Source organism: Pelophylax lessonae, assembly GCF_965119305.1.
Source record: "Pelophylax lessonae genome assembly, chromosome: 7".
Lineage (NCBI taxonomy): Eukaryota > Metazoa > Chordata > Amphibia > Anura > Ranidae > Pelophylax > Pelophylax lessonae.
Genome location: NC_138774.1, coordinates 71048391 through 71120479, shown reverse-complemented (window position 1 = coordinate 71120479; position 72089 = coordinate 71048391). Strand labels below are relative to the sequence as shown.

General features: G+C 42.9%; 1 protein-coding gene and 1 pseudogene across 2 annotated transcripts in view; one reads left to right on the top strand and one right to left on the bottom strand.

The window, feature by feature from the left end:
* Nucleotides 1–7846, top strand: part of LOC309560935 (uncharacterized protein) — a gene marked incomplete at its 5' end in the record, with an annotated part of 18283 nt that extends 10437 nt beyond the window's left edge. Inside the window, 4 exons of the mRNA XM_082264633.1 lie at nt 1142–1400; nt 4199–4232; nt 7258–7378; nt 7448–7846. Coding sequence (XP_082120759.1) covers nt 1142–1400; nt 4199–4232; nt 7258–7378; nt 7448–7743 — 710 coding nt within the window. The 3' untranslated portion in view covers nt 7744–7846. The remainder of the gene's footprint in view (nt 1–1141; nt 1401–4198; nt 4233–7257; nt 7379–7447) is intronic.
* Nucleotides 7847–22852: 15006 nt separating this feature from the next.
* Nucleotides 22853–45431, bottom strand: LOC309560722 (cytochrome P450 2G1-like; annotated as a pseudogene). The gene is made up of 9 exons (XR_014226202.1): nt 45159–45431; nt 40907–41069; nt 40005–40154; nt 36760–36920; nt 27563–27739; nt 26710–26851; nt 25656–25840; nt 24349–24490; nt 22853–23050 (listed from the first exon to the last, which is right to left on the bottom strand). The product of XR_014226202.1 is annotated as a cytochrome P450 2G1-like (transcript).
* Between the last annotated feature and the right edge of the window lie 26658 nt (nt 45432–72089).

Below are 72089 nucleotides of genomic sequence, written 5' to 3'. Positions count from 1 at the left end.
AAGCAAAGGCGAAAGCACGCATATGTTAATGGTGTTTGCACCACACATGTGAGGTATTGCTGCAAACAGTGTAGCGAGACAAATAATTCTAGCACCAGATCTCCTGTGTAACTCTAAACTGGTAACCTGCAAAGGCTTTGAAAGCGTAACCTATGGAGATGTTTAGGTCCTGTAGTTTGGTGCTGTTCCACGATTGTACACAATTTTAAGTATTAATTTACTCGACGTAGCTTCATCTTTTATATTTTTGCAAACGGTTGGGTATTTATATTGTGTTTTGCGCATTAAAACTTTTTCCCAAAAAAGTGCGTTTGAAAAACTGCTGTGCAAATATTGTGAGACATAAAAATATGCAACGTCCACCATTTTATTCTATAGGCTCTCTGCTTAAAAAAATCTATATATATATATACACACACACACACACACACCGTATATAATATTTGGTGGTCCAAAGTAGGTTTTTAGCAAAACAAATGATGATTTTTTTTACATGTAGCAGAGAAGTGTCAGCATAGGCTTGGGAGGCAAGTGGTTAAAAGTCTGCATCCACTAACATGTTTCAACCCTAAGAAAAAGATCTTAATCATAGCTTTGACTTATGACCCTTTTTTACAAAACAGAGGGGGTTCCCCTAATTGGGACTTTTTAGGCACAAAGGTATATTGAACCGATCAAAAAATATATATAATGTATTGATCAAAAAATTATTTATTTATTGCATATAGGAAAATAAAGATAAAAACATGTAGAAGCATCGAACAGATATGTGATATACAACCATGCACTAGAACTTTGAACCCGACATGTTTCGAAGATAACAAATTTTTCTTCTTCTTCAGGGGTAGTTCATGACAGTGCTCTATCAATAGAAAAATATGAATATGAATACCATATAACATTGATGATTTAGCTTTAGATATGCTAAACACATTTGGGAAGCACTCCACTGTGCTATCTGTGTGTGCTTTTTTAAGTAGTCGTATGGTTATGGTTATGGTAAGATCAAAACAATGCTTTATAAATGGGCCTCCTAAGCATGAATTCTGACATGTTGCTATGGGTTAGTGCACTTTCAGATTAGCAACACCTCGTGAGTTTCTTGTCAAATAAGGCATACTGTATGTTTCTCCATCCATAGGTGGATTCCTTTTCAAGCAGTGGAAAGAAAGATATCTCCAACTCACACAGGAAGGTAGCCTTCTCGTGTCCCGGGATGCCGATTCCTCAGCTGACCTGGAGATCCCATTACTCTCTCGATGCCAAGCAATATTAGAGGGCACTGAGCTGGGAGAAATGCCCAAGCTGCCAGCTGGCACACAGAAGAGCAGCTGTTTAGGATTGTCTCTGAGCGATGGGAGAACACTACTGCTCCTGGCTCCGGATTCACAGGAATGCAGGTATTTGGACAATTAGCAGACCTGGACTATTGATCTAATTGCTTATAGTTTGGTCTGAAGGACTGGGACTAGCCTTCCTCAACCAGAGTTCCTCCAGAGGTTGCTTAGGGTTCTTTGAGCAAAGAACAATGTTTTTCCTCTAGGTGACAACAATGATCTTTTAGCTATCTGTAAGAGAGGGATTATTTCCACCACGGACCACCATGCTTCCCATTGATCATCACATTACATCACATGTACAGTGATCTGTATATATAGTAATTATTAGCAGACATTCCCTGAAACTGAAAAAGACTAATGTTAAATTTCATTGGCTATGCAACCCAATGATAGTCAGTAAAGTAGAATTCCAGGCATGGTTATTTTACACATAATTACACTGGTTCAGTTTGAATCAATGTAACTATGCATATACCAAACCTGGCCAATGCGCCTGGAAATCACTGAAGTAAACATTGCTACTGCAGTGATCTCCACTCACATCTGGGTACAAGGCCGAGTGGTTGGCCTGCTGCAATGTGATCATAGGAGGATGGCTGCTTGGCACTGGTGCCATTCAGAGGATGCTTTGCACTCTCTCAATGAATGCAACAAGTTCTCTGATTGGACAAGAGGGATAGAGGGGCTTGCTCTTCACTTCATTCAATCAGAGAATGCTTTGAATTCATTTAGAAAATGCAAAGCATTCAATGAATGGTGTCTGTGTTGAGTGTCCCACCTCCTGTGTTCACAGTGCAGCAAGCCAGCTGCTTGGCATGGTACCCAGATTCGAGTGGAGATAACTGGAGCAGCGCTGTCTTCTTCTTTGATTTCCAGTTTCCAGAGGCATCAACCAGCTATATTTACAGTATAGCTAGTTATATTGGTAACTGTGTAGCTACATGTTTACATGCTTTAAAGAGTTAGTAAACTACCACTAGAAAAAAAATAAAGTGCCCCCCCCCCCTGCAGGGTAATATACTAGTATGAACCGCATACTTACAGACTTACTACAGCAGATTCCGCCCGCGCAGGGCTGACATAGATCCCCGGCGCTGCCATCTTCACCTGGACTTCCTTACGGGTTCGCAGGCTCTGGCTGTATGAATGGCCAGGGCCATAGTGACATTACTCCCGCATGTCAGCGTGGGAGCCCTCCGGCACGAAGCTCTGAATGTACAGCACGAGTATGCCGTCCATTAAGAGCACATGGTCAGGTGATGTCATCAGCAGCATTGCTTATGAATATCTACTAAACAGTTGCAAGTTTAGGAGATATTTACTTTACCTACAGGTAAGCCTTATTATAAGCTTACCTGTAGGTACAAGTTCAAAAAAGGAGTTTACCTCCACTTTAAGCAAGTAATTAGGGCTTTTAGATAGATTTATATTTCAAATAAAAAATATTGATTAGGTATGCAGGGTGGAGCAAACAAGGGTTTTATTCTCTCTTTGGAGATCAGCTTAAAAATGGAAGCAAAGGCAATTTTTCTTCATCTGAAGCAATCTGTGCCTATAATAAGTTTGCCTTATATTTTACATATTTGCTGTGCAGCTGACATTTTTGATTTATCAGGCACAATATCTCAGTCCTGATCTGGGGAACAGATCATTTAGGCCAGTGATGGCGAACCTTTTTGTGCCCAAACTGCAACACAAAACCAACTTATTTATTTCAAAGTGCCAACACTGGTGATCATCGCTCACCCCAAGAGGGATTGCAGTCAGTTCAGCACTCACCTGGCTTTGGCAACAAGTGTTGGTGTGCCTGGCATCAGCTTCTCCTTTTTTGCCCTCCTCACTCTCAATCGTGTCCTCTCAGCATTGTCCTCTCGCTCCTCTCTAGCTGGTTCAACTCCAGGGGCTGTTGTGGCTTGGGTTCTCTCTCTCCCTTCTGATTCAGAACCACTCCAGCCTCCTCTTACTCTTGTCTCCACACTCCTCTCACTCTTCCTCTCCCTTCTCCCTCAGCCCTTTTTTTCCCGGGCTCCAGGCTCTCCCTCCTCTTATTTTCACAGTGCATGCTGGGGATGTAGTTTTCCTTTAAGTAATTAAAATGGAGCCATAGTCTTTAGGGACTACATGTCGCATGGTGCACTTGTCCTGGCTTCTCATTGGTCCCTAGCTGCAGCCAATGAGAAGGCAGGAGGAATCAGAGCGGGCGGTGATACCGGCAAGTGCTGCTTAGTCCTTTGATGCTTGACAGAAGAAGGGGGCAAGCAGAGGAAATACACTGACAGCCCGTGCTTGCCTCTTCCCTTTTTACAGCGCTGATGCACTTCTCACTCCCACAGCTGCTGTAAGTGTTCACCGTGCTGGGGGGAATTAGAGAGCGCGGCCAAGTGCGGCAGCTGGCACCCGCTACATAGTTCTATGGCTGGTCAGCGTGCACTCTTCTTCTGAGTATAGCGCGTGTGCCCACAGAGAGGACTCTGCGTCCCAGCTATGGCACGCGTGCCTTGGATTCGCCAATGCTGATTTAGGCTGTAGGATGTGTTACAATAACGTTGGCACTTTAATAAAAGGAGTTAAACTGAAGTCAGACACTAGGCAAGCTATATATGTAAAATACCAGTAAGGATAAAATTGTGTTTAGCAAATCAGGGATGCATATAAGTAAATGTACTCCCTATTGTATACAACTTTATACATGCAGTATCCTATATATATGTGACTTTATACAGTTTATATCCTTATCCTGCACCAACACTGCATTAAGTTAGCAGAATTTATAGAATATTGTACTTAGTATATGACATAACAGTTCTGTTAATAGATTTATAATAATGACTTTAATCCTTTTACTGTTTCTTTTGTAGCAAATGGATAAATATCTTACGGAAAGTGAAAGAGGTCAGTAAAACCAAATTTTTGCCATACTGAATAACTTTGTTTCCACCTTTAAAATATATATTTTTATATTATACAGTAGGCACAATTAACAATGCTGTATTACATGGATTTTTCAGCCATGTCATTTTTAAAACTTATTGGGCTTTGCTTTGGAGCTGAAAATAACTGTCCTTTTTTTAAAAAGAAGTATGCTTATCCTGGTGTTTTCGCTTTGTAAATTGTGCTTCTGTGTATTATTGTATCTTTGTCCTCTGAGTAAATAATATGTTCTGCCCGAATATATGGCATTTAATCATCTTGGTTTTATAGAAAGGTGATATAGGCAGTGACGTTGGGTGGCAGTTCCCAGGAGTAGCAGACACTATCTGTAAAAGAACTCAGCTAAGTATTTATTTTGCCACAACATAACCCCAATGGAAAATGTAAAAAATCTGTACAATTTTGGGGCGGTTTAAAGCTATCTGGCAGAAAAACTTCTTGCTGCCCATAGCAAATATTCAAAATCATTGGTTCATTTGCAGACCAGAACTAGAGAAATGGCAGTTGGAAGATCATTTCTTGCTTTGGACATAGAATTTTGTCCACTTTTTATACATAATCCCCTAATCTTGGCAACAATTACAATAACTGTAAGGCCTCATTCACTCCCAGTCCCACAGCTTGTTTTATTATGCAGACTGGTGTCCATTGTAGTGATCGACCGATATCATTTTTTTTATTGCCGATACCGATATTTTGATCATTGCATATCAGTATCGGCCGATATTTTCGTACATTAAATTTTTTTTTTTTTTGACAGGTACTCTTGTGGAGGGATCTGGAGGTCTAAAAGTCCCCAAACCCCTCCTCTGTACTTAAAAGCATTTAAAACGTCAAGTTTGGCTGTTTTGAATGCTGTCATTTTTTTGAATTTGGCGCAGAGTACCCGGAAGTGATGTCATGAAATCACTTCCGGATTTTTACATGGAAACCCGATCAGAGCCGAATGCGGCTTTGATCGGGTCATCGGCAGCCATGCAGGCTGGTTTCCCGGGTCTCCCAGTGGGATGGGAGACCCGGGTGAGCCACGGAAGGTGGCGGGAAATTGGGGGGGCGTCCCATCCTGCTCCTTGTAATGACAGCCGAGCAGCTTCTCAGCCGCATCTGTTGTCATTACAAGTCAGCCGACAGTCGGCTATGGACGCCGGTATCGGGGTGATGCCTCTAGCTGCAGGCATCATTCCGGTACAAGCACTTTCCTGAAATATCGGCAATATCAGTAACCTCAGGGGACGATTCCGATATATCGGGGAAAGTGCATATCGGCCCCCCAATAATCAGTTGATCCCTAGTCCATTGTATATGGGTGGTGCCTTGTGTTGTTTTTTTAATTTTAATTGAAATATCATTCAACGCAGTGTAGTGACTGATGGTGACTTCAGGTGAGCTGTGGTGCATTACGGAAAAATGCAGCATACAGTCTACCTTAAGGCAGTGCTGTGATGTGAACATGGTGCATGGGAAACAATTGTGCCCTAGCAATGAGCCTGTGTTGATCTGTGTAGAATAAGGCAGGTTCCCGCATATAACGTGAATGACCCCTAATCACTTTGAAGTGATGGTAAAGGCTTTCTTTCTTTTTTTTTTTTTTAAATAACAAACATGTCATACTCACCTGCCCTGTGCAGTGGTTTTGCACAGAGCAGCCCACATCTTCCTCTTTTCGGGTCCTCAGCGCTCTTGGCCCCTCCCTCCTGCAGTGTGCCCCCAGAGCAAGCAGCTTGCAATTTGGGCATCCAAGCAGGCTCATTCCTGAGCCGCTTCTCTGCTTGTCCATTCACACACAGAGCCACAGCTTGGCCCCGCCCCTCATTCTCATTGGCTCACTAGCTGTGATTGACTGCAGTGGGAGACAATGGCTCCTGCCGCTGTCCCGAGGCTCTCGGGCACATCGCTGGATTGAGATGCGGCTCAGGTAGGTATTAGGGGGGCTGCTGCACAGAGATGGTTTTTACCTTCATGTATAGAATGCATGAACATAAAAAACCTTTAGTTTTTAGAACTATTTTGAATCAGCTTTTAAAAGATTTAAAAAAATGTATCAAGGCAACTCACTGCTATCAGTTTTAATTGTTTTAATGGGAGAAGTGGGTTACCTTGAATCATTCAATCTGTTTAGCAATTCATAGTTGGTTAAAATTCCATTTGGTGAGATTTGGGCTTCTCTGCATTCTCCAGAATCTTGTCAGAAGAATGGTGCAGTACAGAAGCCAGAGGTAAGGTGAGTATATTACCCACATTTTATACCCATAGTTTTTAATTTTAATGTAGTATTTAGGCATTAAGGAGGGGCCCATCAAATAATGGACATACCTTGTTTGTAGTGCAAGGCCCAATTTAAGGTGAAATCAGACCATTGACACTGTAACGTAGTGTCAGCCTCAGACAAATGAGCAGATGTCACGGCACTGTGTACTTCCTTGGCTTGTAGTGTAATGTAACAAAAATTTAAATTGAAGTGCCACACCACTGCTAAGAGGCCAAATACAACAATATTCCACTAAAAGTCAGGGGTACAATCAAAAACGTAGCCAACGTATTTTGGGGTCCTAGAGCGCCACCTTCATCAGGACTAGAAAGAACATAAGACGATCTCTATAACAATCTGATATCAATACAATATTCCCACCACTGGGTCATAATCAAAACTTAAATTAAAAAACGTATTGACTATTACTATAGACTATTAGGTTTCAAATATGACCCCATAGAGGACTGTATTCATAACAGAGTTTTATGTACATATTCGTATGTTCTTTCTAGCCCTGATGAAAGGGGTTGCTCTTGGCCCCCTAAAATACTTTGTGGATTGTACCCCTAACTTATAATAAAGTTGTATCTTGACCTCTTAGCAGTGGTGCGGAATTTCAGTTTACATTTTTGTTACATAAAAATAGCATTCCCAGAAAGTTTACCATATTAATAGTTACTACTTTTACTAGTTATTGTCTTTCTGTAGAAGACAAATCTCTAAAATTTCTTCTAGAGCCTGTACCAGCCTCCACTCTCCCCAACCAGCTGCATGCTCCACACTGCATCCCCCATCCGAAGATGCTGTTTTAGTGAAATTTCCAGCCAAAGTAAGGATAAAACTCAGGAGAAGGAAGGTAGGTGATACCTTTACTGTGAGTATTTTTTTTATAGTAGCTCTCATTAACTCCTGTTGCTTCTTACAGGTAGAGCAGCTCACTGTAAAGAGAAGTGCCCCCCTCACTGCCTCCGCCATGGCTCCCAGCTGCACTGGGGTGTGAAGACGGCATGTGTGCTTATGGGTGGAGCTGCAGCTGGACCAACCCTGGGATACATGGTCACTTCAAGTCATGGAGCCCGTGTTGTTGAACCCGCTTCTCCAGATTTTCGGGAGTTAGGTTATCACCCCTCAGCAGATGCAGAGGGCGGCCAGTACGATGTGGATTTTGAGGGTATAGACCAGGATTTCAATGCTTTTGATTTCGGTGGATTTGCCTTTTAAAGATATTTCTGTTTGTAACCCCCAAAGTAAGACTACATTGCTCTTCTTGGATCCTGATATTGGTCAAGGACAGTGGGAAAACTGCTTCACATCCCTGAAAAATGTGTATTTTTTTTTTTTGTTTTTTTTACAGAGGTAAAATTTTGTTCTAGACCATAAGAACTTTCCTTGGTGGATTAATTATTATTTTTTTTTAGTGCAAAGCAAGCAAGTTATTAACCTTTCTAAAAGAACTATCTCTTTCAAGATTAAACCAACCTGAAAGATGTCCCTTAAACTCTAAAACACCTTCCCTCTACCTGTACCCCTAACACCTATTTGAATCACTAATTTAATTTCAATCCTAATGGTTTAACTAAACCCACTACAAGCAGTACCAAACTTTATAAAACTATCAGCACTGAGCACATGATGCTAAAAACAACAATTGGTCAAAGGATGCAACAACATTGAGCATTGTTAGGTGATCAATGTAGCTTAATGCACCTGGCGTTAATGAGCAAATAGCAGACATGTTCAAGTATTCTAGAAAATCTCCAAGTGATCTATTCAGCCAAATAGCTTACAGGAAAATCAAGGTCAGAAACATTCCTATAATAAAAAGTCCACTAGAACTAATGTTACATAGTTAGTGAGGTCGAAAAAAGACATCTGTCCATCCAGTTCAACCTATGATGTGTGTGTGTGTTTGCTGTTAACCGTACATTGTATACCCCTGTATATTGTGGTCTTTAAGGTGCCCATCTAATAGTTTTTTGAAACTATCGATGCTCCCTGCTGATACCACTGCTTGTGGAAGAGAATTCCACATCCTTACTGCTATGACAGTGAAGAACCCCTTACGTATTTTAAGGTTAAACTGCCTTTCCTCTAGTTTTAGTGAGTGGCCACGTGTCTTATTGTATTCCCTTTCTCTGAATAGTTTGTTCCTTATGCTAGGGTCACCAGTACAGTATTTGTACATTGATATCATATCCCCCTTCAATCGTCTCTTCTCCAGAGAGAATAAGTTCAGTGCTTGTAGTCTTTCCTCATAGCTGATGTCCTCCATTCCCCTAATTATTTTTGTTGCCCTTCTCTGGACTTTCTCCAGTTTCAGCACATCCTTCCTGAGGACCGGTGCCCAGAACTGGACAGCATACTCCAGATGTGGCCGGACCAGAGTCTTGTAGAGAGGGAGAATAATCTCTTTATTTCTGGAGTGAATCCCCTTTTTTATACATCCCAGTATTCTGTTGGCTTTGCTTGCAGCGGCTTGGCCAAGCCTGTTGTCTACCAGTACCCCCAGGTCCTTCTCCATCCTAGACTCACCCAGAGGTCCCCCCCCCCCCCCCCAGTGAGTAGCTTGCTTTCTGGTTTCTGGCACCCAAGTGCATTACTTTACATTTTTCAACATTAAACCTCATCTGCCATGTAGTTGCCCACCCCATTATTTTGTTCAGGTCCGCTTGTAAGGTTTCCACCTCCTGCATAGAAGATATTGGCATGCTTAGTTTAGTATCATCCGCAAATACTGAGATTGTACTAAATGTCCCCTCCTCTAGATCATCTATGAATAAATTAAACAGGATTGGCCCCAGGACAGAATGTTGCGGGTTTTGGTAGAAGCTGGAGAGTTAGGCTGGCCATACACTATACAATTTTCTTATTCAATTTCCTTTAGATTTACCTTAAACTATGTAGTGCAAGGGCCTGCCTGACTGCATACAAATTGAAAGTGTTTAGGTTTGACCCTATATTACATGGTTTTGGTAAATCTAAAGGAAAGTTGAACAAGAAAATTGTATAGTGTATGGCCAGCCTTAAACCACCTATCCTTTTATATATGTCTGGGGAACTCTAGTGGTGACACCTCTGCGCTTGAGTTTTCACACTTGCAATGGCCCTTATGAGGGTTTCCTACTCCCTATTAGATTTAAAAGGTGAAAAGATGGAGGAAAACACTCAAAACTCCTAAGTGGTCAGGAATTAGTGACAAGGAGATCTCGCAATCAGAGTATCCAAAACATAAAAGAATCCAGGGGTAGTCTCAGCCCACCAGCATTCACATATAGCTAAAATTTCATTTTGTGTTGTGGCCTAAAAGTTATTTCCCAGTGATCATGGAATGAACTAATTTTGGGTGATTCTGCTCAAAAATATTAGTTTGAAAGGTAGTGTAGGTTAGGTGATGGATCCATATCTTTAAACTCTCCAAATGAATCTTTTGTGGCTTGGATTCATCAGCTCTCCACAAAGCGTGGAACCCCCAAGATAAGTAGGGGTTCACCCAAATTGAAAAATGCATGCAGAGATATACCAAAAGGAGCAAAAATTGTCTCAAGAGTTCAAAGTCCTTTATTGGTATCTCAAGTGACAACAGGACAGAAAAAGACAGCCGATTGTGTCTTGGGGACTAAAAATCCTCCTTCATCAGGGCTACAAAAATACATGAATTTAGAATAAAAAAAATATAGAGATTATTAATAAAAGAGAAAGGAAGTAAAAAAGAAAATCATTCATTTACTAGTATTAGTGGAAGCTTAGCAGAAGGCCCACTAGAAGGCATAAAGATCAAATCTAAAACTCTTTCTTTGGCTTCAATATGTTCAAGCATTCTGATTAGAAAGTCAGAGTGAAACTCTGATCTGCACATCTGTTCCTGATCATTGCAGCAGAAAATATTGATGGCTCATATAGATCTGTGCATGTGTGTAGAGGTCTGTTTTTTGTGGTGTCAAACATTTGCTTTTTCATTCAACGTATTTCCTTTATGCGTTGACATGCATTATTAATGTGCTTTTCCAATGTTATTTTCAATTTAGAATTCGTAGTGGATAGGGTACCCAACCGTTGGCCAAGTCTTCTTATTACTGCAAATGTCTTAACCACTTGCCGACCGGTCACGTTAACCGTACTGCGGCAAAGTGGCTTGATATCGTCCAGCGATGTAGACCTACGTCGCTGGACTCCTCCCCTTGTGGGCGGCGCACGCGCGCCACCGGAGGCTTGCTCCCGCTGTACACACGCTGGAGTTGGGCCAGGGGAGGAGCGGCGGTGATTAACGCTGCTCTTCCCCGATCATCGGGGATCGAGTGTGGAGATCCGCCCGCTTGTGTAAACAAAGCGGGCGGATCTCCTAAGTGACAAACAGTGACAGATTGCAGGGTTCAGCATAGCTGAACCTGCGATCTGTGCCTGTGTCACACAGTCCCCTCCCCCCACACATGTTAGTAAGCACCAGGCATACATTAACCCCTCCCTCTCCAATAAAGTTAACCCCTTCCCTGCCAGTGTAATTTTTACAGTAACAGTGCATATTTATAGCACTGATTACTGTAGTAATGTCACTGGTACCCCCAAAAGTGTCAGAAATGTCAGTCAAGGGTCCGATCTGTCCGCCGCAATGCCCAGTCCCGCAAAAAAAAAAAAATCGCAGATCGCTGCCATTACTACAATAAATATGACATAATTATCCCGTAGTCAGTAGCTGTGATAACTTTTGCGCAAACCAATCAAAACACGCTTATTGCGATTTTTTTTTACCATAAATATGTAGCAGAAAACAAATTGGCCTAAAATGTTAAAAAAATTTGATTTTTACTTTTTTTTTTTGGGGGGGAATTCATATATTAAAATGTGAAAAATATTGTTGTTTTTTTAAAAATTGTTGCTCCTTTTTTTGTTTATAGCGCATAAAAGTAAAAATCACACAGGGGATCAAATACCACCAAAATAAATCTCTATTTGTGGGGAAAAAAGGACATACATTTAATTTGGGTACAGCATCGCACGACTGCGTAATTGTCCGTTAAAGTAACGCAGTGCCGAATCGCAAAATATGGCCTGGTCAGGTATGGGGTAAAATCTTCCGGTCTTAAAGGGGTTAAAAATATGCTCATTGAGATTTTTTTTGTCAAAGACATGTAGCTAAATACATTTGGCCTAAATATATGACAAAAATTGAATATATTGGATATTTTTTAACTGTCAAAGTAGAAAAATATTGTTATTTTTTCAAAATTGTCGCATTTTTTTATTAATATCACAAAAAATGAGAATCGCACAGGTAATCAAATACCCTCAAAAGAAAGCTCTGTTTGTGGTAAAAAAAGGATGTAAATTTCGTTTGGGTACGGCGTTGCATGACCGCGCAATTGTCAGTTAAAGTCACACAGTGCCGAATCGCAAAAAGTGGCCTGGACGTAGGACAGCAAAATCCTCCGGTGGTAAAGTGGTTAATATTCTTATTACTGCAAATTCAGGCATGTTTGTATCGAGCCACCCAGGAAGCCTTCGCAAAACACTGCCAGTCATAGGCAGTGAGGCATTTCCCAACCAGCAGCTGCACATTCACACGCTGCCTATGATTGGCTGTGTGCAGTGAGGGCTTCCTGGTTGGCTCTATTCAAACATGCCCGAGCCCATCACTAGTCATATGCTTTTTGATGCACTGCAATCAGGGCTGCTCTTATAAATCATAGGGCCCCGTACCGCCTACCTGACAGCCCTGCGGTGTTGTTAGGCTCAACTTTGGTGAAATATCAGGGGTCTAAACAGACCACTGATGTCCCACTTTTGAGACAGAGATTGAGGATATAGAATACTCTATATAGAAGTAGAAGATAGAAAATAGAATAGAAAATAGAAAATAGAAGTAGAAGAAAAAAAAATAGAATACTCAATCAATTTCTATGCAGCATCAGCTGTACTTAAATGATAAATTCACCTTTTAACAAAAAATAATAAATGCACATTTTTTGTGCAGGTAAAAAATGTGCATTTATTATTTTTGTTTCTAGAGGTGCTAAAGAATTGCACTAGTGATCAGCAGATTGCTGGTGCCATGTAGATCTCCTGCAGATCTGTCAGTGTGTCTGGGTGCCTGTGCATCGTACAGGCAAGCAGATACAATCAGACAAGAAGACTCAATGAACTACCACAGTGCTCCACAGCGCTTTGGTAGTTAGTTGAAAACTACAAGCCAACAGTTGACGCGGCTGCGTGGGCGGAGCCCCGCTTGGCCAAGTTTTTTTCAAATTGTAACAGCTAGCAGGGGGGAGAAGATCCCGCTAGCTGTCAGATCTGGGGGGAGCAGAGGGCTGTCCGTTTGTAACATGGTACATGTTACACCTTAAAAAACGGTGTAACATGTAACATGTTACATAGGGTGCACTTATCTTTTAAGAATGAATGAACATGAAGCACTCTGTACAGAGACATCCTGTTCATTAACAAGCTGAAGCATAGAAAACATATTTTACTATACTTCAGTTATGAATGAACACAGGAGCAATCGGCACTGATCACTTAGTGTGTTCATTCAGGAAATTAAGGGGCTGGTAAACATGATGTTTACCCCCCCCCCCCCTCCATGCTCTGCTCTCTATCTTGATATCCCCCAGCAGGAGGGAGAGTAGGAGAAGCTGGCAGTGCTGCAGAGGGGGTGGGGGGGGCACAAAGGGGGGCTGGAGCTGCAGGAAGTGCATGAAGAGGGGGGGGGGGGTCATGAGGGGGGTAATGGAAGTGGGGGGAAGGAATTACAGAACTACTGATCCTCCTATGACTCTCTTTTAGCAGCTGAAAAACAGCCGGTAGGAGAAGAGGAGAGGTCATCAGCACTGTGGGGGTGGGGGGTGGGGGTAGGGGTGTCACAGGGGAATCGGTTTCAGTAATTTCACCCTCCCTGCTGCTCCAGTGAACTACCTGCATCAAAAATCGCCCAGGCACCCTGTTGAACTTATGGGGGCCAGGACCCGTACAGGAGAGCTGGTGATACCCCCTTATCAGCAGGCCGCTGCTATGACTGCCATTGACTTCTAAGGGCCCCCCAATTCATATTTTCATTTTAGTTTGCTGGGAGGCCCATAGGTGTTAATAGCAGTGCATCAAAATGCTTAAAGCAAGTATTGATGTGTTAGCAACAGGTATTGACAAGCCCTGGCTGATGGTCTTTCACCCTACCCACTCCAAATTTTAAAATAAAAAAACCATTGGAAACATATGTCAACGCGGTAAAGGCATGTTAGTGCATAGAAACACACCTGCCTAACACTTAAAAAAATGCACCTTTACACACATGCATATATCTAATGTTACTATAGCCCTCTCTATAGAACAGAGCTTGCTATGTAAACAGCAGACTGTACCTCTATTGTGTATTAGTGAGAAGCTTGTGATTTTTGAAAGTTTTGTGATGCCCAATGACTTGTTTTTGAGGTGATTATGTAACCATTGTGGGGAAAAGGATCTGTTTTATATTTATGTATCTTTTAATTGACAGTACTGTATAAATATGTGTGTTACAATGGGAGTTATAAAAGCCTATGTTGTTGTTAAGAACAATATTTGCTCAATAAACTTAATTTTGTAATGAACATTTGAGAGGACGGAGTTGTAACTTTAAGCCACAGGACCTTGGTTGAAAAAGCCTGATATATGTCAAATAACAGGCAGCAGAAAAGAACACTGTTAAAAATCTATATACACTATATTATCAAAAGTATTGGGATGCCTGTCTTTACACGCACAGTAACTTTATTGGCATTTCAGTCTTGGTCCATAAGGTTCAATATTGAGTTGACCCACCGTTTGCAGCTACAACAGCTTCAACTCTCCTGGGAAGGCTATCCACAAGGTTTAGGAGTTTATATAAGAATGCATTTGTGAGGTCAGGCACTGATGTGGAGGAGAAGGCCTGTGCCCTAATTCATCCCAAAGGTGTTCTATCGGGTTGATATCAGTCAAGTTCCTCCACCCCAAACTCACTCATCCATGTCTTTATGGACCTTGCTTTGTGCACTGGTGTGCAGTCATGTTGGAACAGGAAGGGGCCATCCCCAAACTGTTCCCATAAAGCTGAGAGCATGGAATTGTCCAAAATGTCTTGGTATGCTGACGCCTTAGGAGTTCCCTTCACTGGAACTAAGGGGCCAAGCCCAACCCCTGACACCCCACACCGTAATCCCCCCTCCACCAAATAATTTTGACCAGTGCACAAAGCAAGGTCGATAAAGACATGGATGAGTGAATTTGGAGTGGAGGAACTTGACTGGCCTTACCTCAACCTGATGGAACACTTTTGTGATGAATTTGAGCGGAGACTGCAAACCAGGCCTTCTCGTCCACATCAGTGCCTGACCTCACTAATGTGCTTCTAGAAGAATGGTCAAACATTCCCATAGACACACTCCTAAACCTTGTGGATAGCCTTCCCAGAAGAGTTGAAGCTGTTATAGCTGGAAAGGGTGGGTCAACTCTATAATGAACCCTACGGACTAAGACTGGGATGCCATTAAAGTCCATGTGCATGTAAAGGCAGGCACCCCCAATACTTTTGGTAATATAGTGTATGATGTGTGTTTATACCTGTCCAAGGATTTGGTATTCTGTTCCAGGCCAATACTGTAATCCAAAATCCTCTGTTCGCATAGTAAGGGCACACATTTCACATTTCTATGCTGCAGTTAAGCAGTAGCATTTGGACTTTGGTCTAGTCCCGACCTGCTGATAAAATCCAACACTAATTCCAATGGTGATCAGTGGATGGTCATATTCTAACAATGTGTATATATATGAGACAGAGAGAGCAATCACCCCTTTGAGAGCTGCTGGATTTTTGGAGCTCTTCTACTGTCCCTGCTGGTGACCTGCCTCCTATCTGCACCCAGACACTCACTAACCCACCAATGGCGAGTGATAAAAAAGACTTTTCAGCCTCCCATCTTCTTTTCACTAATGTAGTGGCCTAGACGTCTAGGGAGAGAGGGTAAGGGGTACAGGATAATCAAAAATAGCATAAAAAATTCCCTATGCTTAGTAGTTTCTTCCAAGGTAGTTGATGCTTGAAATAAACTTCCAGCAGATGTAGTGAGTCAGTCAACAATATGTAGATTTAAACATGCTTACAACAAACATTGCTCTATACTCTGACAAAAAAAAGTTAACAACAAAAAACAAAACAAAGCAAAAAAACAAGAACATGTGTAAGTTTACCACTTGCCACCCAGCCACAGTACATTTACTGTGAGTTGGCAGCAGCTGCAGGCTAAGTGACATACTGGTACGTTGCTCAGCACATGCGTACTGGCACGCCCCCTGGGGCATGCAGCAGTATAGCGGATTACAGTGCTCAGGAGGACCCGGCTGCTGTGAGTGGCCAGGGTATCATGTGATCGCTATGACCGATCATAGTGATCACATCATTATATGTAAGGAAAACATACATGAGTTGCTTCCATTCATGACAGCTTGCTAACTATTGCGTTTTTGTGATTGGCCCACAGCTATCACATGGTTCCTGGCACCCTATGCCATGTGATTAGCTGTAGCCAATCACAGCATCACAGTAGTAAGCAAGCTGTCATGAATGAAAGCCATGCATGACAGTTACAACTATTGCTTATAACTGATCATCACTGTTATAAGCAATAATAGTGCAAAAAAAAAATCATTGATCGGTTACCCCCCCCCCCACCCCATGTTTGAATAACAAACATGTTATACCAGGGGCGTAACTACAGGGGTTGCAGGGGTTGCAATCGCTACTGGGCCCCATGCTCCAGGGGGCCCGGTAGCAAACCAGTGGGTGAACTTCCAGGATCGCAAAGGTCACACTTGCAACCGGACCCTGGCATTGCACCACTGTGGGGAGGCCCCAAGATTGCAGGAAGGGGGCCCACTGCAGAACTTGTGAAAGAATCCTGCTGCGGGACCGTAATAAAAGGCCATGCAACGAGTGTAAAGAGCCCCAGGATTAGTGGGAAGAGCCCTGGGCTTGAAGGTAAGGGCCCCGGCCAGGGGTCTGGGGGGCCCTTCATGGTTTCTTGCATCAGGGCCCTGAAGGTTCTAGTTACGCCTCTGTGTTATACTTACCTTCTCTGTGCAGTTGGTTTTGCACAGAGCAGCCCCAATCCTCCTCTTCCTGGGTCCCTCTTCGCTGCTCCTAGCCTTTCCCCATCCCTCCTGTTGAGTGCCCCCAAACAGCTATGGGGGCACCCAAGCCGAGCTGCGGCTACATGTGTCCATTCAGACATGGAGCTGCTGTTTGGCCCCACCCCCTCTCTCTCCTGATTTACTAACTGACTTTGACAGCTGCGGGAGCCTATGGCGCTGCTGCTGTGTCTCAGCCAACCAGGAAAGAGAGTCCTGGACAGCCAAGGGACTCGTGGATATCGCTGGACAGAGATGGGGCACAGATAAGTATTAGGGAGTGCTGGGGCAGCTGCTACTCATAGAAGGCTTTTTATTTTAATGCATAGAATGCATTAAGATAATATATCTTCTGCCTTTACAACTCCTTTAACTACTCTGATGACAGTATGTACAAATATGTTAAAAAAAAGAAAAAAAAATGTTTAAAACATTTAATTAAAACATTATTTATAGTTTTGTTTTTGTTTTTTACATACTGTCACCAGTCAGTATGTAAAGGTAAGGTGGTAGTTGTTTATCATGTCCTCCATGTTTCCCTCTTCGTTAAACGTCAAGCGCAGGTCACATGTGTGGCCTACCCCAGGGTGGGTTCTTCTGGGCTAAGCTAGGTACCTGTAACAGGATCACTTTACTACACATGGGGTACCTTTACTGTTGTGCCATTTCCATTAATGCCCTGGGACAAGGTTGAGGCTGCTGTAGGGAAAAACTCAACCTTAAGGCCTATGCTGCTAGAGATGAGCGTACACTATGTACTCTTACACTGAAACCAGTGGAGGTTGGTGCTCCATGAGCCGGGGGGGGGGGTGGTTGACGGACCCCACCATACACCCCCCCAGAACATACCAGGCCGCACACCATACCGTCCCAGGACCACAGGATCCCCAACCCTGCCCCCCCCCCCCCCCGGCTTACTCACCACAGCAGGACCCTGTAGGGAAATACTCAACCTTAAGGCCTATGCTGCTAGAGATGAGCGTACACTATGTACTCTTACACTGAAACCAGTGGAGGTTGGTGCTCCATGAGCCGGGGGGGGGGGGGTGGTTGACGGACCCCACCATACACCCCCCCAGAACATACCAGGCCGCACACCATACCGCCCCAGGACCACAGGATCCCCAACCCTGCCCCCCCGGCTTACTCACCACAGCAGGACCCTGACCCCGGCCCTCCCCCCCTGGCTTACTCACCACAGCAGTACCCCCCCCCCAGGTCACTCACCCTGCCTGGACATCTGGACATGTGCAGCAGCAAACAGCGGCTTTGGCTTCTTCCCCCTCAGTCTTCTGCGTCTCCTCCCTCCTCCTCCATGCCCAATGCCATGGCTACTCCTTTCGGTCAATCAGGAAACTGGTCTCAGGAAACTTCCTGATTGGCCAGGTGGAGGATCCGCGTGACAATAGCGAATATTCATTCGCTATTGTCACACAACTCTCTGCGCCCCGAGCCCACCCTTTTTTAAGCCTACTGAAGCCTCTGGCTCTAATCACATGGTTAAAAAAAAAAAAGCCCCACTGAACTCCATGCGACCGGCGCCCCACATGTAGATTAGGTGGCCGGACACATGGATAGTCCCAATGCACCAGTATCCACAGACTGCAACGGTTCTCCAGTTAACCCTCAGATCCCCGTGACAATGTACACCTTCTCCATAATTTGCATTTAGGAGGGACACACTAAGCCTTGTTCATATCCTCCTGTCCAGTGTGTCACAGCTACCTCACTCCCAGTAACAGTATGGGGTCCCAATGTGCACATAGCGTGTACTCCATGCATACAGGTCCCTTAACTTTCCATACCCGAGCATAGGCTTGGGAACCTCTGCAGCGTGAGCCTGCTCCCGATGCTGTGGGAGACAGACTGCTCGGGAAAAAAGTCCAGACAACATCTCTCTCCTGCAAGAGCCTATCCTACCTATCTCAGGCACACACCTAAGGACAGACGGCTTGTTAAACTTTCATTACCCAAGGTAACCACTTGCTTGTATTCCACACTGTGGTAACTCTCGCAAAGCTGTATTCATAACCCAAGTAACTTTGTGTAACATTGCTTACATTGCACCCCTTTAAACTTCAGAACAGGTGGGAATAAGAATTCAAAACTTAACTTGAAAAAGTGCAAAAGGCATTACAAAGTCCAACATTCGGAAACATTATTCTTCCCCAAATCCCTAATCCTAACTAAGGCTGTGTGCTGCCCTGGCATACCTGTAAAGGTATAACCCATGTAAAATAGAATCCATCATTGGCATTCTCCAGCAGCTGGTGTCTTTGGGGCAAACCCCAAGTTCTAATGAATTTACATCCTGGTAGTTGTGAGCAACATTCTTTTGCTCCTCACTCCTCCATCACCAGCACTCATCACTCATCCCTCATTTCCTATCTTTTTGCTCTGGACCTCTGTACCTCTTTTATATCACAGGATGAGTGACCCAGAGAAAAACTGCCAAAAAAAAAACAAAGAACCAGGAAAGCATTAACTTCCACACTCCCGGCTGGGACAGCACCAAACTGGCTATTTTCAGCCTGCTTGCAAGTATCCCTGATCCACCAGTCATTTAGTGATGCTGTGCTGTACTGCACTAAAGACAATATGTTAAAAAAAATGTGAATTTTTTTTTTTTTTTAATTCTTCATTTTCCAAAAAATTTGTGACCAAACAATTACAACTTTAAAAAAACTTGCCATGTCTCTTACGAAATACCTTAGACTGTCTACTTTCCAAAAAGGGGTCATTTGGTGGATATTTGTACTGTCCTGGAATTTTGTGGCCTCAAGAAATGAGATAGGCCGTCAGTACATCGGGATTGATCAATTTTCAAATATACTATATATATACTGTATATACACTGATCAACAACAATTTGATGGAACACATCAATAACATATCAACCTTTAGAGAGCTGAATTCAAAGACACCCCAAAATTCAAAGTGAAAAAATGATGCAGCAGGCTAGTCCATTTTATTAAAATTTCATTGCAGTAACTTAAAATGGTACTCAGTAGTTGGTATGGCCCCTATGTGCTTGCTTGCATGCCTGACAATGTTAGGACGTGCTCCTTATGAGGCAACGGATGGTTTCCTCTGGTATTTCCTCCCAGATCATGACCAGGGCATCAATGAGCTCCTGAACAGACTGAGGTGCAACCTGGCGGCGTCAGATGGACTGAAACATAATGTCCCAGAGGTGTTCTATTGGATTTAGGTCAGGCGAGCATGGGAGCCATTCAATGGTATGAATTCCTTCATCCTCCAGGAACTGGCTGCATACCCTCACCATATGAGGCCAGGCATTTTCGTGCACCAGGAGGAACCCAGGACCCACTGTACTAGCATATGGTCTGACAATGGATTCAAGGATTTCATCCCAATACCTAATGGCATCAGGGTGCCCTTGTCTAGCCTGTAGAGGTCTGTGCGTCCCTCCATGGATATACCTCCCCAGCACCAAACAGGTCATGCTGAACAATGTTATATACAGAATAACGTTCTCCACGGCTTCTCTAGACCCTTTCACATCTGTCACATGTGCTCAGGGTGAACCTGCTCTCATCTGTGAAAAGCGCAGGGTGCCAGTGGCGGACCTGCCAATTCTGGTGTCCAATGGTAAATGCCAATTGAATTCCACAGTGCCGGGCAGTGAGCACAAGGCCCACCAGAGGATGTCGGGCCCTCAGACCACTCTCATGAAGTCTGTTTCTGATTGTTTGGTCAGAGACATTTACACCAGTGGCCTGCTGGAGGTCATTTTGTAGGGCTCTTGCAGTGCTCTTCCTGTTCCTCCTTGCGCAAAGTAGCAGATACTGGTTGATGGGTTAAGGACCTTTTACAGCCCTGTCCAGCTCTCCTAAAGTAACTGCCTGTCATGCTCTTAAGACTGCTGGGAGACACAGTAAACCCTATGGCAATGGCACGTATTGATGTACCATCCTGGAGGATTTGGACTGGCTGTGCAACCTCTATAGGGTCCAGGTATCGCCTCATGCTACCAGTAGTGACACTGACCGTAGCCAAATGCAAAACTAGAGAGAAACCTGCCATTATTCTTTTATGTTTCTTTGCAGTATTCTAAAGTCTTTCACAATCTAATATAGAATCTTTATGCCTCTGCCAAAGGCTAGTGTGAGCTCTGTAGGTCCAAATAGGTAGCTACCTTAACCACTTGCTGACCAGCCGCCATACTTATACGGCAGGTCAGGTCTGTCCAACGAAACAATGTCTCTGTACGTCACTTCGTAAGACAGCTAGTGGGGGCACACGCACATGCCGATTGGCCACAGGGGTAGTGAATCAGTGGGTCCGGCGGATGCGATCGATTCCCGATGTAAACATGGCAGACTGCTGTTCTGTCAGTGATGAACAAAGAGATCCTGTGTTCCTCCTATTTAGGAATACAGGTCTCTGTGTTCATCCAGAGAGAGCATCCCCCACACAGTCAGAAAGCACGCCCTAGGGATACATTTAATCCTTTGATCGCCCCTGGTGTTAGCCCACTCCCTGTCAGTGTCATTAGTACAGTACCAGTACATATTTCTAGCACTGATTACTGTAGAAATGTCACTGGTGCCCTTAAAAGTGTCAAAAATGTCAGTTATGTGTCCGTTCTGTCCGCATAATCCAGCTAAAAATCGCTGATCGCCACCATTATTAGTAAAAAAAAATAAAATAAAAATGACATAAATCTTTCCCCTAGTTTGTAAACTCGATAACTTTTGTGCAAACCAATCAAAATACGCTTATTGGGATTTTGTTTTACCAAAAATATGTAGCAGACTACATATTGGGCTAAAATGATGAAAATCATTTGATTTTTACATTTTTTTTATTGGGAATGTTTTACAGCAGAAAGTAAAAAATATTGTTTTTTTTTTTTTTCAGAATTGTTGCTCTTTTTTCATTTATAGTGCAAAAAATTAAATACCATCAAAAGAAAGCTCTATTTGCAGGAAAAAAGGACATCAATTTTCTTTGGGTACAGCATCGCACAATCGCGCAATTGTCAGTTAAAGTAATGCAGTGCCGTATCGCAAAAAAATGGCCTGGTCATTAAGGGGGTAAAACCTTCCGGCCCAGAAGTGGTTAAGTATCTTCAGCATCTGCCACAGACCAGGTTAGGACATTTTGGACCTCTCTCACAGGCAGTTGTGGACCTTTAAGCCCAGACGGGCAACTATCTAATCAGAACTCTTCCTTAGCTTTAGCTTCCCTCACCCGCAGGCAAAAGACCTGGAAGACAGGGAGAAAGGCAGGTGGCTAATGTAAACAAAGCCGACTGTCATTCTCCCTGGTGTAACTGCAGAGACTATACGATCCTGCTATGTAGGATCGTATGTCTCTGTGGTTACATCAAAAGCCACGCCCCTTGACAGTTAGAAGCACGCTCCTAGGGACACACTTAACCCCTGGATCTCTAATAAAGTTAACCCCTTCCCTACCAGTGTCATTTTGACAGTAACAGTGCATATGTATAGCACTGATTACTGTAGTAATGTCACTGGTACCCCCAAAAGTGTCAAAAATGTCAGTCAAGGGTCCGATCTGTCCGCCACGATGTTGCAGTCCCGCAAAAAAAAAAAAAAAAATCGCAGATCGCCGCCATTACTAGTTAAAAAAAAAAAAAACAATATAAATGACATAAATCTTTCCCTTAGTTAGTAAACGCATTAAACTTTTGCGCAAACCAATCAAAATCCGCTTATTGTGAATTTTTTTACCAAAAATATGTAGCAGAAAATAAATTGGCCTAAAATGTTAAAAAATTTTGATTTTTACATTTTTTTTGGGGGGGGGGGGGGGGAATTTCATATAATAAAATTTGAAAAATATTGTTAATTTTTCAAAATTCACGCTCTTTTTTTGTTTATAACGCAAAAAATAAAAATCACACAGGTGATCAAATACCACCAAAAGAAAGCCCTGTTTGTGGGAAAAAAAAAACTTCAATTTCATTTGGATACAGCGTCGCACGACCGGGCAATTGTCTGTTAAAGTCACGCAGTGCCGAATCGCAAAATAGGCCCTGGTCTTTGAGCAGCCAAATCCTCCGGGGCTTAAGTTGTTAAAGTAATTTTTTAAATCATTACAATGGGGTCATAAGTGCTTACAAAATATGTTTTTATTTTGCTACAACAGTATAAAAGGAAAATAGAAAGTAGAATGTAATTTACAATGGGGATGTACAACAAATTAAATCAAGACTATTTTGTGCTAGTGCGGAGAAGGGCAGACATTTTGTAGAAGCGTGGAAAGTGTCCAGCACTGCTGACTTCAGGGGCCAAGTTCAGGTCTTCTCGAGGTACCGGGGAGTTCAAGGTGAACCTTTGTAGGAGGGAGGTGAGGAAAAGAAAAAGCTCCATGCGGGCCAGGCTTTCCCCTGGGCACATCCGCCTCCCTGTAGGTGTAGAAGATATTATATTAGGGTGTTGAACAGTACAATAAAATATATTTACAGTGAATGTAAAACCATCTTTTGGATAGGGTGGCGAAAAGTTAGAGCCACTATTAGGTTTTTTTCGTTGCTGTCTTTACTACCGCTGCGGATAGGCACCCTCTTAATTTTTCACGATGACCATTATTATTAGGAGTAAAAGTAAAATAAAAGCCCTAATTTCGAGTTGTCAACAAAACGGAAATAGTGGAGAAATCATCCAATGGTAACACTAGCATCAGAGTGGGACAAATATCTAAGAGGGGTTTCCCTTTACGTCATATAAATTTCCTCTCACTTCCAGTTGTGTCCACGGGACAAGACAAAGACAAATAAAATCCTCTTACTGGGACACAGATGACAAAAAAACAACCACAAAGGTTTGACTTTATGTATTAAAACATTAAAAAATAGTTTTCAGGTGATGTCCAAAATAGTCAATTTTAACAGGCAGTTTAAAGAGAACCAGTCGGAAAAGAGAATATGTAATAATTTAGGTTGACTTTGAAATTGTTATGAGAATAAAGCCTTACCTCTTAGGGAATACTTTTTCTTTTCTTGTTTTCTCTACCAGTCAGAGCAACAGTGTCTAACTGAGTATCAGGCTATATGACTTTCCCATCTCCTTCCTAAGCTCAATGCTGATAACAGATACTTACAAAACTACCATTAAAAGGGGGGATTTCGGGACTGGATTGGATGGAAGAAAACGAAAAGGTTTTTTATTGGCAATTTTATTATTCTCCTGCAGCCCGGGCACAGTCATATCAGTTTTCAGCCCAGAGCTCAGGCAGGCTGACATTTCTACTTTGACAGGAAGAGAATACAAGTAGATAACAGCACATGGCTCCTTTATTATAATATTTGAAAATATAAATTTTTTTTTTTTAATATAGGTGAAGTATCAATTTAAGATTATGTTTAAAATAATCCAATAGTCTGGCCTATCGGTAACAAAAAACCTTCCCGCTTTCAACCTTCGCTGCCTATACTTATCTATCCCACCATTTCTAAAAAACCCTGTACTGAAAGAGAAAACATGTGTCACCTGCCTCCCAATGATAGAGAGCCCATGTTTCAGTATTGTCACTGTGCAAGTTCTGGCAATACTAGTCACAAATGCTGAAGATCACTGGTGATTTTGGAGAGGCAGTGGCAGGTATCTTAATGATGTTAAGTATAGGCACCTGAGGGTGTTCTTCGGACAGGATGTGATAGGTCTGTTTCAAGTAGTTGCTTACACAACACAAAATGCTTCTTACCAGCAGAAAAAGGCAGCAAAGCTGGTTTCTTCTCTAGGACTCCGTTATCGTCTAGAAACCTGGCTGGGGAGAACACTTGTGGATCTGGAAACTTTGTGGGATCCTTCAATATGGAGGTAAGTAACGGGAACACATCTGTGCCCTGGGATATATTAAGAGAAAAAAGTGATGTTGGAATATTGTGATCCTAAAGGGCACATATGTATTACACATATAGAAAGTGTCTTACTGTCAAATGTTTATAAGGTAATGCACACAGTCTTGTGATTCACTTACTCCCATCTTTTTAAATGACTGCATAGTATCAGAGTTGGGAATCTGCACCCCACCACCTGACTACTCTTTGGGCAACCAGCACACATCACCACTCTGTTACCACCCTTCGTAAGCACTCTCCATTCTGTAATAAATCCTCAGAACATCAGTAATAAATACATTAGAGAGGTGAGAGCACCGTAAACCTAGCTGAAAGTCAAGGTAATTTTTATTAACTACAAGTTACAACACGTAGCTAGTGCATTTTAGGGGCTTCACTGATTCCTCTTATCAGTTCTTGTTGAAGTATGAATTGACTTTGTGTGCATGTATTTAAAATCTTGTTCAGGTCATGGTCCTGCAACTCTATTAAAGGGTGATTAGTTAAGCCTCCAGAAATGTCCTGGATACCTGTGATACTGTTGTGATCAATAGGAATTAACTGGACTTTAACCGGAATTTATGGTGCTCTTCTGCATGCATGTGCAGCATGCAGTCTATTGTGTGGACAGCCAAGCAAGGGAAATTTAATGCTGAAGAGACATACGTCTCTTCGGCATTAAAAATTCTGCCTGTCCACTATTGTCTGTTTTTTCCACTCTAATGTATTTAAAGGTTTCAGTCATGTCTTCCCTTTCCTTTCTTTCCTTCAGAATGTTCATAATAGGTTCCTGAAGTCCCTCCTGGCATGTTTTATCTCTAAGAGCTTTCACCAATTTGTTGCTCATCTCTGGATTCACTCTCTCTTATCAATTATAATTTTGTAAGTGAAGTCTCCAGAACTGGACACAGTATTCCAAGGTCTAACTAAAGATCTATATAGGGGAACCAGAACCTCCTTCCTCCTGCTGGTAATTAGCCTTGTCTTTGTCGGGCTTGATTTGCTTCTTTAGGCCTCAACATTTTTAGAACAATTTTTTCTTCCTAATTGTGTGTCCATCAAAAGTAGATGCAGGTAAATAACTATTTATGTTTTTATTGGTGCATTCTTTGTTTTGCCTATTGCATTTATTTAACTGCCCTTTCCAGGTGCAGTATCCTAAACTCATTACCTTTGGTATTACATAGCCCCGGAGTGATACATCCTCTGTTGTGCAGCGTGGCAGTCCAGTTGGGACAATATCACTAAATCGTTGGATCTCTTGGATTACGGCCTCAGTGAAAGGCATCTTGGTTCGGTCCTCAGCCGACGGATAACGTTGACCTATTACTTGATCAATCTCCTTCTGGACCTTAACTGAAAATACATGTTAGAGTCATTTCATCAAGTAAGAGTAATTCCAAGTAATAGTAAATGTAGCTATAGACATGGTAGATTGTTGATGTTTCTCATTGAGCCCTCCCCACTCATATTTAACAAAAGCTGCATGTAAGGGTGATCCTATCATGTGTGCTTCAAAAATAAAGATTGACTGTTGCTTGAATGTATCTGTAGTTCTTTAAAACAAGTCTATAGTTTGTTTGCATTTTCAGAGAGAGATGTAATGAACTTAAATGACTACAGTTCACTCCAAGGTAACTACACTGCTACTGTCTTGGTGACCTTCAGGGAATGTTAAAATTGAATAGAAATGTTGGCTCAAAAAGACAGCCAATCATACCCACATCCCTGTGCGTACTGAGAAATAAAATGAGTCAGGGGTAGTTTTGGTGATTGCCCAATTCAGGGAACCTGGGAGGCCACCAGACTATTACCCTGCAAAGTTTGGGATTTTCAAGGGCTATGATATGGTCTGTAAACATATAAAGAACTACATGAAAAATGTAAACATCTTTATTAAAGTGCATAGACATACATATTAAAAAAACCCATATATGGCACGATCTTGAAAATCCCAAACTTTGCAGGGTAATAGTCTGGTGGCCTCCCAGGTTCCCTGGATTGGGCAATCACCAAAACTACCCCTGACTAATTGTATTCTTCAGGGAATGTTGTCACCCTAGGATAGGATGTTAGGAAACTGGAAAATTGCCAAATGTGAATTGAAGAAATGTGAATTGAAGTAAAGAATGACATTGCCAGAACAAGTAGAAGGTCAACTATTTTATGTTTGGTAAATTTAGGGTCAAGTATGCATTGAGATTTTTTAAATTCTGAATTTCTACCTTGAATTTCTGGATATTTCAACAGGATGAGAAAGCCGTAGCGAAGAGTTGTGCTGACAGTTTCTGTCCCAGCGGTGAAAAGGTTTATTGTTGAAGCCACAAGATTCTCCGTATGAAATTCTGTGTCTGGTATCCCCTTATCCTGCAAGAAAATACAGTGATATTAGTTAATAAAACTCTTAATTTCAGGTAATCTTTAAAGTGTATCTAAATCCAAGGGGGTATAGCTTAGTGGTAGAGCTTTGACTGCAAATACGAGAAGTGTATTGTTTGGGGTTTACATACACTTTAAAACATCCAATATTTATAATACATTCTTTGCAAGCACTGTTGATAATATACCTGTTCTAATGGAGTATCTATTAGCCAGTCTACTGAGTGATTTAAAGGGGAGCAGAAGGAATAGGAAAGGAAAGGAGAAGGAAAAGAAAAAGAAAAAGAAGAAAAAGAAATATAGAAAGATAAAGAAAAATATATAAAAAATATATAGTGAAGTATTTATTTTAGAGATTTCTCAATTGAAATACAAATAATCCATGTGGTGTACACCAAACAAAGCAAAACATGTCTGGACTTAAAGTAATGGCAGCCGATCCAGAGCTTGAAAGCAGTGGCGTAAGGAGGCATATCCCCTGAAGACGTTCGTGTGCATGAAACGCGTTGGGTGGGGCCTTATGTGCTGACGTCACGCCACCATTTCTAAGCTCCAGATCGGTGGCCATTTTTTTTTTTGATGAATAAATAGTGGTGAAGGGCGAACATGAGAACACACATCATATTTTCATTTTGCTACACTGGGAAGTGTTATCATTAGAGGAATTTTTGTGAACATTTTGATGCATGCCTCTATTACCTGTTGTATCTTCTTCAGAAAACAGTCAATAAAGTGGCGGGGGGATTGAGGGTCAAGGGTCTTTAGACTGTCTTCCACCATCTCATGAACAAATGCTTTGATCTCATGTAAATATCGCATCCCTCGCTGAGAAGGTCCTGGAACATAGCGGAAGAGCCGCTCAAAGTTGTAAACAACCTAAAATATTAGGAGAACATTTATTTACCAAGAAAATTCAAGATTTCTATATAGATTTATAGGTGAGTACACACATATGTATGACTGCATCAAGTAGGAGAAAGACAACTGATAATTAATTCTTAATACAGGTGAAGTACAACTGCAGTCAGGGCATATTATTTCCTTTATAAACAGTTTGTGCAGATACTAAATACAGTTAAAGTGGTTGTAAACCCTTACATATACTTAGTGAAGTGACTGACCTCAGGTGATACACAGAGATTAAACAAATCCATAAGTTGTACTGGTCTATCTGCAGTCTTCTCTTCTCTACATCCGTTCAAAGTACATGTATAAAGCTTGTCTGAGAGTTCAGAAAAAAGGGATGCAGAGCTGAAATTACACTCTGCAGAGCTCAGTGAGGAGATTTCTGAGAGCTGAATGGAGGGAAGAGACACCCCCCTTCACACAGCTCACAGGAACAGAGATGAGGCTGTCACTCTGCTGAAACTCACTCCTCTGTCACCATTTTTCTCTTGGTGTCAGGAAAATTTGTCAGAAGTGATTCATGCTGATAGCAGAGGAACGAAGCAGCGGACATAAATTACATTTAGTGCTCTAGACTGAGACAAGTACACACTATAAAGGGATATGCTTTGTTCATATTTTATGTCTGAGGTTTACAACTACTTTAACCACTTTAGGATCGCTCACTGTGCTGCTACTGCAGCACAGCAGCTCCCCTGGGTCCAGCGACGTAGACCTACGTCTCTGGACTCCTAGTGGTCTCGGCGGCGCGCGTGCACTGCTGGAGGCTCGCTGCCGCTGTGCTTAGACACAGCGGGAGTCAGGCAAGAGGAGGAGAGGCGGCGATTGCCACCTCTCTTCCCCGATTGTCGGGGAAAGTGTGAGAAGACCCGCCTGCTGGTGTAAACAAAGCAGGCGGATCTTCTCTGTGACAGGCAGGGAGAGATCACAGGATTCAGCATAGCTGAACCTGCGATCTCTGTCTGTGTCACATAACCCCCTCCCCCCCACACACGTCAGTAAGCATGAGGCATACATTTAACCCCTTGATCACCAACAGTGTTAACCCCTTCTCTGCTAGTGTCATTATTACAGTAACAGTGCATATTTATAGCACTGATTACTGTAGTAATGTCACTGGTCCCCCCAAAAGTGTAAAAAATGACAGTTAGGGGTCCGATCTGTCTGACACAATGCCACGCAAAAAAATCACAGATCGCCGCCATTACTATTAAAAAAAAAAAAACAATAAAAATGACATAAATCTTTCCCGTAGTTAGTAAATGAGAAAACGTTTGCGCCAACCAATCAAAATACGCGTATTGCTATTTTTTTTTTTAAACAAAAATATGTAGCAGAAAACAAATTGGCCTAAAATGTTAAAAAATTTTGATTTTTAATTTTTTTTTTATTTTGGGAATGTTATATATCAGAATGTGAAAAATATTGTTTTTTGTTTTTTCAAAATTGTCACTTTTTTTCAAAAATTAAAAATTGCACAGGTGATAAAATACCACCAAAAGAAAACTCTATTTGTGGGGAAAAAAAGGGACATAAATTTCATTTGGGTACAGCGTCGCACGACCACGCAGTTGTCCGTTTAAATAATGCAGTGCCGAATCGCAAAATATGGCCTGGTCAGGAAGGGGGTAAAATCTTCCGGTCTTAAAGTGGATAAAAATACGCTCATTGAGAATTTTTTTTTTTGTCAAATACATGTTGCTAAATACATTTTGGCCTAAATATATGACATAAATTGAGTATATTGGATATTTTTTAACAGTCAAAGTAGAAAATGTTAATTTTTTGCAAAATTTTCACTCTTTCTTTATTAATATCGCAAAAAATAAAAAGTGCAGAGGTGATCAAATACCACAAAAAGAAAGCTCTGTTTGTGGGACAAAAAGGACGTAAATTTCGTTTGGGTACAGCATTGCATGACCGCGCAATTGTCAGTTAAATTCGAGCAGTGCCAAGTTGAAAAAAGTGGCCTGGTCGTTGAGCAGTAAAATCTTCCGGGGCTAAAGTGGTTAAATTGTATCTGGTCAATGGCTTCATCTTGTGCAATGCACTTATTTTGATACTCTTTAATAATGAATTCTTCAATATATACCTATGTCAGATATAGTTTCTTTGATTATAGTTTTTATTTAAAGGAACATGTCACAAAGTATAATACTAGTCAGAAAAGCCTCTGAACAAAGCTCCCATTATCTGACTCATGAGCTGTTCCCAATGAAACTAAATAGGTTCAACTTCACTACCCCAGAAATGGGTCAAGAAGTGACAAAAGGCTTTTGGCATAATGGATTTCTGTAAAATATATGTAATGCTGTCCAAGTTTTCTAGGATGGCAACACCAATGATTCCTGTAACACAGATTGTCACACTTCAGCATCTTAGTTACATACACCAAACTGTGGCTGCTGTGCGCCAGTGCCTATACCAGTGATGGTGAACCTTGGCACCCCAGATGTTTTGGAACTACATTTCCCATGATGTCCATGCACTCTGCAGTGTAGTTGTGTATCATGGTAAATGTAGTTCCAAAACATCTGGGGTGCCAAGGTTCGCCATCACTGGCCTTTACGTTAAGCGTTTCGATTATTTGCTTACTGTATATTGCTACTTTAAAAGGAATTGGTAAGTGTTTAGTAATCAATATTATGCTTAGATTAGGAGTTAGGTGAACCTGTGAAAGTGAACCTGTGCCCAGACTAATGTATTTACTTATTCTGACCCTGATCCTTTATATCAAGTCACATTCACCTCTGTAGCTACAGCATTGTGAAAAAATTCATTTTTAAAGTTCATAATAAAGGCATTGAGATTGTAACTATTTTTCATGGAGAGGCAAACACACAGAGAAAGCTTTTAAGCGGCTATAATTTTTATTTTATTTTATTATTTTTATATTATTTGCACCAAACATGACATTTTTAGGACAAGTCTTCTGGGTTTTTCCTTTTCACGCTCTAAGCAATACCAGCTTCTCCTGACAATTTAACTGTTAGTGCCAATAAAAGAAGGTATCACAGACAGTACTTAGTTTTGTTGCAAGTAAACTAAAATAGCCACAGTCACCTTAAAGCTGTATAGACCCAAAACTAAAAATTTTATATACTGTAGCTTACTAATGCTCAAATGCTGTGGCTGCACAAGTTTTCTTTTTCCCCTCTGTTTTCACCTGCCTACACTCTGGATGAAGGATCAGAGGAGACACCTTTGGACAGCAGAATTGGTAGTTGGGGGGGGGGGGAGGGGAAGTGTCAGATGGACTAGCAGATTTAGAAACATTAAGTCCCGGTTCACACTTCTGTGATGTGGGAACGCTGTGAATATGCAGCGTGTTCCCCAGTGGTGTATTTTGGTTTTGTGATGCCCTAGGCAAGACTAAAATTGGGCGCCCCCTCCTCCTCCTTTGTAAATTTGCCCCACCCCTTCCCGTTTAAGGGATGTGACTCCCTCCAAAATTGAAGGACTCTTAAGTCCCAGCAAGGACCCCTGAGATCTCATGAGGGAGGGGGGGGGGGAGAGAGAGAAAGGGTGGTGGGAGAGAGTGGGGTTGATGGGAGAGAGAGAGAGCGTGGTGGAAGAGAGAGAGAAAGAGGGTGGTGGGAGAGGGAGAGAGGGGGGATGAGATAGAGAGAGGGGGGATGAGATAGAGAGAGAGGGGGGATGAGAGAGAGAGAGGGTGGGGGATGAGAGAGAGGGGGGATGAGAGAGAGAGAGGGTGGGGGGTAAGAGAGAGGAAGGGGGTGAGAGAGGGGGGCTGAGAAAAAGAGGGAGGGTGGGAGAGAGAGAGGGGGTGGGAGAGAGAGAGAGAGAGAGAGGGGGATGGGAGAGAGAGGAAGAAGGGAGTGGGAGAAAGAGGGAGGTGGGGGAAGCTCAAGGCGTGGAGGAGGAGGAAGTTAAATCTTCCTCCACTTTGAATTATGGGCAGGGACAGGGAGTCACGGCCTTGACGCCACTGGTTGCTAGACGCCAGGCAGCTCTAGCAACCAGTGGCCAATAGAGTCTCAGATGGAGGCGGAAGCTGCTATTTTGCTGCCCCCCTGCAAAGTGCCGCCCTAGGCCTGGGCCTTGTTGGCCTAGGCCAAAATACAGCACTGGTGTTCCCGCATCGCATCCGCACCCCTGGCAGTTCACACTGCCATATGCGATACGCAGGTGGTGTCAATTAATAGTTAACAACACCCTCAGTTGAGATTGCACATCGCAGTGCGATCTACAAGTTCACACAGAATCGGATCGCACTGGTGTGAACCACCATGCAATTCGATTCTGCTGCGTATAAAAAAAAGGGTCATGTGCGCGTTTAGTACGATTGCGGTGCGAATTTAGCTATACAAACTGTATGGCTGAAATTTGCACCGCACAGAGATTGCATGTAATTTAGGAGCAGTGCGCTCCGAATTACATGCAATCTCTGTGATCGCACTAATGTGAACCGGCCCTAACAAATTGAAGTCAAACTCCAGTTCACATTTTTTAATCAGTTACAGCAACATTTTTTCCTTTTGCGATAAAGGTATTACATAAATCAAAACTGAGCAGCCCTGTCAGTGGTAAGTTATTTATCTCAAACCTCTAACTGCTACATCTGCAGTACAGCTTGTTATGTTGAAAAAGAACAGACTTACAGGCTGGAACACCAGGTGAAAATAGAGAAAAGAAGGCCTAAAAAAGAAAACCAATGCTGCAATGCATCCACCACATCTAAGACTTGGCAATCTGCAACATATTAAATGTTTAAGCCCCTTTCACACTTGTGCGACTTGTTCTACGATTTGGGACTGCAAAGTCGCATGACAAGTCGTTCTCCATGATTTCCAATGAGTAGCATTCATATCTTTACGACTTCAAGTCGCAACGACTTCAAAGTAGTTCCTGCACTAATTTTGGCCGATTTTAATGCGTTTTTGAGGTCCAAAGACATAAGCATTAATTCAAGTCGCGTCAAAGTCGCATCAAAATTGCGGCGGGAAAATCGTGCAACTTTTAAGTCGCACAACTGTGAAAGGGGCCTAAACCTAACTTCAGAGTCTTTTCAGTGATCTGTGAGAATACATTGTACTTTGTACAAGTAGCTAGAGAGATCAGGGATGGCTTGTTTTAAAAGCTCTTTTACTACTTGTTAATAAAATGTAAATACTTTAATGCCCATGGTCTGGGCACAGATGCACTTTCATTGGGGGAGGTAAAAGTGAATTAGTGAATTAGTTGTTACAATACAAACAGTAGAAACAAATGGCAACCGCCCCAACCTATGACTGGCCTTTACAGCACATGGAAGGGTGACGCAGCCTGCAACAATCTGAACTGACCTTGTCTAATAGTTCCCCTTAAAGCCAAGGGGTTACGTTTGCCCACATTTACAAGTTCATGTGCAAGCTGCAGTCGCCATTGGTAATTGTTTTTTGGGGGGGGGGGGGGGATGAACTGGATACATTTGCTGCCATTGTGCTGCTCTTGCTGGGTGTCTAGTGCATCCCTATACCTTTAAGGAGGGGTGGACTCCCTCCAGGCACACCTGCCCTCAATCCTTCCATTATTATATATGCGCTTCAACTCAAGAGACTCTCAAAATTATAGAGTAAAGCCCCGTACACACGTACAGATCATCGGCTGAACGATCGGCCGTCTTTTGGGGCTGTCGTGTCTGTTGAAAACTGCAAAAGACAGCACACGAATTTTGTCGGCCAACAACAGCCAACTGCAGAAGTGATGTCATGTGATGGTTAACTTTCCTTGTCTTTTTTCTTTTCTGAGCATGCCCAGTCTTGCAAATCTGCTGTCTGTCGGCCGAATTCTGTACTGACTGGCGAACAATCGGCCGTTCTGGTGATGGCCAACAAATATTTTAAAGTCTGCACGACAGATTCTGTTCGGCCGAAAATGCTCTGTCGGCTGTCAGAAGAATCATACTAACAAGCCTACAATCAGCCGATCAGTCGGCGGCCGACAATCGGTACGTGTGTACGGGGCTTTAGGACTGCAGTACAGAGGGGTGCTGTGAAGTGCCTGCTGCAGCAGCTTACTCATGTATTTGCAAATGCGTGCAAACAAAACTCCACAGGTTTTACTATACACTGTTAGACAGGACAATTTTGTTTGTTGCAGGCTGGCTGGTGTGTGAGCTGGGAATTTTTGTTTGTTGCTTTTTGTTACAATACAAAAATTTAAATAGTTCCACCCCAAAAAAGATGTTGGAAATTCACCTTTCAAGGGGGCGGTGTGTCAGCTCTTCTACCAAGCTTAAAGTGGATGTAAACCCTCACATATACCCAGTGAAGTGAACAGCCTCATATGATACACAGAGATGAAACAAATCTCCCTACATAAGTTTTACTTGTATACAGTATGTGCTGTCTTCAGCTTTCTACACTGTTTAGAAAGTGCAGGTCCTGTTAGAATTTTCTGTTCCTGATTCACCTGTGGGTGTGGATTCTTGCCATACACTGTGGGATAGTTGATTGGAGGATAGGCACACACCCCCCTCTCCACATAGGCAGAAAAAGGAAGAAACATGAAAAGCTGTGCTATGAATAGACCAGCTGTCTGCTCATCTATTTCTATGCATCCACCCTGACACAAAATTCGGTCTGGTTTTGGAACTCGTGGAACTTGTCAGAAGTTATCATGCTGATAACAGAAGAGCAGAGCAAGAGAAAGCCACGGGACTTTGAAGAGAGATAAGTAAACACTATAGATAGATATGCGCAGGTCAAATTTAATCAATCGGGTTTACATCCACTTTAACCCACCGCTACTATCTGAAAATTCTAGGTGTGTCTTGAACAATGGAATGGTAGCCACTCAGGTGTGAGTAATTGAATCCTCAAAGGTCGGGTGTATGTCCGGTCCGCGGTCTGAGCAAATCCAAGCACAAGAAAAAATATCGACCGCACTCCGACATGTAAGGCAATCAGTGGACTTTATTGAATAAAAAATCCAAATGTAACAAACATCCTGGACATAACAGGCGAGCAAAGGAAGCAGTTGATGCGTTTCACAAATTAAGTTTGCTTAATCATAACCTACGAGAGCTGAGGTTCCTCCTGCCAACCTTGTGCCACTATTATGTCCTGTAGTGACCTACAGGCCTTTGCTTTCAAAGCTAAATGTTTTGCATAGTTTCAACTGCTTCACACAGATTAAAGCTGAGTTCCAGTCATTTTTGTGTTTATTAAAAGTCAGCAGATACAAAAAATGTAGCTGCTGACTCTTAATAAATACACACTCACCTGTCCCATGATCCAGCGGTGTACTGACCCCAGCTGTTTTCACCCTGTGTCCTCCCTCGGTGGTGCCAGTGTCTTAACTATGGGCACCCCGCTGTGACAGCTTGTGGCTGCCCTCTGTGGCTTGTCCCGAAGTCTTCCCGTACCTGTCATGTGTTCCAGAAGACTTCGGGAGGGAGGGGGGAAATAGAACGTTTGCTTCCGATCGCCTTAGGTGACCAGAACAGAAGTGTGAGCGGGTAGCTGTCAAAATCGGGTACCCGCTCCCCCCTCCCCAAAAGCTCAGTTTCACAAATAGGAGGAGGCCTGAATGCGGAAACTTCCCTCTTTGGGTGGAGATTCGCTTTGATTTAACAATAGTGGAAGTTGACTCTTTTAATAGTTGAAAGTTGTGGGATCAGAGAACTTGATATTAGTTCCTAAAAAGGCAAAAAGGAAGGAGTGTGGGTGACAGCGTAGGCTAAATATATGTCATGTCACCCCCCCCCCAGGTAAATTACACAAAAAGGAAGGAAATGGTCCCAATGGGGTTTAAATGAGACATGTACATATTAGGGGAGTAGGAGACAGTAAAAGATATAAATATGTATAAAAGATTACATTTTATCGATAGACAAATAAAAGGTGAGTGAATCACAAATCACTCTGACCACAATAAAAAATGGACATTATCTCAATGACAACAAATAAGGTGCATATCTGTGCAAAAAGGTTAACAAACTAACTAAACGGCCCCCAAGGTATTGGAGCCTAGGAATAGTGAGCAATGTGGCTCGTTATCGTCCAGCGACGTAGACGTACGTCGCTGGACTCCGCCCCTTGTGGGCGGCGCACGCGCGCCGCCGGAGGCTCGCTCCCGCTGTGTTCAGTCACAGCGGGAGTCGGGCCAGGGGAGGAGCAGCGGCGATCGCCGCCGCTCTTCCCCGATCGTCGGGGAATCTAGTTTGGAGAGCCGCCCGCTTGTGTAAACAGAGCGGGCGGATCTCCTAAGTGACAGGCAGGGACAGATAGCATGGTTCAGCATAGTTGAACCTGCGATCTGTCCTTCTGTTACTCAGTCACCTCCCCCCCCACACGTTAGTAAGCACCAGGCATACATTAACCCCTCCCTTTCCAATAAAATTAACCCCATCCCTGCCAGTGTCATTTTTACAGTAACAGTGCATATATATAGCACTGATTACTGCAGTAATGTCACTGGTGCCCCCAAAAATGTCAGTCAAGGGTCCGATCTGTCCGCCGCAATGTCGCAGTCCCGCAAAAAAAAAAATCGCAGATCGCCGCCATTACGCGTTAAAAAAAAAAACACCAAGAATGACAGAAATCTTTCCCTTAGTTAGTAAACGCAATAACCTTTGCGCAAACCAATCAAAATCAAATTGGCCAAAAATTTAAAAAAAATTTGATTTTTACATTTTTTTGGGGGGGAATTTCATATAAATAAATGTTAAAAATATTGTTATTTTTTCAAAATAAATGCTATTTCTTTGTTTATAGCGCAAAAAGTAAAAATCGCACAGGTGATCAAATACCACCAAAAGAAAGCTCTATTTGTGGGAAAAAAATGACGTAAATTTCGTTTGGGTACAGCGTCGCACGACCACGCAATTGTCAGTTAAAGTCGCACAGCGCCGAATCGCAAAAAGTGGCCTGGACGTAAGACAGCAAAATCCTCCGGTGGTAAAGTGGTTAAACCCCATTGGGACCATTTCCTTCCTTTTTGGTTAGTTCCTAAATAAGGTTCAAATATCTCATGTATTTACTTACCAAGCCCCAAGTGGAGTTCATAAGGCGAATGAGCCCATTAATATTACGAAGCAGCGATAAGAAACGTTGATCGTTGTAATCAAAACGCCTTCCAAATACGATGGAGCAGATGATGTTAGATACTGCGCAGCTCAGGAAGAATGTTGGGTCAAATGGTTCTCCTATAAACAACATCAAGATATTATATGCATGTGGAAATCTTATTAAACGCAATAGTAATATTTTGATTTTATTTTAAAGATCATCTTCAAATAGATAAAACTATCAGGGATCTGATAATTATGTTCAACTAAGACTGCTTCACACCAATGCAGTTTGCATGTTCCAGGTGCATACATGTTTTTAATCCATTGAAGTCTATGGAACCAAAAACCAGAAAAAAGTCCCTGGCCCTTTCCAAAAAAAACACAGATGTGAACGTGAACCATAGAAAACCATGTTCAATGGACTGTAGTGTGTTTCTGCAAAACGGAAAACGCACAAAAAATGCATAGGTGTGAACCAAGTTTTTATATATTCCTGTGCAGTCAAATTTAGCTGGCTTTTACAATTTTTCCAGCTGTTCTCACACCTTTACTAACAAACTCCAGTATTTAAACCTGAACTCTGGGAATTTTTTTTTTTTTCCACGTAAAAACAAATGACCTATAATGATGGGTTTCCGATCACTGGCTGCTGCTGCATTTAGTAAAACTCTTAGGCCTCATGCACACGGGGGGTTTGAAAAAACGAGTTGCAAAGCCAGTTCTGACGCCAGGAAAAAGCAGCTGTAAAAACGTGCATTTAGAAGCGTTTTATATTGGTGGTAATGCACGGTTTAGCCGCCTTTCTCTGCCCTCTTCTATTATCCAACCTCAAATCCAACTACTACAGGTTAAAAACGTCTGACGTGGCCTAACGCTGTATGCCACGTTAAGCAGCCTTTAGCAGCGTCAGGCGTCTTTACAGGTTGACGCTGCTGCTGCAGAACACTCTGGCCCTGGCTTTTTTTTTACAACTTAAAATCGCCTATGCCACTTACAGCTCCTAAAAGCCTTTGTGTGCATGAGGCCGTAGAATAACATGGAGGGGCATTTTTAAGCTGCTTTTAAGATGCTCCTAAAAGCAGCTGTAAAAACGCCCTGTGTGCATGAGGCCTTAGGGCTTGTTCACATGTGCAGTGATCTCTGAAGAATGATCTGCATCAGTCACCTCCTCCTTATGTTGCCTTCTCACCGCCTGATTTAACCTTGTAAATACTGTACCACTACGCCATGTGTGCAATGCAGGGCGGTTGCGGTGCAGCTCCATAGACTTGCATTGGTCACGTTCAACGGCGGAATGCAACATGCTGTTTCGTTTTTCCACAGCCACAAAGAACAAAATTGTGGCAGCAAATTGCCCTCTCCACCTGTGCAGCGTATCACCGCTACCTCACTACCAGTAACTGTATGGAGCCTCGCCATGCACTTAGCGCTGACTCCATATGTGTCCCTTCTAATCGCACAAATGACCGTAGTGATGTACAGTAATATCATGAAAGTTTATTAAAGTTCAGTCATATGTTCAAGCAAAAGGTACCCCATGTGTTAGGCAGTGACCCAGTACAAAGGGCCTAGCATAGCCCAGAAGAACCCACCCAAGGGTAGGCCTCTCATGTGACCCTTGCTTGGTGCCCAACTAGGAGGAAAAACATGGAGGACATGCCAACCACTCCATCACTCTACCCCCTTGCAGACACGTGGTTTAACCCATTAACGACCGCCCACCGCAGATATACTGCGGCAGGCAGCCGCTGCTGGGCAAAGTGACGTATCGGTACGTCACTCGCCGACGAGCCTCTAGGGGGCGAGCTCGTGCGGCCGGGGGCGCGCTCCCCCCCGCTCGTTCCCTGACATCCCCGCGCAAGTGACTGGTGGCTCCAATGTCCGCCGGCGACTCGCGATCTCCTGCTTGAGAGGGAGAAAGGCAGACGGCTAATGTAAACACAGCCATCTGTCATTCTCCATGATGTAACTGCAGAGACTGTACGATCTTGCTATGTAGGATCGTATGTCTCTGTGGTTACATCACAAGCCACGCCCCCCCACAGTTAGAATCATGCCCCTAGGGATACATTTAACCCACTGATCACCAATAAAGTTAACCCCTTCCCTGACAGGGTCATTTTTACAGTATCAGTACATATGTATAGCACTGATTACTGTAGTAAGGTCACTGGTACCCCCAAAAGTGTCAAAAATGTCAGTCAAGGGTCCGATCTGTCCGCCACAATTTCACAGTACCGCAAAAAAAATCACAGATCACCGCCATTACTAGTTAAAAAAAAAAAAACAATAAAAATGACATAAATCTTTCCCGTAGTCAGTAAACGCAATAACTTTTGCGCAAACCAATCAAAATACGCTTATTGCAATTTTTTTTTACCAAAAATATGTAGCAGAAAACAATTTGGCCTAAAATGTTAAAAAATTTTGATTTTTTCATTTTTTTGGGGGAATTTCATATAAAAATATGTGAAAAATATTGTTATTTTTGTTCAAAATTGTCGCTTTTATTTTTTTTTAAATAGCTCAAAAAGTAAAAATTGCACAGGTGATCAAATACCACCAAAAGAAAGCTCTGTTTGTGGGAAAAAAAGGACGTCAATTTCATTTGGGTACAGCATTGCACGACCGCGCAATTGTCTGTTACACTCACGCAGTGCCGAATCGCAAAATAGGCGCTGGTCTTTGAGCAGCCAAATCCTCCGGGGCTTAAGTGGTTAAGGCATTTCTGAAAACGGGATTTTGGCCGTGTTTTCAGAGCTTCCAAGTGTGAATGCAGCCTAAGACAGGAATTATGTTACAGACCGAATCACCAGGTGAAAATAAAGAAATAAAAAATAAATTAGAAACTAGATGAGGTGCAACTACCACATCTAAAGATTGGTAAGCTGCAATATTTAGCTTTTTTGTTTTTGACTTTAATACCTCTTTAAAGATTCAAATTTTTGGGATCCCTTCCTCACCTTCACAACAATTTAGCTAGCAGGGTCAATAACTACAAAACATAAATAGCATTTTTATTACAGTAGGGAGCACAAAGGAAAGAAAACACGGATGATGATACAGAAATCTACTTGTGCAAATTTCGTAAAACTACAGAACCAAACCAATTTCCATCTTTTGCGGATGTGATTTCACTTTGTAAAAGCTGATTGGTTGTTGTGACCGCTAGTTGCCCATCACTGTGCAAATCAGATTAAAAAAAAATAGTTTTTTTACCTTTAGTTTTGCTGAGTTCCTCCCCTAAAAAGTGAGCTTCTTCCTGTATTCTCTCCTCAATGGATCTCTTCCCCATACCAAAATTTCTCAATGTTGTAAGAGCAAAGCGGCGCATTTGTTTCCATCGTTCTCCGTTACTACCTGTAATGCCTGGAAGATGTATAATGATTAATACGCAAAAAGGCATTATACTTTCCATTTTACATGAAATGCTTTAAAAATATTTTTAAAAGGAAGAGTAAATTACTGGAAGGGCTATTTCCTTTCTTTTTATGTAGAGAAATAAAAAGGGACTAAAACTGTCATTCTCAACCAGGGTTCCATGGAACGGTAGAGTTCCTTCAGAGGTTGCAGTCTTGAACTGTGGCTGGTTGTCGGCCCATTTGATAGTGTAGGGCAGAAGAAAGTAGGGACCTTAGTAGACCCCACAGCATCTGGCTCCAGATGAGGAATGCAGTCAAGTCATAAAAGACCAAGGGGGGACATGTTGACAATACTTTAAAATGGACCTGTATTAACGTATTTTAAAGAAGCAGTAAAAGCACTGTAAAAGCTCTTATTCACATTTGTATCTAAAGGTATTATGGAGAAAATAATTTTTATAGTTCACAAAAAAGGCACCCAAATCACATGTCCTCTCCCTTTATTTTATCTGGCAGCAAAATTGTGGCAGCCTGCCAGCCTTTTAATGTAAACACACATCAGGTGCTATTACTAACCACTTGTGGTTTGTTTTTGAGGATGAATTGCTTCACAGTACAAAAAGCTAGAGAGATCTTGTTATGTAAAATATTTGATATCCATAGCCTGGGCCCAGAAACACTTTTAGCGTACCCCGCAGCATCTAAAATACACAGAAAACAGTAAAAAACAAACAAGCAAACAAAAAAAAGGCATCTTACCGAAACCTTTTAGGACATAATTAACCATTGGCATCTTCCCCCTTGCACGGAATCCATCTTTTTGATCTATCAGAGCCTCTTTGACCACATCATAACCACATAACATAACTACTGGTCGAGAGCCAAAATATACAGTAAAGATGGGACCATATTTCTCCTGAAACTGCAGATAGAAAAGAGAGAGATGAGAGAGAAATGAGTGAGAGAGATGAGAGCAACAACAGAGAGAGAGAGACAGCAGATGAGAGAGACCCGAGCGAGTTTAAAGGGACATGAGAGAGATAAGAGAGACACGAGAGAGATCAGAGAAAGACAGCAAATGAAAGAGACACAAGAGAGAAATAAAAGAAACATGAGAGAGATAAGAGAGACAAGAGAGATATGAGAGAGACACAAGATAGAGATGAGAGAGACACGAGAGAGATGAAAAAGACAAAAGAGAGATATTAGGGACCAGAGAGATATAAGAGAGACAGGAGATAGAGATAAGAGAGAAATTAATGAGATGAGAGAGACATGAGACAGAGAAGAGAGAGATGAGAGAGACATGAATGAGATGAGGGAGACACGAGAGAGATGAGAGAAACCAGAAAAATAGGAGCAACAAAAATTAGATGATAGAGACACGAATGAGATGATAAAGACACAAGAGAGATGAGAGAGACATGAGAGAGATGAGAGACACACAAGAGAGATGGGAGAGAGATGAGAGAGTCACGAGAGAAATGAGAGACACACAAGAGAGATGAGAGGGACATGAGAGAGATGAGAGACACACAAGAGAGATGAGAGGGACATGAGAAAGATGAGAGACACACAAGAGAGATGAGAGGGACATGAGAAAGATGAGAGAGACAAGAAAAATAAGAGAGACACAAATGAGATGAGACAGATACGAGAAAGATGAGAGAGACACGAGAGAGATGAGAGACACACAAGAGAGATGGGAGAGAGATGAGAGAGTCACGAGAGAGATGAGAGACACACAAGAGAGATGAGAGGGACATGAGAGAAATGAGAGAGACATGAGAGAGACAAGAAAAATAAGAGAGACACAAATGAGATAAGAGAGACACGAGAGAGATGAGAGACACACAAGAGAGATGGGAGAGACACATGAGAGAGATGGGAGAGACAGGAGAGAGATGAGAGACACCCAAGAGAGATAGGAGAGAGATGAGAGAGACACGAGAGAGATGAGAGACACACAAGAGAGATGGGAGAGACACATGAGAGAGATGGGAGAGACAGGAGAGAGATGAGAGAGGCACGCGAGAGATGAGAGAAACACAAGGTAGAGATGAGAGGGACACAAGAAAGTTGAAAGAGACACGAGGGAGATGAGAGAGACACAAGAGAGAGATGAGAGAGAGATGAGAGAGACAACAGAGAGAGAGAGAGATGAAAGAGAGACAGCAGGTGAAAAAAAATAGAGAGAGAGATAAAACACGAGAGAGCACGAGGGAGCAGTGAGAGAGACAAAGAAAGAGAGCAAGATATTAGGGACAACAAAGAGATGATACAGATGAGAGAGACACACGAGAAAAATGAGAGAGACACGAGAGAAATGAGAGAAACACGAGATAGATCAGAGAAACATGAGAGAGATGAGAGAAACACAAGGTAGAGATGTGAGAGACACAAGAGAGGTGGGAGAGACACAAGAGAGATGAGATAGGCACGAGAGAGATTATAGAGACATGAGAGAGACACAAGAGAAATCAGATAGACACGTGAGAGAAGAGAGAGAGAGATGGGAGAAACACGAGAGAGAGGAGAGAAACACAAGGTGGGGATAAGAGAAACACAAGAGAGGTGAGAGCAACACAAGGGAAATGGGAGAGACACAAGAGAGATGAGAGAGACATGAGAGAGATACGAGAGAAATTAGAGAGATACGAGAGAGAGATTAGGGACAAGATAGAAATGAAAGAGACATGAAAGGTAGGAATGAGAGTGAGACAAGAGAGAGATAAGAGAAACAAGAGAGACATGAGAGATGAGAGAGACACGAGAAAGACAAGAGAGACACGAGAGAGAGGTGAGGGAGACACAAGAGAGATGAGATAGACACAAGAGAGGTTAGAGAGACATGAGAGGCAGACACGAGAGAGATGAGGGAGAGACAAGAGAGATGAGAGAAACATGAGAAAGAGGAGAGAAACAAGATGGAGATAAGAGAAACACGAGAGAGGTGAGGGAGACACAAGAGAGATGAGATAGACACAAGAGAGATTAGAGAGACATGAGAGAGATACAAGATAGATGAGATAGACACGATAGAGATGAGAGAAACACGAGAGAGAGGAGAAAAACACAGGGTGGAGATAAGAAAAACACAATAGAGATGAGAGAAACACAAGGTAGAGATGGGAGAGACGCGAGAGAGAAGAGAGAGACATGAGAGAGAGATACGAGAGAGAGAGAGAGAGAGAGACAGATGAGAGAGATAAGAGAGAGACATTAGGGACAAGATAGAAATGAAAGAGGCAAGAAAGATATGAGATAGACACAAGGTAGAGATGAGAGAGAGATGAGAGAGAGATGAGAGAGATAACAGAGACATGAGAGAGACAAGAGAGACACGAGAGATATGAGAGAGAGAGATGATAATGAAACAAGAAAGATGAGAGACACAACAGAGAGAGAGATGAGAGAGACACAAATGAGATGAGAGAGACACAAGAGAGATGAGGGGCACAAGTGAGAGATATTAGGGACAAGATAGAAATAAAAGAGACATGAGAGAGATGAGTGAGAAATGAGAGAGATGAGAGAGACCCAAGGTAGAGATGAGAGAGAGACGAGAGAGAGATAAGAGAAACACGAGAGAGGTGAGGGAGACAGAAGATAGATAAGAGATAGATGGGAGAGACAAGCGAGTAATGGGAGAGACACAAAAGAGAGATGGAGAGACGAATGAGAGATGAGCGAGAGACGAGAGAGAGAACGAGAGATTTATGAGATACGAGAAAGATAGAGAGACACGCGAGAGAGATAATAGACATCAAATTGTTTTAAAGGAACAATACATGACTGTAATACATTTTTTATAGTTGCCTAGAGTTCAGCTTTAAAGTAGAATTCCAGCCCAAAACTAACTAGCCTTAAAAAATAGGCTTCCTAACACCTATGCTCACTAACCTGTTAAAAAAAAACTGTGCATACTTATTTATTTTTAGCCCGCTCCAGTCTGGTCAGGTGATCGCATTATTCAGCCAGTGGCAGCAGCAGGGGAGAGGAATGAGTGTTTGACAACAATTGGTAAAACCTGCAATTAATTAGTTATATCGGATTTTTTCTCCTTGACAAAAGTCTTGTGGACTTTTAGTCCTCTTTAAATGAAAGTCTGGAGTGGTGATGTCACTCATAGGCTTCAATGGCCCATCCGTTGCTGGCATTCCCTCTTCTTCCCAACAGCTGCCCCCCCCCAAAAAAAAATCACATCCAACAAAAGGCCCCCACATTCATTATTTTATATAAATATAACATTTTGAAAATATTATATATACTGTTATCTACTTCCATAACTCACCACTGGACCAGTCCACCAAACACCCACTGTGTGTCCTCAGTCCTCCTGTCACTCCTGTGTCTGCCACCACCCTAGAAGTTCCAGCCTGCCCTGTGTGAGTTGGAGTGCACTGATGTCTGAGGTCATTGCGCACACCACGATCATGCAAGGGACATTCCCAGGAGGAGACACTCCGCCTCTTCATACTCATTAGTTTGCACTACGGGCGGCAGTGTGAGATGGGGAAATGCCGCCCTTAACATTCTGCAAACTGATGACACACAAAACTGCTGGAAAAAAAATCTTGGGAGTCAATTTGCTGCCCCTCTCCAAGTGCTGCCTGGGTCCCATGGTAGAGCTGGCCCTGGTTCTATGCCTACATACTTTTCTGATAGGTGTCCCTTGGTCCCATCTCACAAAGTTAGGGGGTATGACTTCCTGTTCTTTAGACAAAACAGGAAGTGAGAGAAAATCTTTCCAAAGTGAGGGAAATTTTCTCTTAGTGATCACTAAAACAAATGTCCCCATTGGAAGATTTCCCTTCTATTCCAAAACATTTTGGATTTTCCATCATTTTCTGTCTTTTGTGATAATGGTCACCAGGATAAAAAAGAGAGATTAGACCATAATAAAACAGGGGTTCTAACCCTTCCATGCTCTATACAGAACGGAAAAAAAGCTGAACTTCCATAGCACCCCGATAGGCAAGTATTGTTATTAATTCAATGTCTTACTTACCTTCTGCAAAGTTATCAACAACTTATCTGGCCTCATTTGAAGAATGTTACCTATCAGTGGCAGCGGGGAAGGTCCGGGTGGCAGAAGTGTTGTACTTTTGGTTCTCTCTTTCAGCCATGCTATGCATATCAGACACATCAGGACAAGGCCCAGAATGGCACTGGAGAACCACATGATGCCTGTCTGTAGGTCTGTGTGTCACCTATGGGCGAGGATTCCCTTTTTATGCAATGCCACAAGAGCTATGACCCCAAATTGTGACCTGTCGGTCATGCCAGGAACACTGCTGGACAAAAATACTTCCTATGACTAAATTAGCACAAAATGTGTTTATTCTGAAATAGTGTGCTGACATTGCTGTTCAGTAAATATCCGTTTTTTTTTTTTTTTTGTGTGTATTTGAATACCATAGACCTGAAGGTAGATAAGAGAGCTGTTTTCCTGATCACTCAACTGGCAGCTTCAGGCAAGAAGCAAAATCAACAATAGATTTGGTAAGGTTATCCATAAAACACTGCTAGTGTACTTAAAGAGACCCTGTCACCAAATCTAAAAATGTAAGGCAAAACCATACTGACCATTTTAGCTCCAGAAGATTTACCCCCCCCCCCTCCCCCTTCATAACCAGGCAATTTTTTGCTATATGACACTGCATTACTTTAACCTCCCTGGCGGTATGATTTTTCCGATTTTAGGTGCTGAAAGCGGTACCATTATTTTGCATGTAATTCTTAAGGACGAGCAGCCCAAACCAACTATTTACATATGCTTTTTTTTTACTGTGCGTTCTTCTTTATAACATCTCGGGTATGATAAAATTTGAAACACAAAATCATAAATTATAATATAATAAATAACTATAAAAAGTTAAAGTATATATATATATATATATATATATATATATATATATATATATACACATACATATATGTGTGTATATATATATATATATACACGTGTATACCTATATACAGTATATATATATATATATATATATATATATATATATATTGTGAGGGATTAGCTCGGTGGCGGGTGTGGATGACCCCTTGGGGGGTGCGTTTTCCCAGAGAGGTAGCCGACAAGTGCTTGCAAACAAACAGTGTGGTTTATTAAATGGTGTTTTCTTCACCAGGCTGTATGCAGCAAAACATCCAAAATAAAATAAAACAGAAAATAAATCCTTGCCTCTGTGGGCGGCTACCTTCTCACAACTGGAACCTGCCTAAGTGTCTGTCTCCAACCTACCGTCGGGCAGACTTCCTTGTCCTACAGCGGACACTCAATAGTCCTTTTATAATAGCTTCACAGGGCAACACAGTCCTTTATTTCTTTCACATCAACAGTTCGTCTTCTCACCTTTGAGACGTATTCACCCTTGGTTACCGTCCCGGGCACACATCACTCCGGGGGGTCTTCTCCCAGGCCCACACATCCTGTCGGGAGGCACACGCTGACTGTCCTCCTGCTCCCAGCCCACATGGCTTCAGGATGCAGCTTCTGGAGGCAGCAAACAATAGGACTTTCTCTGAACAAATTATAGAGCCTTAACTCCCTCATTCTGAACAGGTGAAGGCCTTTCAACTTCCTGCTGGCTAGCTCTGTAGCCAACACCCTAAATTAATTAATGGACTTTCTAAATCAGGTAGAAATGTATCTCCTTCCTGTGACTACATTCCCAGATTTAGCTGACTTCCTGTTACATACCCCCCCCTCTTGTTTCAACCCTAGGGTTGGGACACAGATTTCCAGGCACGCATGTGTCAAGCACTGCTGACTCACTGATAAGCCTCCTATTATCCTCAAGCTTCCGGATGAAACTGTTTTGTCATCTTCATTGACGGATTTCTCATAAATGCCACACAGTTTGTCTCTCATCTCATATACACATTCTTCAACTGCATTTTTGGCATCATTTTGCTCCTTCTCGTTTCTGTCATCTTCATTGACAGCTTTCTCATAAATGTCAGACAGCTTGTCCCTCATAACCGTCTGTCCAATCCACCATGGAGGACCGTGATCCATAGGCAACTCAATTGGGCTAGTCTTAATGTCTTCAACATTCTTAAGACGCCTCTCTCTGCAATCCATAAATGTTTTCCACAAAACTTTGAGAACCTTTGCTTCACTAAGCTTTGTTCCAAGTAGGGACTCTTGACATCCCTCTGTGACTTGAGTTGCCTCTCCATACATCTGTACACAATCATTGACTTTTTGTTGTAAAAGGGAATGATCTTCCTTCTTGAGCTTTGCTTACTCTAAGATGCTGTGCAGAGGATTTTCCAATTGAGACAACAGGCTGTCACACATTTCTTCAAAGTGACCCCTGTTCCTTTTCCCAGAGATATCAATATCATTCACCAAACATTTCATATTCATAGGCAGATCTGAAGCATTTGCACTCATCAACTTCTTAAACTTTTCGCCCTCCTGAGCGAGTCGCAGTAAAGGCCTACTATTTGATTTGATATTCAGTTTATATTTCTTGCCAAACTCTTCACAGAAGAAGCCAACCAGAACATCATCAACTTTCCTTCCACCAACATAGGGGTCAAAGGCAACAACACAGTTGAACCCAGCGATCTGGGTGGTATCCATTATAGACCTCCTCTCTGCATCAGTGAAGAAGCATGGAACTGCAACACATTCTTTTACAGGTTTCTTCAATGCACTTTCTGCTGAACTATTTGACCGCTCAAGGTCACCTAGTTCTTTTTCTCTATCTGAATTCCACATGGAATGCATCTCAAGATCACGATCAAACTTCTGCCACCCGTCTTTCACCAGTTCCATTTTGGAAACACTCCCTGAAAGGCACTTATTCATTTGCTTCACGTTTTCACCAACAGCCTTAGTTTTCTCCACTAGGTTTTCAGCCTGAACTGAGAAATCACCACATTTCTTACTCAGCTCCTTTGTTTGCTGAAGTTCTAATGATACATTTTCCAATGCTTGAAGTTTTTGAAGGAACGGTTTATTCCAAAGGGGTGATTCAAGCCACATGTCGTCACATTTCTGAGGCTCACTCAGGACAGACCCCAAAACACTGATCCTTTTAAAAACTGCATCAGGCACACTATCCCCTCTTTGGGACAGATCCTCTGTTGCCTGGAATTCCTCTTCCAGTTCCTGCAACGGAATCTTCATCTCTTCTAGTTGCTGTTCTAAGGCTCGCTTAGACTTTTCTAGCTCCTGAACGCTTTTCACAACATCATCCTTGGAGCTGACCAATTCTTCCATTTCTGTACGCAGCTGTTTAACACTTTCTAGTTCAGCCTTACACTCTAGAGCTTCCTCCAAAGAGCGAGCCAAGAACAGGGCTTTGCTCTCGTTATCACGCACCTCCGTTTCTGCACGTGCGCGTTCTTCTGCATATTTTGCAGACACAGTCTTCTCTTCACCAAGCATCTGATCAAACTTCTTTTTCACATCTTCAACACACTGTAATGAACCAACGCTTTCTTCCATGCGTTTTTTCATAACCGCTATCTGAGCTTGCAATGTTGCGACTTGCTCTGATAGGTTTTTCTTTGCTTCCGCCTCCTCTTTTAATTGTTCCAGGAAGCCATTTTTCTCATCTTCCATTTGTTTGAGCTTTGTGCTAAAACTCAGCCTTTGACACCTCTCTTCCTGTAAGAGTTCCTGCGTGTCTTGCAGCTGCGATTCCAAGATAGAAAAATCTTCCGCAATTTCTCTAGATTTGCTGTCTGCTTGAGAAAGCTGATTTGTAACATTGTCCAACTCAACCTGCAGTCGGTTTGCCTTCTCTGACAGCTTAGCACACAATCGGTCACCTTCTGACACCTTGACTTGCGATTCCAGAAGCTGTGCCTCTACTTTTTCCCTCTTATGTTCACAATCTTCTTTTCCCTGCATAAGAGCCTTCACCTCATTGGCTAGCATCTGGGAATAAGAATGTAATTCTGCCACACAGGCTTCTTTCTCCTTTAACTGCTGCTGGACACGTTGGGCTTCCCCTTTCCAACTTTCACAGTCCGCACGCCATTCATCTACCACATTGCTTAAAGTAGTGAGCTCATACACAGTACTCAGTAATTTAGCCTCTCTTTCACTTTTCTCTTTGTCGCTGAGAGACAATGTCGCTTCCAGAGCAACATTCTGTTCCTGCGACTCCTGCAGGTCTATTTTTGTAGCTCCCAAAGACTGAAGACTTTTTTTCAGCTGATTACGCAACTCCAACATATCAGCCATACTTTGCTTCTGCAAAGTCTGAATTTCACTTTCCTTTTCCATGAGGATGGTATCTTTCTCCATTATAGTCTCTCTGCGTTTTTGCAACTCGACCAAAAGAAGAGCAGTGGATTCTTCCCACTGTGACACATGAGACTTGAGTAGTTCATTTGTTTCCTGCAAGTTTCTATGCTCCATTTTAAGCAATTCCAAGGCTTGTTCCTTTTCTTCCATTTTCCGTTGCAAGGCATCCAACTTAGCCCTGCACACATACTCGGTTTCCTCCATACCGATGGCCTCCATTGGCTGCTGGCGTCTCTGTTTCCAGCCTGCCATGCTCTCTTGATGAGCCTTTTGTTGAGCTGCAAAGCTCTGCTGAAAATCCGCATTTGCCTGCTGTTGAGCTGCATTTGCTTGCTGTTGAGCTGCATTTGATATAATCAGATGTTTCAACATCTCCTCCATTTTGAGTTTACTTTTCATCTGAGCACACTGCGTCTCCATAGCAGTTTCATCAGTGTTGCTAGGGACAACAACCTTCCTCTTTAGTAGACTCTCTTTAGGCATGGATGGGGCTGGTTCAGACGGCAACATCCCCTCCATCCATAGAATCCGGTCTCTCATTTCATCTATCTTTGCATTTTTCAGGCGTTTGGACCGCCCCATCTTCAATAACTCCACAAACAAATTTTTCACAGTCCAGCAAACAATTTTCAGACCACTGTCTCTTCAACACATGTAGTTTTTCTCTCTCTTGCAGGATCTCTTTTCCTGCGCACACAGTTTGTGCAGTCACTTGCACCAGACACAACAAAGTTCATCAAAAAATTTTGAGACCCCTGTCTCTTTAAAACACTTTTTTTTTTTTTTTTTTTTTGTCAGGATCTTCTCTCCTGCACACATAGATTGTGCAATCTCATGCACCAGACAAAGTTCATCAAACATTTGCACTTCCTTGCAGGGATCTTCGCTTCTGCCCACTGCATACCTCCACCATATGTGAGGGATTAGCTCGGTGGCGGGTGTGGATGACCCCTTGGGGGGTGCGTTTTCCCAGAGAGGTAGCCGACAAGTGCTTGCAAACAAACAGTGTGGTTTATTAAATGGTGTTTTCTTCACCAGGCTGTATGCAGCAAAACATCCAAAATAAAATAAAACAGAAAATAAATCCTTGCCTCTGTGGGCGGCTACCTTCTCACAACTGGAACCTGCCTAAGTGTCTGTCTCCAACCTACCGTCGGGCAGACTTCCTTGTCCTACAGCGGACACTCAATAGTCCTTTTATAATAGCTTCACAGGGCAACACAGTCCTTTATTTCTTTCACATCAACAGTTCGTCTTCTCACCTTTGAGACGTATTCACCCTTGGTTACCGTCCCGGGCACACATCACTCCGGGGGGTCTTCTCCCAGGCCCACACATCCTGTCGGGAGGCACACGCTGACTGTCCTCCTGCTCCCAGCCCACATGGCTTCAGGATGCAGCTTCTGGAGGCAGCAAACAATAGGACTTTCTCTGAACAAATTATAGAGCCTTAACTCCCTCATTCTGAACAGGTGAAGGCCTTTCAACTTCCTGCTGGCTAGCTCTGTAGCCAACACCCTAAATTAATTAATGGACTTTCTAAATCAGGTAGAAATGTATCTCCTTCCTGTGACTACATTCCCAGATTTAGCTGACTTCCTGTTACAATATATATATATATATATATATATATACATACACACACACACACATATATATATATATATATATATATATATATATATATACATACACACACACACATATATATATATATATATATATATATATATATAGTACAGGCAAGAGCACTGGGGGGCAAACTAATGTCAATGTATTTAATTTAGTAATGTAATCCAATAGGATTACAATATATCAGTGTATTGTGTTTTACTTTTCAAATTTGCCGCCGGTTCCACCCCCCTGTGACGTGACGTCGCAGGAGACGGAGGACGGGGCACACAGCATCAGGTGGAAGATCCGGCCTCCATACGCTGCAGGAATACATTGCGGGATCCCGGGGACAAGGTAAGTAACCTCTTCCAGGATCCAGCGACTTCTCCCTGGCGGTACCCCGAGTGTGGCTTGGGGTTACCGCTAATGGCACTGAAATTCCACCCCGACCACACTCGGTAATACCGCCAGGGAGGTTAACTGACAATTGCGCGGTCGTGCAGCGCTGTACCCAAATAAAATTGATGTCCTTTTTTCCTACAAATAGAGCTTTCTTTTGGTGGTATTTGATCACCTCTGCAATTCCAGGAAGAGTTTTTCAATGCCTCATCGGATGTGTAGTTCCACAACAGCTGGAGGGCCTTAGTTTGAGGATCCCTGTTTTACAGCCAAGGAAGCTGCTTCTGTTTGATCTGCAATTGACATGGCACTGCACATGTGGTCAGTTATACACCAGCCATTGGATGGTGTGGTAGCTTCCAAGGACACAAGCAAATGTAACAGTTAGCTATCCCATCATTCCAGGAATGTTTTTTTAAACCAGTAAATTGATGAGTTTAGTTACACTTTATGATTTATTGCTTCTCCGGGGCTCTGGGCTTTAGCAAAATATCATCTTCCAGCAAGAAAAAACAGCAACAAATGCTGGAGGCAATTTACAGCACACACTAATTATGATAGCATAATTATTAATGTGGAATGTATGTTCCTTGCTAAAGAACATTATTTTTTTGTTATGGGTAAAGTTCCACTTTAAAAGTACTTTTATTGATCACTTGCAATGTAACTTTGAACCTTCTAACAATTTTGGCTGTTTCAGAGGAGTCCATTCCTTAGCACCTCTAAGAAGTTCCTAAATTCTCTGTGCTGGCCCATCTCCTCTGCCCCTCCCCTAGTGTATTTCATGACCTTTTGTCTCCTTTCACACCAGCGAACTGATCGGGTCTGCCTGTCCGTTTTTCAGGCGGACCCGATCGAACCACCCATTGTTCTCTATGTGGCAGCGGATATCAGCGGACATGTGTCTGCTGTCACCCACTGGCATCTGATACTATTCGGTCCACTAAAAACAGATGGATAGGGATACATTCGCTATCCGTCTGGTGGATCGGATCCGATGACAATTGGTTGAAAATTAACATGCAGTCCATTTCCGTCCGACCGCCCCGTAGACAACAGCGAGCTGTGTCCGTGTCCATGCCGCATAGTGGAGCAGACATGGACCTGTAATCCACCTGCTCATTGGGAATTAACAGAGAGATCCCCCGCTGAGTGGGTGGATCAGCTTGGATGGATTCTGCCCCCTGTGAAAGGGGCCTAAATGTCTTTTCTGGGGGAGCAGCCAAACAAAATACTATAGAGAAGCCATTCTCAACAAGGGCTCCGTAGGGCTCCCGGGCTCCTCGCATGCTTTGGTGGGCCCAGGACGAGCATGGCAGGTGCCACCAGGTAGACTGAAGTGAGACCAGTGAGCACCACTTCAGAATCCCTAGCCAGTATGGCTAGAGAAGAAATTGTGTGATCTGCACTACATTCGTTTCATTGGACGACAGGTGAGACATCAGGTGTCTTTTAGACCCTTGCTGTCTCATTAAAGAGAACCTGTCAACAAAAAAATAATCACACAGGGGACTTTGTCTCCTATGTTATGGAAAAAATGTTTAGTAATTCCTTAGCCCATCTATTGTTTGTGTTGCATGCCATAGCCCTCTTTTCTTCTGGGAGGTTCTAATAATTCTCTGTGCTGGCCCACCTCCTCTGTCCCTCCCCTCATGTCCCTATATGACCTTTCATATGTTTGCTGGGGGGAGGGATTGGAAAGGAATACTATAGAGCAGCCATTTTCAAGCAGGGTCATATGTGCTCCGTGGGGCTACTGTGTTCCACACACCCATTGGACGAGCATGGCAGGTGCTACCGGGTAGAGGAAAGTGAGACCAGTGAACACCATTTCTGAATCCCTGTGTTACTTTCATTGGACGACAGGTGAGACATCAGGGGTCTTTTAGACCTCTGATGTCTCATTAACCATTTAAGCCCCGGAGGATTTGGCTGCTAAACGAATTTGGCGTCCTTTTTTTCCCACAAACAGAGCTTTCTTTTGGTGGTATTTGATCACCTGTGCGATTTTTTGATCATGCGCTATAAACAAAAAAAGAGCGTCAATTTTGCAAAAATAGCAATATTTTTCAAATTTTTTTATATGAAATTCCCCCCCAAAAAAATGTAAAAATCCAAATTTTTTAACATTTTCGGCCAATTTGTTTTATGCTACCTATGTTTGGTAAAAAAAATCGCAAAAAGCGTATTTTGATTGGTTAAAAGTTATCGCGTTTACTAACAAAGGGAAAGATTTTTGTCATTTTTGTTGTTTTTTTTTTTAACGCGTAATGGCGGCGATCTGCGATTTTTTTGCGGTACTGCGACATTGCGGCGGACAGATCGGACCCTTGACTGACATTTTTGACACTTTTGGGGTTACCAGTGACATTTCTACAGTAATCAGTGCTATACATATGCACTGTTACTGTAAAAATACACTGGTAGGGAAGGGGTTAACTTTATTTGGGAGGGAGGGGCTGTGTGTGTCCCTAGGGGCGTGCTTTCTACTGTGATTGGCTGTGGCTTGAGCTGTAAGGACACTGATCAACGGATCTACATAGTAGATCTGTTTGATCAGTGTCTTTACACTGAGGAGAATGACAGGCAGCTTGTTTACACAAGCTGCCTGACTTTCTCCCTCTCCCCCGCCGATCGCAGAGTGGCCGGCGGACATCGGGTCCGCCGGTCACACGCGCGGGGGGGTCCGTGACCACGTGGGAGCGCGCCTCCGGGGGCGCGCGCTAGCTACCTAGACCCTCACAGGCAAGCGACGTAGACCTACGTTAGTTTGCCTGTGAGGGGCTGACCGCCGACGTAGATAGTCGTGCGGCGGTCGGCAAGTGGTTATAGAGAACCTGTCAATAAATAATCACATAGGGGACTTTTTGTCTCCTTTGTGATGGAAAAATGTTTAGTAATTCCTTAGCACATCCATGGTTTGCCTTGCATACCATACTCCTCTCTTCTTATGAGAAGTTCCAATAATTCTCTGTGCTGGCCCACCTCCTCTGCCCCTCCCTTTATGTCCCTAAATTATCTTTTATGTATTTGCTGGGGAGGAGCAAAAAAAAAAAGTACAATAGAGCAGCCATTTTCAACCAGGGCTTCCAGGAAAACCCTGGTTCCGTCTAAAGGTTACTAGGGGTTCCTTGAGCTGATTGGCTTTCCATTTGATGGTGCCTGCATAGTTTTGAGGTCAATGCCACTTAGAAAAGTCAGCTGCATGACACCAAAAATCTTTTTAGCTGTAAGGGTAGCATTATACCATAAGGGGTAATTCTTCTCATTAAGATGTAAGGATCATTTTTCCCATGTCCCCCAATAAGCTGGTTTGAGCAGTTTTTCCACAGGACCTACAGTTTAGTTTAAGGGTTCCTCAAGGTTTGAAAGGTTGAGAAAGGTTGCTATAGAGTGTCAGTAAGTGACAGCTCAATGTCTGTTGGGGCTGCTAACATCACATTAAAAATGGTGGCACCCAATGGCAGTGGCAGAACTTTGGGATATCTGCACAAGGGTGACTTTTACAGGTAAATACCATGCCTAAAATACTTTAAATGCACATATGATCTAATGGGAATATTATTTTTGAAATTAATGGTCTGGCAACAGGGTCTCGATAGCTATGAACCTGTTACTGGAGAATCTGGATCCAGCATAGGTGGGTGACAGAAGGCAATGCATGGTACTGATACACACAACTTGCTTTTTGCAATCCGTCTGGAGCTCTCCTGCAATGCAGGGGTCAAGAGGGGGGGGGGTGCAAAATCTGGTGCAGCTGCATATGGTGGCCAACAGAGTTGTATAAAGTACTCGAAACCCATACTTGAGTAAAAGTACAAGTGCTCGATCAAAAAGTGACTTGAGTAGAAGTGGAAGTGCTCGATCAAAAAGTGACTTGAGTAGAAGTACTAAAGTATTCAACATTTTTTGTACTTAAGTATTGCAAGTAGTTTTCCTAAAAATTTTGCTACTCAAGTACTGAAAGTAAAAGTACAAGTACTGTGTTATGTAGTTATTAAAGAAAGAAGTCAAAACATCATGTTTAACATCATATTGTTTTTTATTATTTCAAATGCAGCCTTTATTTATACATACAGTAGCATTTATTTTCGTATGCACTGATAATACACGTTTTGAGCTTCATGAAACCTGCCATCTACTGTTCTGGCAGTGGTAATTTTTATAAAAGTAACGAGTAACTATGCAGCACAAAAAAAAAAATTGGAGTAGAAGTATTGAAATCATCGAAAAAATGTAGTGAAGTAAAAGTGGAAGTAGGAGAAAAAAATTCTACTCTAGGAAAGTACAGATACCGCCTTTCGGTACTTAAGTACAGTAGTGAAGTAGTTCTACTTAGTTACTATACATCTCTGGTGGCCAATCAACTTCTAACTTCAGCTTGTTCAATAAAGTGATTGTAAAGCTTTAATTTTTTTTTCATTAAGTAATAAACATGTTATACTTACTTGCTTTGTGCAGTAGTTTTGCACAGGGTGATCCGGATCCTCCTCTTCTCGGGTCCCACGCCAGTGCTTCTGACTCCTCCCTCCTGTCGGGTGCCCCCACAGCAAGCAGCTTGCTATGGGGCCACTCGAGCTGAGCCACTGCTCTATGTGTCCATTCACACACGGAGCCGTGGTTAGGCCCCTGCCCCATCCATCTCCTGATTGGCTCACTGACCATGATTGACAGCAGGGGGAGCCAATGGCTGCCACTGCTGCCAATAGCCAATCAGGAGTGCAGGTCCCCGGAGAGGCAAGGCGCTCGTGGACATCGCCGGATCAAGAGGGGACTCAGTTAAGTATTAGCCCTCAACCTTATGCTTTTACAACCACTTTAAACTTTGACAATAAAACCTGGAAACGGATTGGTTTCCATGCAGAGGTGCATCAGATTTTGCACTTTCCAGTTTTAGTAAATCAACCTCACAAAGTGTAACAGTCAGGGGTATGAGATGCACAAGGTGCAGGGATCAGAAGAGCATAATGCACAGGTCAATAGACAGAGTACAATAAAAAAAAAAAAAAAAGACCCATCAAGTTCTTTTCACTCTCTCTGTGACTGCAAGCTCCCAGTCTTTGCAGTCTTTCTTCATTACAGTAATTAAGTTTATATCCCCCCCCCCCCATTGCCCCTCTGTGTTTACTGGGCTCCGTGCACTGTTGGGCCTAGGTCGAGGATGGCAGGTGCCACCACATAAAAGGAAACAGAATCACTTTCAATGACGTCCAGTGTGAAGTTTTCACAGTCAGTGATGATTTGGGGAGCCGTGTCATCTGCTGGAGTTGGTTCACTGTGTTTTATCAAGTCCAAAGTCAGCGCAGCCCTCTACCAGAAAATTCTAGAGCACTTCATGCTTCCCTCTGATGACCAGCTTTATGGAGATGCTGATTTCATTTTCCAGCAGGACTTGCCACCTGCCCACACTGCCAAAAGTACCAATACCTGGTTTAATGATCATGGTATCACTGTGCTTGATTGGCCAGCAAACTCCTAAACCTTGTGGACAGCCTTCCCAGAAGAGTTATAGCTGTTAAAGCTGCAAAGAGTGGGTCAACTCAATATTGAACCCTATGGACTAAGACTGAAATGCCACGAAAGTTCATGTGTGTGTAAACGCAGGCGTCCCAATTCTTTTGGTAATACAGTGTAAATATTGTTTGAGGGTTGTACATAATTTTCAGGCCTAAAATAATATTTTAAACATGTGTGCAAAAAAAAAAAAAAATGCAAAAACTGCTCTGGCAGCGAATGGGTTCACTCACACTACCAAGCTTGGTCAGTTTAACCACTTCTTACCCGCCCGCCGTCAAATGATGGCAGAGCGGTGCATCCATTGTTCTGGGATGCCGTCATATGACGGCACACCAGAACTGCCTCTCTCGTGCGCCCGCGGGGGCACGTGGAGCAGCGATCGTGGCTGCGCCATGTTGCTAGGACATGGTGCGAACCCGATCTTGGTAAAGAGTCAATGACATGACTCTTTACCCATGTGATCGGCTGTGTCCAATCACAGCTGGTCACATGTAAATGAGGAAGTGCCGTTATTCGGCTCTCCTCGACTCACACTGTCAGAGTGTGTGGCGAGGAGAGCTGATCAGCGGCTCCTCCTCACAGGGGAGACAAAGACAGGTAATCAGGGCACTGATCATCAGAGCCCTGATTACAAAAAAAATTAAATAAAGTGCCAATTAGTGCCCGTCATCAGTGCCTACCATCAGTGCCTACAATAAGTGCCCACAATTAGTGCCCATAGTGCTGCCAATCAGTGCTTGCTCATCTGACACTGACTGGCAGCACTATGGGCACTGATTGTGGGCACTAATGGTGCTGCCCATCAGTGTCCATCAGTGCCACCCAACAGTGCTCATCAGTGCCACCCATCAGTGCCCATCAGTGCTGCCCGTCAGTGCCCATCAGTGCCGCCTGTCAGTGCCCATCAGTGCCGCCCATCAGTGCTGCTTCTCAGTGCCCATCAGTGCCACCTCTCAGTGCCCATCAGTGCTGCCTATCAGTGCTCATCAGTGCCTCCTATCAGTGCAACCTATCAGTGCCCATCACTGCAGCATATTAGTACCCCATCATCAGTGCCACCTCATCAGTGCCCATCAGTGCAGCCTATCAGTGCCCATCAGTGCCGTCTCATCAGTGCACATCAGTGAAGGAGAACATTTTTTTATTTTCAAAATTTACTTACAGAAAATAAGAAAAACTTTTCTTTTTTCAAAATTTCCTGTCTTTTTTATTTTTGGAAGAAATAAAAAACCCAGTGGCGATTAAATGCCACCAAAAGAAAGCTCTATTTGTGTGAAAAAAATGATACAAATTTCATATGGGTACGGTGTAGCATGACTGCGCAATTGTCATTCAAAGTGTGACAGCGCTGAAAGCTGAAAATTGGCCTGGGCAGGAAGGGGATGAAAGTGCCCTGTATTGAAGTGGTTAATAGGACACTAGATAAGCAAAATATATTAAATGGCATGGATAGGATTTGTGTCAGTCCCATTTCATCCTTCAGTGCTGTTCTGCCCCACCTATTCATATATTTTATGTTTTGGAAATGAACTGAACGGGGTTATTATTGTTCTGATGAATATGTAAAAGTATGTAAAAATCAATGACCCCCCCTTAAAAAAAACCCTATTATATTCTTAGTTTTAACACTTAGTAGGTAAAATAAATTTTTCAGAGAGAGGGCACATTTCTCAAAGCATTTGTTGCAAAGAATATGGAAAGGGGAACTTAGTCACTTGTTTCTGGTGGGAACTTCCTGTCTATTACACTATTGATGATTGAACTTCTTGTCATGTACCCCCCCCCCATTTCCCCCCGAGGGGTGAACAAACTTCCCGTCAGTTACACCCCTTTTCCTTTACAGGAATTAACTTTCTGTCAATTACACACATGTTCCCTTTAGCAGGGTTGAATGAACTTCCTGTCAGTTACACCATATTTCCTTTACAGGAATGAATGAACTTTCTGTCAGTTTTACCCCTTTTCCCTCAAAGGGATGAATGAACTTCCTGTCAGTTACACCCCTTTGAGGGATGAATGAACTTTCTGTCAGTTATACCCCTTTTCCCTCAAAGGGATGAATGAACTTTCTGTCAGTTATACCCCTTTTCCCTCAAAGGGATGAATGAACTTCCTGTCAGTTATACCCCTTTTCCCTCAAAAGGAATGAATGAACTTCCTGTCAGTTATACCCCTTTTCTCTCAAAAGGAATGAATGAACTTCCTGTCAGTTATACCCCTTTTCCCTCAAAAAGGATGAATAAACTTCCTGTCAGTTATACCCCTTTTCCCTCAGATATCCCCTGTTTCATTGCAAGTAAGAGAGATTATTAAAAGAGTCATAACTTTGACTGAGGTGGATTAAAATAATCTAGTTCATGCTCTCTGGCCAGCAAAATCAAGCCCAGTGTGATTAGAGAACAAGCTACATGATGCATACTTGCCAAACGTCCCTTTTTTCCTGGTACAGTCTCTGCAAATAGGAGCCTGTCCCAGGTAATTTATATTGTCCCTGGAAGCGTCAGTTAATCGGGCTGCCCATAAATGTTACGCAGAAGTAGTGCAGCTGAATGGGAGACTTATTCCAACTCTGCTACTGTGGCCTTAAGTTTGAAATTCCCTTTTTTATTCTCCTGTAATTCTCTCTTTATTGAGTAGACTCTATAATCTGATAAGTAGGCGAGATTAATTATGCAGAGTGGGCGGAGCTTCAGGGAAGCAGGTGTGGTAATTGATAGCTGTGCTGCAAAGTGTCCCTGGAAATATTTTTTAAATGTTGGCAACTATGCATGATGGTCAATGTAGGTCTGCAGGAAGATGTTCCTAGTATATTGAGCAAATATAATTTTTGTACTTGGCCATTGGAAAGTGAGTGAGAATCATTTTGTAGTATATCTGCACAGTTCATTTGCATATTTTATATACTTGTAGGGATCTACTGCCCTCTACTGTTAGCTGCTAATATCAGTGTTATGTATAATTATGTATTAGCACTTCCTTTGTCTGGGAGGCCAGCTTTGAAACCTCAGAAGGAGGAAGTGTAGAGGGAGAGAGAGAAAACAGAGAGAGAGAGAGAGAACAGAGAGAGAGAAAGTCTCAGCCACATGTCTTCTCTATGCTTCTAAATCCAGGCAAAAAGGGACTGTTAGGCCTCATGCACAATTGACGCTTTGGCCATCTCTCCTAGATGCCTTTCCTCCTGAAAGCGGCATTCTGGCAGAAAAAGCTCTTGATAATTTTAAACGCGTTTAGGTGCATCAAGCGCTTGAGTATTATTAACTAATTTTATTGGCCAGAAATGTAATTTATTATGGCCATTGAAATGAAGGAACCCTCAAGCACTAAACGCGCTTAGTGTTATGTGTATTCAGACACATGCATCAAGCCTTTTTTCTACCAAAAGGCCACTGCTCGTGGACATGCTGGCAGTTTTTTTCAGCCTCTAAATCCTTTCAAACACTCAAGTGTGCATAGACACAAAGTCTAACATGCAGGGGCATTTAGAGGCAGAACCCCCCAACCCCCCCGACACACCTAAAGAAAGCCCTGTACACATAGGCCAAATATCGGCCAAAATCAACTGGGGCTGACTTTGGACTTGGTAGTGGACCAACACCAGCAGATGACATGTCTCCCAAAATAATCACTGACTGTGGAAACTTCACACTGGTTCTCATGCAACTTGGATTCTGTGCCTCCCCACTCTTCCTCCACACTCTGGGACCTTGATTTCCAAATGAAATGCAAAATTCGGAAAAGAGGACTTTGAACCACTGAGCAACAGTCCAGTCTTTTTTCTCCTTAGCCTAGGTAAGATGCTTCTGATGTTGTCTCTGGTTCAGAAGTGGCTTGACACAAGGAATGCGACAGTTGTAGCCCATGTCCTGGATACCCCTGTGTGTGGTGGCTCTTGAAGCACTGACACCAGCCGTTGTCCACTCCTTGTGAATCTCCCCCAAATTCTTGAATGGACTTTGCTTCACAATCCTCTCAATCCTTCACCCTATTTGCTTGTGCACCTTTTTCTACCACACTTTTTCCTTCCACTCGACTTTCCATGAATATGCTTGAAAACAGCACTCTGTGAACAGCTAGCCTCTTTAGCAAAGATCTTTTGTGACTGACCCTCCTTATGGAAGCTGACAATAAAGGTCTTCTGGACAACTGTCAAGTCAGCAGTCTTCCCCATGATTGCGTAACCTATTGAACCAGACTGAAGCCCTGTATACACAATCAGATTATCGAACGATCTGTCGTCCATTTTTTGTTGCATGCTAGTCTCATGTGGAAATTGAAGAGGTTATTTTCATACGAATTTTCCCGTACGACAGAATTCTAGTTCAGAAGTGATGTCATGTGTTGGATTGTTTTGTATGTGTTCTTTCGTCTCTGAGCATGCCTAGCCTTGCTCTTAAGATTTTTACAGACGAAAATTATACTAATTAAGCGAAAATCGGACGTTGTGTTGACGTACGATAAAAATTTTATAGCCTGCACATCCAGTTTTTGTCGTCCAAAAATCCGTAATCGGCTGTCGAAAGCACCATACTAACAATCCGAAAATCGGCAGATTTCGTCGGACGAAATTTCCCTTCCAATTTTCGTATCGTGTGTACGGGCCTTGAGAGACCATTTAACCACTTAAGCCCCAGAAGATTTTACCCCCTTCCTGACCAGGGGGTATTTTGCGATTCGGCACTGCGTGACTTTAATGGACAATTGCGCGGTCGTGCGACGCTGTACCTAAACGAATTTGGCGTCCTTTTTTTCCCACAAACAGAGCTTTCTTTTGGTGGTATTTGATCACCTGTTCGATTTTTTGATCACGCGCTATAAACAAAAAAAGAGCGTCAATTTTGCAAAAATAGCAATATTTTTCACATTTTTTTATATGAAATTCCCCCCCAAAAAAATTTAAAAATCAAAATTTTTTAACATTTTCGGCCAATTTGTTTTATGCTACCTATGTTTGGTAAAAAAAATCGCAAAAAGCGTATTTTGATTGGTTTGCGCAAAAGTTATCGCGTTTACTAACAAAGGGAAAGATTTTTGTCATTTTTTTTTTTTTTTTTTTAACGCGTAATGGCGTCGATCTGCGATTTTTTTTGTGGTACTGCGACATTGGGGCGGACAGATCAGACCCTTGACTGACATTTGTGACACTTTTGGGGGTCCCAGTGACATTTCTACAGTAATCAGTGCTATACATATGCACTGTTACTGTAAAAATACACTGGTAGTGAAGGGGTTAACTTTATTTGGGAGGGAGGGGCTGTGTGTGTCCCTAGGGGCGTGCTTTCTACTGTGACTGGCTGTGGCTTCAGCTGTAAGGACACTGATCAACGGATCTACATACTAGATCCGTGTGATCAGTGTCTTTACAGCGAGGAGAATGACAGGTGGCTTGTTTACACAAGCTGCCTGATATTCTCCCTCTCCCCCGCCGATCGCCGAGTGACCGGCGGACATCGGGTCCGCTGGTCACACGCGCGGGGGGGTCCGTGACCACGCGGGAGCGGGAGCGCCCCCCCCCGGCGGCGCGCGCTCGCTCCCTAGACCCTCACAAGCAAGCGACGTAGACCTACGTTAGTTTGCCTTTGAGGGGCTGACCACCGACGTAGATAGTCGTGCGGCGGTCGGCAAGTGGTTAAAGGCTCAGGAAACCTTTACAGGTGTTTTGAGTTATTTAGCTGATTATAGTGTGACACCATGAGTCTACAATATTGAACTTGTTTACAATACTCACATTTTCTGAGATACTGAATTTTGGGTTTTCACTATCAGTAAGCCATAATCATCAAAATTAAAAGAAAGCAATGCTTGAAATTCATCACTCTGTGTGTAATGAATTGAACTACTGAAATAAATTACCTTTTTGGTGATATTCTATTTTTTCGAGATACACCTGTACTTGGAAGGTAAGAAATCCCTGCTTTCCCAATATACCTAGGGCCAGCCAGAGGTGAGCCAGAGTTAATGATCTGCTGCAAATTTATCATCACATTTTGACCTGTACTCTGGAGAGCTAATTGATGATCTAATTGAGTAATTCATTGCTAAACTGATATTTTAAGTAATGTAAACTCAACAAAAATGTAAATGTAATTTTAATATATTGTGGTTCTCCACTCTCTCTCTCAAAACAAAAAAAAACAAAAAAAAACCTTCCCTGAAGTTCTGATAGAAATCAAAGTAACTATGTACTGTATATAGGGTCTTGAAGGTGCCTGTGGTGTTAGGACTCTTGCACATGGCCGTATTTAACCACTTGCCATCCAACGTATGTATATAGACAGCGACTGGTTATACCATGATGGAGCTGCAGTCATGATCCTGGTGTCAACATTTGTAGCTGGTGATCAGCTTTACTGTAAAAGTAATCTGATTAATCTACGGCCATCCAATCACTTTTACAGGGCCATAGCCATTCCTGGGCTCTCCCATTCCACGGGGGAATCCAGGACTGCTGCAAGCAGTCGGGTCAGCTGTCCACAGAGGAGGAACGTCCATTCCTCTCCCTCCTCTATGACAACGATCCCAGAAGCAACAAGGATTTTTTTTCACTTCTGGTTTTGGTTCTTTTTTTCTACTAGCTGTTACTCATCAGGCAAACATCTGATCAAAACAATCTTGGTTTGATCAGATGCTTTGAAGGACACAGGAGGGATCAGGAGTCTTATAGACCCCTGATCTCCCAACAAAGAGTACCTGTCATTGCCTAAGCTGTCACAAGGGATGTTGTTCATTTCTTGTGATTTATCCCTAAAGTGTCATTAAATCATAAAAAAACTATCAATAAATTGTGCATTACATGCTGTTTATGTTCAAAAACCTGGTTCACCCTGCTGCTCTCTGTTGTCACCTTCTGTCCATGTCTCCAGTTCAGCAAGGGATTTTGCAGCTGTGGTGGCAACTCTGCACATGCTCAGTTTTTAGTAAGTTTCTGTGCTGAGCATTTCCTTCCTCTCACATCTCAGCAGTGCATGTGACTATAGAGTCACACATGTGGGTGTATACACAATGGCAAATGACAGCCCTCTGCCTCCCTCCTCCCCCATGCCCATTAATGAAATACAATGAGGGAGGGATATTACATGTCGGTTAATGGGGGCTTCACCTCCCTCTTATTCTAATACACATGATGGAGGTGCGGGACACAGCCTGTGACTGGCAGAAATACATCCACCCCATGTTACTGACAAAAAATAGTAAATATTTGATTTCAAATATACAGTATCTCGCAAAAGTGAGTACACCCCTCACATTTTTGTAAATATTTTATTATATCTTTTCATGTAACAACACTGAAGAAATTACACTTTTCTACAATGTAAAGTAGTGAGTGTACAGCTTATATAACAGTGTAAGTTTGCTGTCCCCTCAAAATAAATCAATACACAGCCATTCATGTCTAAACCGCTGGCAACAAAAGTGAGTACCCCCCTAAGTGAAAATGTTGAAATTGGGCCCAATAAGCCATTTTCCCTCCCCGGTGTCATGTGACTGATTAGTGTTAAAAGGTCTCAGGTGTGAATGGGGAGCAGGTGTGTTAAATTTGGTGTTATCGCTCTCACCCTCTCATACTGGTTACTGGAAGTTCAACATGGCATATCATGGCAAAGAACTCTCTGAGGATCTAAAAAAAAAGAATTGTTTCCCTACATAAAGATGGCCTAGGCTATAAGATTGCCAAGACCCTGAAACTGAGCTGCAGCATGGTGGCCAATACCATACAGCAGTTTAACTGGACAGGTTCTATTAAGAACAGGCCTTGCCATGGTCGACCAAAGTGCACGTGCATCATATCCAGAGGTTGTCTTTGGGAAATAGACGTATAAGTGCTGCCAGCATTGCTGCAGAGGTTGAAGGGGTGGGGGGGTCAACCTGTCAGTGATCAGACCATACTCTGCATCAAATTGGTCTGCATGGCTGTCATACCAGAAGGAAGCCTCTTCTAAAGATGATGCACAAGAAAACTCTCAAACAGTTTGCTGAAGACCAGACTAAGAACATGGTTTACTGGAACCATGTCCTGTTGTCTGATGAGACCAAGATAAACTTATTTGGTTCAGATGGTGCCAAGCGTGTGTGACGGCAACCAGGTGAGGAGTACAAAGACAAGTGTGTCTTGTCTACAGTCAAGCATAGTGGTGGGAGTGTCATGGTCTGGGGCTGCATTAGTGCTGTCCGCACTGGGGAGCTGCAGTACATTGAGGGACCATGAATGCCAACATGTACTGTGCCATACTGAAGCAGAGCATGATCCCCTCTCTTCAGAGACTGGGCCGTAGGGCAGTATTCCAGCATGATAAACGACCCCGAACACACCTCCAAGATGATCACTGCCTTGCCAAAGAAGCTGAGGGTAAAGGTGATGGACTATATAACATGATATTGCTGCGCTAAAATATGTGTACTATCATAAAAATCATAAAATGTGAAAAGCAGCCAACACAAATCTTTAGAAATGGAAAGATCAATGGCAATGAATACAAAATGTGGCGCTAATCTTGTTATTGTCTGCACAAAACGTCTTTAACAATTGTGGATAGCATGCAACAGTTCTTAAGTCTTCCGCATGGATATAAAATAAAAACTTCAGAAGGAGAGAAGTGAAGATCCTCAGCGAGGGAAACCACCACCAGGCACCCGCACACACTGATCCTTACCAGATCCCAATGACCCTCATCACAAAGGTCAAAAGCGCTAGATACACAAGCCCTGGGAAGCCGGGATCCTTCACTCCTCCTCACTCGATCATATCAATGAAGCAGGCAGTCATCAAATCCTTACGGGTCCCTGTTCCTCCTGATCCTCATTCCTCATGTCTGCATTAAGGCAGGGCTTGTGTATCTAGCGCTTTTGACCTTTGTGATGAGGGTCATTGGGATCTGGTAAGGATCAGTGTGTGCGGGTGCCTGGTGGTGGTTTCCCTCGCTGAGGATCTTCGCTTCTCTCCTTCTGAAGTTTTCATTTTATATCCATGCGGAAGACTTAAGAACTGTTGCATGCTATCCACAATTGTTAAAGACGTTTTGTGCAGACAATAACAAGATTAGCGCCACATTTTGTATTCAAAGGTGATGGACTGGCCAAGCATGTGTCCAGACCTTAAACCCTATTAAGCATCTGTGGGACATCCTCAAACGGAAGGTGGAGGAGCGCAAACTCTAACATCCACCAGCTCCGTGATGTCGTAAGGGAGGAGTGGAAGAGAACTCCAGTGGCAACCTGTGAAGCACTGGTAAACTTCATGCCCAAGAGGGTTAAGGCAGTGCTGGAAAATAATGGTGGCCACACAAAATATTGACACTTTGGGCCCAATTTGGACATTTTACTTAGTGGTGTACTCACTTTTGTTGCCAGTGGTTTAGACATTAATGGCTGTCTGTTGAGTTATTTTGAGGGGACAGCTAATTAAAGGCCCGTACACACGTAGCGATTGTCGGCCGTAAATATTCGGCCAGCGTCCGATCGGCCGATTGTCGGCTTGTTAGTATGATGCTTCCGACAACCGACTGCGACTTTTCGGCCGAACAGAATCTGGTGTGCAGGCTTTAAAATTTTTGTTGGCCAACATCAGAACGGCCGATTGTTCGCCAGTCAGTACAGAATTCGGCCGACAAACAGCAGATTAGCAAGACTGGGCATGCTCAGAGAAGAAAAAACACACGGAAAGTTAACCATCAAAGGACATCACTTCTGTAGTCGGCTGTTGTTGGCCGACAAAATTCGTGTGCAGTCTTTAGCACTTTTCAACCGACAGGACAGCACCGGTCAAAAGACGGCCGATCGTTCGGCAGACATTCGGTACGTGTGTACGGGGCTTTACACTGTTATACAAGCTGTACACTCACTACTTTACATTGTAGCAAAGTGTCATTTCTTCAGTGTCGTCACATGAAAATATATAATAAAATAGTTACAAAAATGTGAGGGGTGTACTCACTTTTGTAAGATACTGTATATATGCAAAGGCTGTTTTAATTTTTTTTAGTTTTAACATGTGACCAGCAGCAAAGGACCAGAAGCTCCTCCTGCTTATGTTTCCCTGCAGTCAGGCTGGGAAAGATCTGGGCCATGTGACAGCTGTATTTCGATAAGTGAAAAAGGTACTTAGATATTTTTTTTTCTTTTTTAATTAAAATAATTTTAGTGCCATCATCTATATACAGAAATAGAAGTGACAATGTCAATTAAAGAGTGTGTGTTTAGTATCACTTTAATTTACTCAGTATGTCCATGAGCAGTACATAAGCCTATGTGCGAGAGCCCTTATATTTGGATTTCAGCTCAAAACAATGGCCATATCTGGGCAGGGATTAGAATGAATATAAGAACTAAATGGAAGTATGTGCCTTTGCCTGGAGTTTTCATGATGGAAAAAAACTGAACTCTGTGTAAATATTGGTAGCACCGGTGATAACCTGTGAAGTAATGACATCCTTTTTCTGGGGAAATATATTTACCTATATTGTAAAAGGTAGATTTGTTAGTTTTGCATGCATATTTCTAACTTTGTGTAATACGAGATGTTTGGAAGGTTAGAAATGCCTGCTTTCCCAATATGTTTATAGGATCCCTGCAGAGCCTGGACCGACTCTGGGATGTCAGCCAACAGTGTGCTTTAGCCCGCTGTCAGATGAATCCAAGTCATGGGAGTGCAGTAATATGTGAACTGCTGTGACCCAGACTAGAGGTATGACCAAAAAAAGCTTTGGTCATACTTCTCTTTTAAGTTATTCCACCTCTCCTGTCCTTCAGCTAAGTTTACAATAAAGAGTTTAAAACTCTACATCTACAAGAATGGGTTTACATTCATTTTCAAAAAGAAATAGGCTAGATACCTGGGCAGAAAGTACACCTAGGTAGAGGTCCCACTTGAATTCAGGCTCTTATAACCACTTTAAGACCAAGCCTATTTGTGACAAGTAGTGTTTACAAGCTAATATCATTTTTTTTTGCTAAAAAACTTCTTGGAACTAGAGATGGCCTTGCGGTTCGGCCGGCGGTCGGTTCGCAGCAAATTTTTTAATTTATATCTTTATTGGTGATTTTTTTAAGATGGAAGAACTGTCCGCCATATTGGGAAATTCAGAGGATCAAGTTAAGTTGAGATGGAGACCCTGGGTGCAATACTTGGAAGCCAATTCTTCTTAAAAGGAGTTTAAGAGAGGGTCACCCTGGGCGGAGCCTGGTCCAGGCTGCGGTGGGACGGTCCCCATACCCCTTCTGGCGTACGGTAATATAGTATGGAATACATCTTCATACGAAGAAATGTTGGGAATGAGTGCATAAAAGTATAAAAACTTTCTTTTTTTTTGGTTTAATTGGGGGGAGGAGGGAGGGGGAGGTAAGGGGGGTGGGGTTTGGTCAGATCATAACAATGTTTGTTTGAAATGTATGTATATATAAAAAAATCACCAATAAGGCAAATTTTGCTTGTTCGCTACCTGCCAAATTTGCGAACACATGGCGTTGTTCGCGACAGCCATATTAGTTTACATTGGGGAGAACTTTGACCCATGACACAGCTGTCAGGTGGAACGGGACAGCCAATTAAAACATTTCAGCACATGGACATGCCCCCTACCCTATAAATAGACCTGAGCTGTCGGCCATTTCACATTCTGCTTTTTTGCCAGCGTAGGTAGAGGTGTTCTGTATGCATCAGGAAGAGATTGCCAGACACAAATAGCTCTGTTAAGATCCATAAAAGTCCTTTTCAGGGCTGGTATTTTGGTATAGGTCCAGTCTCTTTTCAGGTTAGAGACAGGTATCCAGTCTGTGCTTTAAGGGCAGTTAAGAGATCGGCAGCAGTCACACAAATCGCTCTGTTAATGTCCACAAAAGTCATTTAAAGGGCTGCAATTTTTGGTATAGGTCCAGTCTCTTTTCAGGTTAGGGACAGGTATCCAGTCTGTGCTTTAGGGGCAGTTAGAGATCGGCCGCAGTCACACAAATCGCTCTGTTAATGTCCACAAAAGTAATTTAAAGGGCTGCAATTTTTTTGGTATTGCTGTGCAGTGCACTATATAGGGGGGGGGGGGGAATCCACAGTATAATATACTTTGTAGAAAGCATATTATAGTGGATCAGTAGTATTATTGTGCACTGTGCAGCATTGTGACAGGTGTGGTGACTGAGCGTTGCTGCAGCAATACTACAAACAGTGACAAAAGCACTTATAATGTATTGTAACTGGTGTGATAGACCAATGGCCCCCCAATACCACATATTGAAGTGGGGTGTTATCGGAGTATACTTTTACAAGTGTATTTGTGTCCTGCAACAATATTGCCTGCTGAGTTAAGTCTGGTACACACAGTGCCAAACTCACTGGCCAATTTTTTGAACAACTGGTGTGATAGACCAGTGGCCCCCCAATACCACATATTGAAGTGGAGTGTTATTTAACAGTATAATTTTCTAAGATTGTATTTTAGTCCTGCAAAAATTTGGCCTCTCTTGCTGTGTTAACTGTGCTACACACAGTGACAGCAGTTACTGGCCAATTATTTTTAGAACTGGCGGACTGACGGACCGGCAGATAGGGAGGAGAGGCAGGCGGAACTTGCATTTCACAAGAGGTACAAAGCAGACTGCAAATGTATCAGGAGCGAGCCATCAACCATGTACAGTCACATCTGGTGCTCCCAGGACGCCGGAACATGGCTCCGCAGTGTGGGCATTTTTAAATGTGTCCATTGCTGACAACAGTGTTGCTATCTGCAGCCTTTGCAGTCAACGCATAAGTCACGGTAAGCCCAACACTCACCTAGGGACAACAGCCTTAAGAAGGCACCTGAAATCCCATCACCGAGCCCAGTGGGAGCAACACCGTCAGAACCCACAAAGTCACACTCCAGGCTCTCACCGTCCAGTCTTTTCTTCTTCTCCTCTATTCTCACATTTGTCCTCCACTCCACCTTCCGTGATGCCGTCATCACGTTGTTCTGGAAAAAGGCAGGCTTCTGTGGCCCAAATGTTGGAGTGTAAAAAAAGGTGTCCGACAGGTGTCCGACTACATCGGGTTAATGGCTGATGTGGACGCTCTGAGGAGTGATGAACCTCTGGACTACTGGGTGGGCAGGCTTGACCTCTGGCCAGAGCTTGCACAATTTGCAATGGAACTGTTGGCTTGCCCCACGTCCAGTGTCCTGTCTGAAAGGACGTTCAGCGCAGCAGGGGGGATCGTGACCGATAAGCGCACTCGCCTAGCTCATGACAGTGTAGACTACCTCACATTTATAAAAATGAATGAGGCATGGATCTCTGAGGAATTCAACACATGTGACCAGTAGACCAGGTTTCATTGAAATTCCTCATGCCAGGCCACAAATATCCGCCAGACCGCCATCCACCCACAGCAATTCCTGGTCCTTGGCTTCGCTACATACAGCGGAATAAAAGGCATTTCATGTCCATTGAATGGCTAATTTTTGGGGCCTATACAGGCCGACACTTACTTCTGTATCCTGTGTGAATGCCTAATGTACCTCCAGCCATCAAATATTACGTTCTTTGCTGTCAGTTAAACCCATGTGAGCTAATCTTTGGGGCCTATACAGGCCGACACTTACTTCTGTATACTGTGAATGCCTAATGTACCGCTAGCCATCAAATACACTACATTCTTAGCGGTCAGTTAAACCCATGTGGGCTAATTTTTGGGGCCTATACAGGCCGACACCTCTGTATACTGTGAATGCCTAATGTACCTCTAGCCATCAAATACACTACGTTCTTAGCTATCAGGTAAACGTATGTGGGCTAATTTTTGGGGCCTGGAATGGCCGACACTTACTTCTTTATCCTGTGAATGCCTAATTTTTCAGACTGGAAATAAAAAACAATGGGTCTGTAAAGGTTCCGCCAAATTGTGGAATGGATGCGGACCCATTTTACAGAGGTGTGAACGGACCCTATATGTATTAGACATGTATTTACCGGCTGCTGTCAGTTCTGGCTGATTTATGAAAAAAAAAAAATATTTTTTGCTATACAAATAAAAAAAAATTTAGGGCAACTTTTTCAATTGCAATACTTCTGTTATGTTGTGCTGGAACTATTTGTGCATAGCTAGTACGTCTTTTGTGGCTGCAAATATGACCTAAAGGTTTTTAAAGTTCGCCTCCCAATAAAGTCAATGGGGCCTGCCGCGAACTTGCGGTTCGCGGACTTTTTATAGAAAATTTGCGGCTGACGTTCGCGAACCACCCTGGCCGATGTTCGTCCATCACTACTTGGAACCCCCAAACATATATTTGCAATATTTTTTATCACACCGTATTCGCTCAGCGGTCTTCCAAACGAAACCATTTTTTTGGAAGAAATTCACTTTTTTGAATTAAAAAATAAGAAAACAGTAAAGTTAGCCCAATTTTTTTTCCATAATGTGAAAAATAATGTTACACCGAGTAAATAGATACCCAACATGTCATACTTCAAAATTGCACATGCTCGTGGAATGGCGACAAACTTTGGTGCTTAAAAATCCCATAGATGACATTTTAAAAAGGTCTACAGGTTACCAGCTTAGAGTTACAGTGGAGGTCTAGGGCTCAAATTATTGCTCTCACTCTAACGATCGCAGCGATACCTCACATGTGTGGTTTGAACACCGTTTACATATGTGGGGTAGTCTACACTGTCATGAGCTAGGCGAGTGCACTTATCGGTCACGATCCCCCCTGCTGCACTGAACGTCCTTTCAGACAGGACACTGGACGTGGGGCAAGCCAAGAGTTCCATTGCAAATTGTGCAAGCTCTGCCAGAGGTCAAGCCTGCCCACCCAGTTGTCCAGGGGTTCATCACTCCTCAGAGCGTCCACATCGGCCGTTAACCCGACTGTCGGTCTTGGCGTTCCCTGATGCTGGATATGGGAGTACAGCTGTCGATGGGTCAGCTGAAAGAAGGATCTCATATCTGAAGTGACCAACACATCTTCAAACCGCCCTCTTCTTGCAGTCGCTGTTGGATTGCTACCCGCAACTGTCTCTCTGTGATTGGAAATTCCTCTGCCAGCACACCCAAAAGCAGAATGCAGCATTTCTCGCAGCAAGACCTGGAAGTGCTGCATTCTGACCGCCCTCTGTGATGGTGGTAACATTTCCGCCATTTTTATTTGTACCAGGGGTCTAAGC